This window comes from Artibeus jamaicensis, unplaced genomic scaffold (assembly GCF_021234435.1).
Source record: "Artibeus jamaicensis isolate MK-2021 breed Jamaican fruit bat unplaced genomic scaffold, CSHL_Jam_final contig_354, whole genome shotgun sequence".
NCBI classification, from domain to species: domain Eukaryota; kingdom Metazoa; phylum Chordata; class Mammalia; order Chiroptera; family Phyllostomidae; genus Artibeus; species Artibeus jamaicensis.
Window position 1 is genome coordinate 19068702 of NW_026521803.1, and position 72089 is coordinate 19140790.

General features: G+C 45.2%; 1 protein-coding gene and 1 long non-coding RNA gene across 2 annotated transcripts; one reads left to right on the forward strand and one right to left on the reverse strand.

The window, feature by feature from the left end:
* Positions 1 to 23784: 23784 nt before the first annotated feature.
* On the reverse strand, positions 23785 to 41202 carry INO80C (INO80 complex subunit C). The gene is made up of 5 exons (XM_037154458.2): positions 40980 to 41202; positions 31936 to 32046; positions 30950 to 31061; positions 29938 to 30005; positions 23785 to 25039 (listed from the first exon to the last, which is right to left on the reverse strand). The coding sequence occupies exons 1-5, from the start codon at positions 41133 to 41135 to the stop codon at positions 24908 to 24910; spliced, it is 579 nt and encodes a 192-aa protein (XP_037010353.1). The 5' UTR covers positions 41136 to 41202; the 3' UTR covers positions 23785 to 24907.
* LOC119056138 (uncharacterized) lies at positions 41199 to 51971 on the forward strand. The gene is made up of 3 exons (XR_005083829.2): positions 41199 to 41517; positions 44951 to 45266; positions 51847 to 51971. It is a non-coding gene; the product is annotated as an uncharacterized LOC119056138 (long non-coding RNA).
* Positions 51972 to 72089: the final 20118 nt, after the last annotated feature.

Sequence of the window (72089 nt, forward strand, 5' to 3'; positions counted from 1 at the left end):
CAAACTTTTCTCTGTAGTTTGAAGCCATTGACTTCCCCTTCTACTTAAAGCTTGCCTCCCTTATTTTTCCTGCAAGCTCTTATTTTCATCACTGACCAACCTGTTGTACCTTAACTCTCACTCTCTCCTAAAGAGGAACTCCAAGGTTCATCTTTAAAGATTTTTTAAAATTTATTTTTAGAGAGGGGGAGGGAGGGAGAGAGGGAGAGAAACATCAGTATGTGATTGCCTTTTGAGCACCCACTACTGGGGACTTGGCCCGCAACCCAGGCATGTACCCTGACTGGGAATTGAACCAGCAACCCTTTGGTTTGCAAGACAGCACTAAACCCACTGAGCCACACCAGCCAGGGCCCAAGGTTCATCTTTGTCTCCCCAAGGCTGACAGCATCAAATAATCTGTTTGCACCTTCATCTTGATGATTCCCAATTCCTGACCCTCTCACCGTCACTTTAGTTCAGATGCCTTCTGATTTGTCCCTTTTATCCTGCCCCGCCTGGCCTTGGAGACTGTGTTTCCCACATCACTTGCCTGCTTGGGAGTGGATGGCTACACACTGCCTACCCAAGCCAGTCCAGGTCCTGCTGGCTCCCTTGGTCTTTCATGATCTGGCATGGCCTTAACCTATCTTACTTCCCATCTGGAAAGCATGATGGGCTTGGGGTGAGGGATGGGAAGAAGACCAGTCATTTGGCTCTGCATGACCATAAATGACCGCACCATTAACAGAGATGCCCCATAGCCTTTGGAGTGTAAAAATACTTTTAACATGAAATCAGTAACAAGTGGGAGCACTCAGAACAAAGCAGTTTTAAAAGGTGTTAGTGGGAGTGATTCACAGTTAGCAAATCCAGGATGTGGGCATGACAGAAAGGCTTCTCTTGTGCAAGATCTGAGACGCAATTCCACAGCTGCCCAGTGCTTTCCGACCGCTATTTCTTTCCTGTCATTTGCGTTATGGGTTGAGTTGTGTTCTCCCAAAAGATATGTGGACGGCCTAACCCTCAGTACTTCAGAACATGACCTTATTTGGAAATAGGGTCACTGCAGATATCATTAGGATGAGGTCATTAGGGTGGGTTCTAATCTAATATGACTTGTGTCCTTATGAGAAGAGGGAAGACACTGTGAAGAAACAGAGAGAGAGTATCATGTGAAGACACAGGGACACAGAGAAGCAAAGGGAAGACAGCCCTGTGCAGCTAGATGGAGGCAGAGGTTGGAGCGATGCAGCCGTAATCTAAGGAGTGCCCGGGGTGCTCAGCATCTGGCAGAAGCAAGGAAGGATCAGCCTCTAGAGACTTTGAAGAGAACATGTCCCTGCTGACACCTTGATTCCAGACTTCTGGGCTCTAGAACTGTGACAGAATCCATTTCTGTTGTTTTAGGTCATCCAGTTTGTGGTACTTTGTTACAGTAGCCTTGGGAAACTAATGGGCACGGTGTGCATGTTCTGTTAAAGTTGGTTCACTCCATCGTCATGATTCCCATGCCTGTTTCCGGCCTAAGAGACCAGTTTGGCTGCGATGGCCTTCTGGGCTATGCGGTCATACCATCTGTGGGTCAGCAGCTTGAGAGGCAGGCATATTTTCGTAGACTCAGATTCAAATAGACAGCCTTTCTATATTTCCCACAATTCCTCATTCTTACCAGCATCTGGTATGTTACAGAGGAAAATATGTGAAATCACCACTGTTTCTTGGGCACTACTGAAGAACCAGCAAGCCTGGCTCTATGGCTGTGTAAGAGAAATGGCTGGAGCGTGAGGCTGGTGCCCTGGATACGAAGTCCTGTCCTCGGAAGAGGCCAAGTGGGGAGGGGATGAATGGCGTGATGGGGGCCTGTGCCTGGCCTCTGGACCCTATCCCATCTCTTCCCCAGTTCAGAGTATTTGCACAGGCTCTCCTCTGCTCAACCCAACTCCTCCCACTGGGTGTCTCAACCTGTCACCTTACCTGAGGGAGCGCTGCTGTCCCCCCCTCATACACACCCTCCCAGCCCATTCTTTGCTTGCTTCATTATGATTTGTTACTATTTTATTTATTTATCTGCTCGCTTTTTTTTTTTTTTGCTATGGTGACTGTGCCACCTTTATCCCCCGTGTACTGCTGAGACTAGGCACTGGTTCCCAACACCTAACCAAGTGCTGGAAACCTCCTGCAGAATGTGTTGCTCCTTCAAATCCTCCATGACATACATGCAGATGCCCTGGACACCCACAGGGGCATTTTCATTTTTTCTGTACTAAACCACCAGCCTTCCCACCCTGCCTCCCACAGGCCCCCAGGCTTAATGAGTAAGTTGCAACCTGAGGTCCCTATCACTGGGCGGCTCCTCATTTTCACCTTCATGACCCCCATCCCCAACTGTGTTATGTGTTCTCTGTGAGTCACCAGTGTAGACTCAGGGCTTAGGAAGCAATGCTCCTTTGAGAAGTTCCTGTACATGTTACCAAAGATCTAGTGCACACACACGCCTAGGGGAGTCATGCACTCTGTTAAAACAAGTTGGCCTACGTCACTTTGCTGCTCAGAACGATCCACTGGTTGCCCACCTGACCACCAGCAGTCCAAGCCCAGGCCCTTATTGTGCCCACAAGGGCCTTGGGGTCTGCCCCAGCTGCGCCTCTGCGCATCTCCTGTGCCCTCCTTCCGCTCACACTGCCCACTGGTACCTCTTGAACATGCCCCGTGTTCTTCTGCAGTAGAACCTCTGCCAGAGACCCTGTCTACCCACCTGCCTCCTCCACTTCTTTATGGTCTCAGTTCAAATGTCACTTCATTGGGTCCACCTGGGCCACCCTATTTTTTCATTACACTTTTTATTGTGACACAAATGTAAATTCACATGTAATTACAAGAAATAATACAGGAGATCTCCTTGGCCTTTACCCTGTTGCCCCAGTGGTAACATCCTGCAAACCTATCGGACAATAGCACAAATACCACATTGGCATTGATAACAGTCAAGATACAGAACATTGCCATCCCCACAAGACCCCTCGTACTGCCCTGTCATAGCCACATCCACTTCCCTATGGCCCCACCTCCTCTTTGACCCCAGCAGCCACTCATCTCATAGTATGTAACCTTTTGGGGACTGACTTTTTCACTCAGAATAATTCTCTGGAGATTCCTCCAGGTTGTTGGGCGTATTAATAGTTCATTCCTTTTCATTGCTGAGTAGTAGTCCATGGTGAGGAAGTGCCAATTTGTTTGATCATTTATCCAGTGAAGGATGGGTTGTTTCCCATTTGGGGCTATTACAAATAGAGCTGCTGTGGAAATTCACATACAGGTTTTTGTGTGAATGCAATTTTCATTTCTCTAAGATCAATGCCCAAGAGTATGATTGCTAGGTCACATGTTAATTGCTTGTCAGTTTTTAAAGAAACTCTGGCCATTCTATTTTGAATGTAAACTTGCCCCACATATTAAAAACATCCAACACTTTTTACCCTATTCTGGTTGGATCTTTTTCACAGCATTTCACCCTCCAATACACTATGTAATGAATGGCTTTATTTGCTTATTAGGTGTATTGCGTTTGATCTGTCTTCCACATCTGGGCCCAAGCAGGCATTATTAGGAGCACCAAAGCGGGGTCCAGACCCGTACTCAGACCCCTGACCGCCGTCCTCCATCAGGGAAAAGCTTGCTGGGGTCATGAGATCGCACAGAGGCCGACGTGCCCGTGAAGTGCGTAATGGGGTTGTGGCGATGAGACAGAGCCTGTGCATCGGTTTCCAATCTGCTACATTTACAGGCAAACCACACTGAGCTCAAAAACCAAATTAATGCTATCCTTAAATAAAACTTACAGAGCAGGAAAGTTTTAGCCCAGAAACTTTATTGATTGGCGGCCTAACCGAGCTGAGCTGCAGTCCACGAAGACTTCCCCCAACCCCCACGCTGCAGGGCACCGGCCAGTCCCAGGGGAAGGAGTCTTTTTGCAAATGAGCTGAAAGGATTCTGGTTAGAAACATTCAGAGAGCCCAGAGGCAGGAGAGTCAAGACAGGACTGTATTTCATGATGAAAAGTGAAAACCAAATAAACAAAACTGCCTGAGTTGGCGTCTGGCCAGCTCAGCTGTGTAAGTGAACAGCACGACATTCCTCAGCTCTGCGGAAGCCCCTGGAAAAAATCCAGAACCTCGCGTACTTAGCCTGACTAGGGGGGAGGGGCGCTGTTATTATTATTATCATTGCCATAAAGTCATTTGTTTCTTAATACATTGGTGTCTTTCATTTTGAACGTTTGTTTGACATTTGCACTGATTAGGTGAATGCTGGAAGAAATGATGAAATAATATCGTAAAATAATGTTTTGGCCGACTCAATGTGGAAATGTTTATAGTGTTCCCACTAATGCCAGATGATGTCAGCCTGACTATTGTGCTGCTTTTTCAAAAACACAGGGGGCTGAAAAACCTTCACAAACAATCCGAAATGAGTCAAGGCCCTGAAAGACTTTTTCTTCGTAAACACCCTCCTCTGTGATTTTATCCCAACAGCAAAACCCATGAGGATGACGGGAGCTCGGTGGCTCTGAATGCTGAGAACTCACGTGTCCCATCGTCTGAAGCATCATCCAGAGAGATGAGTCAGGTGTCCCTGTGTACAAGTGCCACCTATGTCCCCTCCCAGCCTGGCCCTGTGGGATCTGATGTCTTTGTGCTTTGTTCCCTGCATTTCCTGTTCCTCACTTCTCTTCCTGACCCTGTTTTCTCCTCCACTTTGTCCTTTTTTCTCCTTGTCATTCCCCATTCTAAACTAAATCAGCCAAATACACTAGGCCCCTGTCTACAGTGGAAATACAGCTTCAGTCTCTGTGCCATAAACCGCCATCCTCAGCCAGGAACCACAGCTCCCAGCCCCGAGGCTCTCAGTCCTGGGCAACTGGAAGCTAGGCAAGGGGGTGAGCTGTGCCTGAGTGGAGTCCTCACTGTTCCTCTCCAAGTTGAGCCCAACCATACCCCTGCCAGACTCATTCCATAAGACCTACACCTAGACTGTGTTCTGGCTTCCCTGGGCTCCCTCAGTGCCGCAGAGGGCCACAGGAACCACAGGACACAATCACCATGGTCCCTCAGACTCCTGGGGTAGAGGACGGGAGCCTGAGGACAGAAGTTTCATTGCAGACTTCAGTGAAGTCTCTGGGGAAGACTGTCAACTTGTGGGGGGGGGGGGAAGCAGAACCTATTTTCAGATGGTCTTCGAAAACCAAACTATAAATGCTCAGTGAGCACTGCAGGCTGTAAAGGGTAAGAGAGGCAGGTACCTGCCCAGGCCTGCAGCCCTGGGTCAAGGCACCAGAGTAGGGTCCTCAGAATCAGAGGCCCCAGAGCCTGAATCCATGGGCCAGACCATATAGTCCAAGTTCACGGTGAGTCCTGACTGCCATAACAGAAGATCATAGACTGGGTGGCTCCAACAACACAAATTTGTTTTCTCACAGTTCAGGAGGCTCGAAGTCCAAGAAACAAGAAAATAGGACACAAGATACAAGAAAGGTATGAGGAAGAGGTTCGGCAGGGTTGGTTCCTGGTGAGGACTCTTTTCCCAGCTTGCAGACAGCTACCTTCTCGCTATGTCCTCACATAGGCTTTCCTCCCTGCATGTACACAGAGAGAGAAAGAGAGCGAGAGAGAACACCCATGTTTTCTGGGGTCTCTTTGTATAAGGACATTAATACTATGTGATCAGGGACCCACCCTTATGACTTCATGTAACCTTGATTACCTCCCTACAAGGCCCCATCTCCAAATACAGTCACATGGGGGTTAGGTCTTCAACATATAAATTTGGGGTGTGGGGACACAGTTCAGCCCACAGCAGCTCCCCAGGGACTGGCGTTCCACTTGTCTAATTGGGAACGGTCCAGGGATTCCCAGCATCAGTATGGTTCTGGTCTGTACGTCTGCTGCTGTGGGCAGCATGGGGCCCGTAAAGGGGTCAGAGCACCCTGAGTGCCCCTGCCCTGGCAGGAGCTCAGCTGAGAATGGGGAACATTATGACACGCAAGTTCTTTCCAAATGGAGCTGACGTGCCAGTGCAGGAGCGGTGTGTTGGCCCTCCGTCTCAAGAGCTGGACTGGAAGGAAGGGTAGGCCATGGTGCATGGTACATGACCCCCTGGCCTGCACATGAGAGAGCCAGGCATCCTCTCCCCACTTCCTTCACCTGGGCAGTAGAGGTAACACAGGAACACGGTGCATGTGTGGGGTTGTGTGGCACTTGCATGAGCGCATGTATGTGGAGCCCTGACAAATGGAGGGAAGAGCTCTCATGAGGCAGAGGCAGGAGATTAGTGTCCTCACTTTTTCGTGGTGCCACCAGAAGTAGCTATTGAATTCTCCTTCAAGATTTGGATGAAGAAGAAAGCAAAAGGCCTTCATTACCATGGTAACAAATAAGGTAAGTCCGGATGAACTAAGAATCATATTTTTCTATTTGGTGAATGAGTTGTAGATGCAAGGAAGCCCTGACTAGCTGAATTTCAGAGAGGGGTGAACCCCTTATGGTTGAACCAAAAGCCCCACTGAGGCAAGCACCTAGTCTGGTAGGTAGGATAGCAGGCCTCTGTAGAGGAAGACCAGGTGGGTGGGCAACAGCCAAGCTTTCAAAGACAGGTTATGATCAAACAAAAACCAAATGTAAACCCACAAACCCAAGGAGCTGAGCAACTCACAAATAGAATTAATATAAGCTCAAGCCATCCCAGTCCAGACTCTCCCTCTCCCTTCCCCTAAAAAAAATTAAAAAAAAAAAGAAAATCACATTCAGTCACTTTGTAGTCAAAATGCTGACAACAAAGTTAAAGAAAAACATTTTGAAAGGAATTTTTCTCTTTCGAAGTTCAGAGGATAAACATGTTATATACATATAAAATTAAAGCTGACAGCTCATAAAAAACAATGAAAGATGGAGAACAATGAAACAATATCTTCTGAGTGCTAAAAGAAAAAGAATCTATAAACTACAAAAATATCTTATAAAAATTAAGGCAAAATACAGACATCTTTGGATAATAAAAGCTGGGAGTCATCTCTAGCAAATTCACACTAAAAGAAATGCCAAAAATAGGAAGTTTCCAGACACCAATAGACAATGACATGAGATTAAGTTAACAGGAGAGAAAACAAATTTCAAACATCAGGAATAAAGGGGGATCGTTAATACAAACCCTGAAAACATAAAAGATTAATAAAGGTTAATAAAGCATTTCAAACAATTTTATGCTAAAAATATTGAAAGTCACTTGAAAAACACCAACTCACCAAAACTGACGGAGGAAGAAATAGAAAATCTGAATATCTCATGTTGATTTTAAAAATTGAATGTCCAAATAAAAATCTTTTGCAAAGAAAACTTCAGTCACATATAGTTTCACTGGTAAATTATATCAAACTTGCAAGAAAAATTTACATCAACTGTACAACTGTTGCAAAGAATAGAGGAGGAAACCATTTCCCAATTTTTTAAATATTTGGCCAGTCTGATCCTAATACCAAAACCAGACAAAGACATTATGAGAAGAGAAAACCACAGACCAGTATCCCTTATAAACCTAGACACAAACATCCTTAACAAAATATCAGCAAATTGAATCTGGCATTTTTTTAAAGAATAATACAGCATGACTAAAACCTGGGAATTGTTTTCAGGAATGTAAGGTTGTTTTATTTTTTTTTAAATATCAATCAATATAATTCATCATATTATCAGAATAAAAGCGATAATTCACATTACCATCTCAACAGATATGGGAAAAATACAGATTTCAACATTTCATGATAGAACTTTTAGCACACTAGAAATAAAAGCAAACTTTCTCAACCTGATAGAGAGCATTTCAAAAAAACCCACAACAATAAAACCCTTACAAGTAACATTATGTACGTGATGGTGCTGCATTAGATGTTTTACCTTAAGAGGGAGACCAAGGCAAGGCCGCCCACTCTCACTGCTTCTGGAGATCACTATTTACTTGGACCATAGGGCAAAAAAGAAATAATAGGCATAAATACTAGAAAGGAAGAATTAAAAACATTTTAGAACTAATAAGTGAATTTGGCAAGCTCTCAAATACAAGGTCAATATACAATTATAAATTGTATTTTTATCTACTAGCAGTAAACAATTGAAAAATTAAATTTAAAATATACTATTTGACAAAAAGGATCAGATTGGTGGAACAGTTGGGATGTAAGAATCATGTTTATGGTGGTGGTAATGGACAATCTGAAAATAAAATTAAGAAAGCAATTCCATTAAAATAGCATAAAAAATAACATACTTAGGAATAAATGTAACTAAGGAGGCAAAAGACTTGTACACTGAAAACGACAAAACACAGCTGAAAGAAATTAAAGGAGAACTAAAAAATGCAGAGATATGCCCTTTTCGTGGGTCGGAAGACTTAATATCATTAGAGTAATAATACAACTCAAAACAAATATACACATATTTAATGCAATTCCTATCAAATTCCCAATGGCATTTTTTTTCAGAAATAGAAAAACAAATACTAAAATTCAGATGGAATCTTAAAGGATTCCAAATCACCAAAATAATCTTGGAAAGAACAAAATCAGAGGATTCACACCTCCTGATTCAAAACAGTGTGGTATTGGCATGAGAACAGATAGATAAATGAATGGAATAGAATAAAGAGCCCAGAAATAAACTCTCACATATATGGTCAGTTGATTTTCAACAATAGCCAAGACCATTTATTGTGGAAATGACAAGCTTTTCAACAAAGGGTGAAGCAAAAACTGGCTATCCATATGCAAAGGAATGAAGTTGGGCTCCCACCTTACACCATGAACAAAAATTAAATAAAAATGGACTAAAGACCTAAATGTAAGAGCTAAACTAGAAAACTCTTAGAAGAAAATACATAGGAAAAACTTCATAACATTGAATTTGGCAATGAACTTGGATATGATACCCAAAGCACAGGAAACAGCAACAACAAAAAATAGATAAATTAGACTCCATCAAAATTTCAAAAGTTTTGTGGACCAAAGATCACTATCTAGCAAGAAAAGGCAGCCTACAGAATGGGAGATAATTCTGCAAATCATATATCTGATAAAGTTCTAGCATCAAGAATATCTAAAGAACTTTATAACAAGAACAAAATGGGAAGAACCCAATTTAAAAACGGGCCAACGACTTGAACAGACATTTCTCCAACAAAGTTATGCAAATGGCCAACGAGCACATGAAAAGATGCTCAGCGTCATTAGTCATCAGAGAAACATGAATCAAAACCACAATGAAATATCACTTTTTACTCATTAGAATGGCTATAATGATTTTTTAAAAAACAGAAAATAAACAAGTGTTGGAGAGGATATGGAAAAGTTGGAACCCTTGTACATGTGGGAATAAAAATTGTTCAGCTACTTTGGAAAACAGTTTGATGATTTCTGGAAAAGTTAAATTGCCAAATGATTCAGCAATTCTAGTCATAGATATATACCCCCAAAGAATTGAAAACAAGTATTCAAACAAAAACTTGTACATAAGTGTTCAAAGCAGCACTATGCACAATAGCCAAAAGGTGAAACAAACCAAATGTGTATCAGCTGATAACTGCATAAGCAAAATGTGTTTTATCCATACAATGCAATATTGTCATCCATACAAACAGTGGGAATATATACCGATACCTGTTACAACATGGATGAACATTATGCTAAGTGAAAGAAGCTGGATGCAAAAGGTCACATATTACATGATTCCAGTTGTATAAAATATGCAGAATAGGAAAATCCAGAGAGATAGCAAGCAGAAGAGTGGTTTCCAGGGTCGGGGGAACAGAGGAAACACAGCTAATGGATACAGGTTTCTTCTGGAAGGGCTGATGGAAACATTCTATTAAAATTAGACAGTGGTGGTGGTTGCACAACCTTCTCAGGACACTAAACACACCGAGTTGCACACTTTAAAGGGGTTTTTACTATATGTAAATTATACCTTGACTAAAAAATTCTGTGCAACATAGATCTGTACACAAAAAAATGTGACTATTACCACTATATACTTATTAAAATCACCAAAACCCATAACACTGACAACACCAAATGCTTGCAGGGATGAGGAGCAACAGGACCTCACATTCATTGCTGGTGGGAATAACAAACGAGACACTTTGGAAGACAGTTTGTTGTTTTCCTACTAATTTAACCATAGTTTTACCTCAGCAGCCAGAAATCATGCCACTTGGGGTTTATCTAAAGGGGCTAAAAACTTTTGTCCACATAAAAAAAAAAAAAAAAACCCTCCTGGTTTGTGTGGCTCAGTGGATTGAGTGCCAGCCTGAGAACCAAAGGGTCACTGGTTCAATTCCCAGTCAGGGTACATTCCTGGGTTGCAGGCCAGGCCCCCAGTAGGAGGCATGTGAGAGGCAACCACACACTGATGTTTCTCTCCCTCTCTTTCTCCTTCCCTTTCCCTCTCTCTGAAAATAAATAAATAAAATCTTTAAAAATAAAAGCTGCACACAGATGTTTACAGTAACTTTATTCATAATTGCGAAAACATGAAAGTAACCAACATGTCCTTCAATAGGTGAATGGATGAATACATTGTGGTACATCAGACAATGGAACATCATGCAGCACTAAAAAGAAATGAACTACCAACCCAAGAAAAGAAATGGAGGAACTGTAAATGCATGTTGCATTTATGTATATATAAGTGCATATATATGTGCATATAAAAGTAAAAGAAGCCAATCTTAAAGGCTATATAATGTGTATGATCCCAACTATATGACATTCTAGAAAAGGCAGAACTGTGGAGACCAGGGGTTGGGAGAAGAAGAGGGGTAAACGGGCAGCTCACCGAGCATCTTTAGGGTATTGAAAATACTCTGTCCGATACCATAATGATGAATATGGGTCATTATACATTTTCCAAACCCTGACATCAAACTCAAAATAATTCAAGATGGACAACAAACCTAAATAGAAAAAGGACACTATAATGCTTCTAGAGGAGAGTGTATTTTTATGACGTTAAGGTGGGCAAAGATTTCTTAGAACAAAAAAACCCCACTAACTGTACAATAAAAATCATAATAAAAAAGGGCATCAAAATTCAAATAAAGCTATCAAAATATATCATTTAGAGAATAAAAAGCATGAACAACCCTGGTGACTACTACAGCCTGATGCAAAGCAGCAGGTCCCAGCATCTTGCACTGGCTTCCCACTCTCCTGCGGCAAACACTTGGGCTGTTGAAAGGCCCTGGCCAACTCCTACCCATCCTTTATCTTGCTTGGAATGGTAGACTGACAGGTTGCAAAGGATGTCAGGCCCTGACAAGCTGAAGAGCTTTTCTGTCTGTTAACAAGGCCTACACCTCTAATAACATTTCTGCAAATAGCAATTGGCCATAAGCTTTCTCAACCTTCTCTTTAATATTCAATTGGTAGCCAAGTTCCAGGGATAAAAGGCCTTAGGAATCACGTTGTCAACATGGTGATGAAATTGACAGTTCTGAAACTGCCTGCTTGCTGAAAAAGCATCTTCTGTAACATTTCATAACTTGGCTACCAAGGCACTTCATGCTGGTATCATCTCACAAAGCACACTGACGTGAAATTTCACGTTAAGTTGCACACCACGGGGTTATCGTTACCTTCATTTTCAGATGATCACATTCAAATTTCCGGGCATTCTTGTAACCCTCTACCTGTCTGATAAGCAAAGGTCTGGAGCCCCAACCCAGGCCCTCAGACCCCGGATGCAGCGCTCCCCACTTCACCGTCAGGCCAGGCTGGGAGACGATGGCGGGAATGGTCTCAGTCACCACCTTCGCTTCATCGGCACGGGGGGTGAGTCCACGTGCAAACGGTATTTAGCAGAACTGACAGAATGGTAAGGGACCAATCAGACGTTTTTCCTATCCTAGCACGACCTTGTGTGGTTGAGAGCAGCCAACACAGGGCCACTGAAGCTCTGGGAAACCTACGGTTCTGCTTCGTGGGAGCGAGCGGCACGAGGGCCTCCAAGTGTGAGCCCCAGGGTGAGCAGAGCCAGACTTTGCTCACCCTGGGGATCCTTTGATTATTAGTTACCAGTGGAGGGGGACCAAGCAAACTGCCCCCAAAGATGAGTCTCATCAGGCCATTGCTCCAGAATGATCTCTTTAGATGTGGAAGTCACCCAGTGCTCTGCAGGGTTTTGATTCGCTGATCGTTTTATGAGCCCTCGAATCCTTGTTTCCTTTTGAGATGCCAACTAAAGCCTTTGCTAACTCAGCGAGACGTCATGTGAGGAGCACTTGACAATGCGCCAGCCTCCTGCCCGGCCCTCATCTCTGTCCTGACTCATGCAGGGGCCAAGGGCATGTGCCGGACAGCGAGGAACACAGAAACCGAGAAGGTGGCAGAGGGTGGGAAATGGAGTCGGGACCTCGGTGTGAGGGAGCACAAGAGACAAGAAAGCCAGAGAGATGGCAGGTGAAACAAACAGTGAGGTGTTAGGGTTTTGGCGGAAGAGGAGGAGGAGGGAGGGAGTTCTACCTGACAGGGTCCACAGTGCGTATTTCAGTTTTTAGAGGCATAGAAAAGCTTCTTTTCATTAAAAAAAAAAGGTATTGATTTTAGAGAGATAGAGGAATTTAGAGAGAGAAACACTGATTTTTTTTTGTTGTTCCACTATTTATGCATTCTTTGGTTGAATCTTGTATGTGTCCTGACCGGGGATTGAACCCACAACTTTGGCATATTGGGACAATGCTCTAACCAACTGAGCAGCCCAGTCAAGGCCCAGCCTGCTTATTTTCCATTCAGTAGAAAGCCTTTCATAACTTAATTCTGTTATGGCATTATCGTATATTATGTTCCACAAATAGGCAAATCAAGGCACTAACATTGCATTTGAGATATTTCTACTGAAAACAAGAAAAGCTTCTCCCGGATTTCCCCTTGGTAACATCTCACCCTTCTTAAACTTTCCATTTTCCCTAAAACAACAGCACACAACACACATGATGGATGAAATCAGAGAAAACTATACTTACATTTTTTGTATATACTTATAGCCTCACAAATCATTCCAAGAACAAAGCTGGCCAGACTTTGTGTATGCATAATAAGATATGAAATCTACTTGTTTGGGGTTTGTTGCACCTAGATATTATGGGAATGACTGCTTCGTTATCACAATTTCTACAGGGTATAATGTGATGGTGTCAGCGAGCATTCTGAGTCACTTTCAAAAATGCTTTCAAAGGCAGTTCTGCAAATAATATTATTTCTTAAGGGAAAAACAATTTTAATAACTAGTTCTTCTTTTCAAATCATACCAAGTCACATACTACTTTTTGAGTCAGAAATAAGTCAAATCAGAATGTTTCAAGTACATGTTAATAGTAGTTCTTCTGGATGGGATAATAGATATTTAAAGTAACAGTAAGGAAAGCTAAAGTGAGTGAGTTTCACTTAGTAACTAGTTGATACTTAATCATGCCTAAAATGTGAAAGGCAGCATTTAGAATCTGTGAGTAAGATTTTCTTCAATCATATATGATCTAGCAGCTGCTGTTCTTTTGGAGGGTGTAGAGTGACTTTTTTCTTTACGTCTTTATATTTTTAATAAACTCTTTATCTCAGAACAGTTTTAGGTTATAGGGAGGGGGCCTGAGCTCCAGACTCCATTACAGGTTAAAAAAGGGGAAGACAAGGCAGAGACCTGTGCGTCCGGGAAACCCCATGATTCACGCTACTGAGTGATGGGAATGCTTCGAGGGGAAGACGGTACCTTGGGCCCAGTCCCACCGGTGCCTGGGGAGGGGATACTGAGGAAGGGGGTTGCGTGTGCTGCCGGGGAAGCCTGGGAGTCCTGAGGGGGTGTTGTTAGTTCTGGTGGAAGTCATTTATGAGTGCCGGTATTTGCCTGGTGGCAGAGGCTATGTTTAAAATGTGAGCCTGCTACATTAAGGGAGCCTCCTAAATAAACGAAGGCACAGGCATTACACAGATAGGGCACAAAGCGGGCTGGTCAGAGAAATGTGCCTGAGGTTTGAATCCACGAGTTAGAAGCTACAGAGCATGGGTCACCGCAGGATAGTCTGGAAAGGGTTCGGGAAAGGGAAGGGACCAGCCGGGCCTAGAGTGAAGCTGTCTGCCCTTTGCACTGGACCTCAGCTGAGTTTCCTTCCCAGTCTCCACTGCGTCTTCACAGTGAGGGTGAGCAACTCCACTGTTCTCTCCTTGCTCACGCGAGGCCAGGATTCTCTTGGGCTACGCTTTCCATATATGCTCCTATGTGGAAAGTCCCCTGCCGATCCAGGATGTCCTCAGCAGTGCCCCATCCTGTCCTTGTCGCAGCTGCAGGCAGCCTGAGCCACATCCCTCCCACCTGAGTCACTGCTCCAGGCCACCCTCAGCCTTTGCTCCAGCTTGGCTGAGGGACTGGGCACTGTCCATTCCATCTCGTGGCTTGTCCCTTGTCCTTTACTTTTCAAAAACACTACAGATTTATTTTTATTACCTACTTGGAATGGCTATTTCTTATCCATAGAAAATTTTCCACGCTTAAGTTAGCCCCTTTCCTTTTCTGAGTTCTTCTCAAGATCCAGCCTGCCCCCCACCTTGCTGGGACCCAGTCCTAATTACATTATTTGATTGCTTCTTTTTACCTGGTTTTCCTGGACCATTACGACACTAGTTTGATAAAATCAACTGTCCTTTTGGGTTCAGTCCCTACACTCCCCGTCCACCAATCTGTGCATTTTCTGGCCTCCTTTTTCCTGCTTATGGATTATCTCCTTGACCTCCTCACTACCCCTGCTACGGCAGGGGGCTCCATTTCCCACGTGAATGGGTGAATAAATGAAAACTGAGCAAACAGGATAATACCAAATGTCTGAACCCAGTGATTTCGAATTTGTTGAATTGCCCAGAAATTTTGAGACCAACCAGGTGGATCTTATTTATCTTAAATAACTGGCAGATCCCTGGAATCATGTCATATTGAATTTCAGGTTTAAAATATTTTATAATACATAATTTGGGGCTAAATTTTGTACTAATTACTAGAGTCTAGATAAGCAATAAGTAATGCCAATGGTTTTTAGAAAATTTGTGGGAGGAAAAACTAAAATTAAACACATTTTCTTCGTGGCCATTAACATTTCACCCAGAAACGACAGTGACGCTGACTTGTACCCCCAAACATGCCCCAGGTAAGAGGGGGTTTACTCTAAACACAACCCTCTCACTCGTAAGTATGGTTCTATACACATTGAATATCCATAATGTATCAGACAAGATGATGAGAAATTTCCAGTCATTTTGTATTCTTTATACAAAGGATATTTCCTAGTTTACTCACTTCTACTGTGTCCATGTTTATAGGTCAACAAATGATTACCAAGCTCTCCCATGCGCCAGACACTGCTCGATGCTGGCTCCCTGCCTGTGAGGGACTCAGCCTGGTGACCGTGCCAGGCAACAGGCCTGGAGGCTGCAGGCTGCCAGGGCTCCTTGGAGCACTCAGGGGCATTCGGGGGCAGGGAAAGGACAGAGAAGCTTTCTGGAGGAGGTAACTAACTGCTAAGCTAATGCTGAGTAACAAGGGAACTCTCTGAGTGATAGGGGACAGAGGATGATGAGCTTACTGCGTTGTGGGAAATGGAATGTTGTGTTAGACACAAGTTATCTGAAAGGACATATTGGGCAGAAACTTAAGTGGGAACTAAGAAGCAGTCTTTCGTAGCCAGGATGTAGCTCAGAGGATGGCGGAGCCTGGATGCAAAGTCTCAGTCCCTTCCTCAGGATCTGCTTTTCAGGAAGTGATGAGACTTGGGGAATGGGGATTCCTGAGAAACCCGGGCACTTCTTCCCAGACACCCTTCTCTTTCCCAGCAGCCTCTCGACCAGCTCAGACCATGACTCCTGGGCCGCCCTGGACAGAATGCCCAACCCCCCTCAGTGCCCTTCACGGTTAAAAGGGAAGCAGTGCCACTCCCTGTTGGGAGCTATTTCTTTGGGTTCTTCTGCCACTGCAAATACTGCGAGGCAAAGCACCTAAACACATTCATGCTGGTCTCAGCGTCGGATATGGGGGAACGAGGGAGTATTTGTTCGTGGTGAGGAGGCATGTGGACAGATGGCGTTGGGCCCCTCCCTACAGAAGAGACCTGCCCAGCGAGAAGTGCAGGGCACCAGGGTGGCAGGGAGAGGCAGCAGCGCCTGCCTTGGAGCTCTTATTCTGCCTTTGCCAGTCCCCATTTACTCTGAGTTAAAAGGTAAAACAAAACCTCCCATTTCTAGAGTGATGACAGGTAACAGAATCTTCATAAATGGAATGTACTTCACCATTCATTGCTCCTGCCCTTCCCGCCCCCCCCCCCCGATTTAATCAAGACAATTTCTGTTCCTTTCCATTAGAGTCAATGACTCATAAGGGAACAAAACAATAGTTTAAATAAATACCACATCTGGCAAAGCCATCCAGCATTTTTAGTCTAGCTATTGATTTCCACTCAAATATTTATGAAGCATGTAAGCTGTGCAAGCCTCACTGCTAGGCATAGAAATGTCAGGAAAAGTAGTTCCAAATAAATGTGTTCACCCAATCTTCTCCTTTACAGCAAGTGTATTCATCAGGGTTCTCCAGAGACATAGAACCAATCGAATGCATTGGTAGGTAGGTAGGTAAGTGGACAGATAGGTAGACAGATGGGTAGGTAGATAGACAGATACATAGATTTATTGTAAGGAATTGGCTGACAGGACTGTGGGGTTGGCAAGTCTGAAAGCTGAAGGGCCAGCCATTGGACAATGGCTGGACCAGCGCACCCAGTGGACAGCTGCAGACATCAGAGCACCACCACCCTGCCCCTGCACAGCTGATCCTCCACAGAGAGCAGATGTTGGTGGGTCAGTGGTCAAAGCCAGTCCCTGCAGCTGACTGGCCTGGATAAATCTCTCCCATTGACCTGCCAACAGCAACCAAGGCTCAACTATAAAAGGAGGATGTACTCAGCCCACACGAAGTACCCAGCTTGGGTGATAGGGGAGACTGTGCCATTGGATTCTACAGGACACCTACTACATTAGGGCACACCACCAAGACATGGAGTCAAAGCAGCTCTACCTAATACATAGACACAAACACAGGGAGGCTGCCAAGAGGAAGAGACCAAGGAACATGGCCCAAATGAAAGAACAGATCAAAACTCTACAAAAAAGAGCTCAAAGAAATGGAGAAAGGAATCTATCAGATGTAGAGTTCAAAGTTTACTGCTATAAATATTAATCTCACCTCAGCAACATCCAGACTGGTATTTGACTGAAAATCTGGGCACTGTGGCCTCACCGGCTGCACACAGAGTTAACTACTGCGGATCTCGCCATGGGAATATGCACTCGCCATGGGAATATGCATTTCGCCGTTCTCACATTACCTCCAGGCAGGGTCCCTGTGCTCCTTCTCACCCTCCTCAGGTAGCTCCAAGCCAAGCTTCTCCTGCCAAAGGAAGCAAGGGCTGAAAGGAACCCTGTGTGTGGAGGCAGGGGACCTGGCTCACTGCCCTGCCCGCCTCCTGGAAGCCATGCAGTTTCAAACCTTGAGCTTCAGGTCCCTCAGGTGTGAAGAGGACAGACTGCCCTGCCTAGCTCACAGGAGTGTAGAGAGCATGACGTGGGAAGAATGTGGAGGGGTGGGGCGCGGTGCAGGCGCTGCACTGTCAGGAGGCGCTAGCAGACCTGACACCGACTGGGGCAGAGGGGGCCCCACACCCCGAGGGGTGGGGCAGCGCCGTGGGGATTTCCTTATGGACTGAACAGCCCAGGAACGGGGTGCGAGCCTCAAGAACCAGCCTGTTCTAGAGGAAAGTAGAGACTCCCAAACCAGAGCTCCTGAATTGAGTTTTTTGCTTTTTTAAAATTTATATGTACTCTTTCCCCAAATTCCAGATTTCAGAATAAAAAGTATAAGTTCTCTTCTTCATCATTCCTACCCAAAATCTACTACCTTCTCCAAAGGAGACAACTATTAATGCCTTGGTGTGAACTATTCATGTCTTTCTTATTGATTTTTTGTTGTTGCTGTTGCTACCAAAAAATGGTGTTCACCTATGGCTTTGTGGAGTTTTTTTCACTTAGCAATGTACCAATGTTTTTTCATGTGTAAATCTGACTTTTTTGTCTAGTGGTTTTTTTTCTTACTTAAATGAGAGAAAAAGAGAAACAAGGAAAACAAATAAAAAGCTTCTTGCAAATAAATGAAAGATGAACCTCACGCTAGGCCTAGGAAATCAGCTTTCTGGGCGAGCGGTCACAGGGGCCAGCCCCCTTCCCCTGCGAGGGGCCCAGACCCAGGCAGGGCCACCTCCAGGGCGAGGTAGCCCTGCTCTCCCTGACCCAGCCTGCACCTGGAAGTCCCCACCCACACATTCCACTCCTAGAATGTTTGGTCTGGCCTGGCCTTTCTCCTTCGCTCCTGTAGCCATGTTTGCCCCTGTGACTGAGACAAAAGCAGTTGGCCCTCAGCCACTCCATAAGCAAAGAGGGCAGCTTCGAATTTCAGAGAAAATGGTAATGAGTGGGCACAGATACTTAGGACATTATTTCTTCACAAAACCTTCTAGACAGGCAAGCAAGAAGTTTGGGGGAATTGCACTAATGTGTACTTCTGAAACACCTCATTTTCAAGCTCCGATATTGTCTCTGACGGGACTTTTTCTTTGAAAAGACCAGAAACTCTCATCTTTATCTCTGGTTAGCAATTTCCTCTCCAGTTGCTATGAGGGGAGAGATCAGTCACCAAGGCCTCAGACCCCTGAAAAAAGCTCTGCGTTATTCCACATTGCACAACCCCAGGCCGTGCCCTTCTGCATTCCCGCTGGAAAGATTCAAGGAGGATCCGAGTCACCCAGGCTGGTGGAGGTGACTCATCTTCCTGACCCTGAGTAGAGGAGAGTGGCCTGTTAGGTGCACACTGCGCACTTGTCAGCAGTCAGCATCCTGTTGGCCAGGAAAACGGGGCCCCTTCCCAGCGAAGGCTTTGTCTGCAGCTGGGAGAGAAGCGCCCGTGCACAGAGGCCACTGAGCCATGGAAGAAAACCAGGATGAACCCAGCGGTTCTGTGTTTGCAGTGGGAAGAAAGTGCCCCATTTCCACACCCAACCCTGCCACCAAAACAAATAGACAACTTGCCCCCTTTTTGTTTTTAATGGTTTTGTGGCCCATTTTTGCAGGAAAACAACAGTAGCAGACATGATGAATACTAAGGAAGGCATAAAGCAATAATGATTTTGAAGAGGCCACGTGGGTGGTTTCCATCAGCCCCTCCTCTCCCTCTTAGTCTGAACTTTATTCATTCTTCAGCGTCCTCTACTCTCCGCCCCATGACTCCTTTCTTCCCTTGGCCTCAGTCACAGATCACTACTTTATTTAGCTGGTTATTCACGCCTCCCCTTGCTCCATGAAAACACTGAGCCAGCTTAGAAAAATACACAGAATGGAAAATGGAACAAATGACCAAGATAGGCAATGAAGATGATAGAGCCAGCCATGAGAGGAGCACACAGGAATGTCGACCACATGTCGCTTAGTTTGTACAGGTGGGCTGCAAATGTGGCCCAAGAGCCCCAGGAGCCGTAAGAGAAAAGCTAATCAGGCAGAAGGTGCACATTTACTGGTGAGTCAGGAAAGGAGACCCGAGGAAGGTGAGTGATCGATCACCACAGTTCTCACTTGCTGGGCACGTGGGCCAGGGATTGAGTTAAACTAAGGAATCTGAGAATTTGAGAGCAAGTTAGTAATTTTTTCAAAACTACACAGTCAGTTGCAGAAAGGAGATTCAAACCCAGGCTGTCAGGCTCCATGTCTCTGTGCCAAACTGGGAAACTCGTCCTGGTGGGCAGTGGGGGACGCTGTGGAGGAGTTTCAGCAACAGGTGCAACTGGAATTGTCGTAGGGCTGTGCCGCCTCTTTCACTGCAGCCCCTTAATGTAGGCACAGAAGAACAAACAGTCGAAATTCAATGAAAACAATTGCTTGAACTAAAAGTTTGTCCATGTGCTAAGTTCTTTGATGATTTAAGTTCTTTCTCTGTGTAGATGCATAAATATTGCAAATTCTACCAGGAAGTAGATCAACAGGTATTTTCTCAAATTATAGGGAGCCATTCCAATGTATCCCAAACCCATCGTAACCCATATAATACAATGTAATTCTCCCATTGTAATACGGGAGAAATGCAAAGCTGATGTCTTGCGTCTCTCCACTCCCATGCCAAGGTCTACACGGGAAATACAGCCAACAGAACGTGCAATGAAAGCCTCTACTAAAAACATCTAGAGGACAACTTCGCCTGCTTTGCAGTTCTTTTCTTCCAACCTAGTCTTTGTGAAATGCTCTAGAAACTAGGCATTCTCTCTGGTTAAGACCTCAAAACACTCAGGCAACATTTTTCAAACTTTCAGCATCTACAAGCCACTGTAAGCTAATGCGGGCCACCAATTTTAGGCAAAAATTCACCACGACTTTTAGTAACAAAAACATCATATGCTTTTTTAAACCTTTTGTCATGGAGAAATTCAAACATATGAAAGAAAGTATAATGAACCTCTATGTGCCCATCACTCTGTTTCAATAATTATTGACTCACAGCCAATGCATTTCGACACTACGCCCATCCACTTCCTCTCTCACATTATCCTGAAGCAAATCCCAGATAGCATATCATTCCATCCATAAATATTTCAGTATGTGCCTCTAAAAGATATGAATCTCTTTTAACATTACAAGACCATTATCACAACTAAAAGTATTCATAGGAGTTCCTCCGTATCATCCAATATCAAATTTCCAATTGTCTCAAAAATGTTTTTTAAGTTTTTTTTTTAAAATCAGAATCCAAACAGGGCCCACACAGTCCTGTCAGAGAGAACATTATTTTAAATAACAAGAATCACTTCAGGCATTTGTGAGAGGACATCATTTTCGATCTCTTCCCAAGGCATCTGTCCTATTTGCTCTGCCCTGTTTAGCCAGGTTTCTTTACTTCATACCCCATTAGTTTCTTTCCTCGCCCTTTATTTCTACTAAGTTAGGCACTCCAGACTCGCTGTTCTAGGTCACTGGAAACAGCATTGAGTGCCTAATGTCTCTTTCTAGTGGCTAGGGATTCAGAACCAAGAGATTTCTCATTGGAAACGCTTTTGGCCCAGTTACAAAATGTATTTTAAATCCAGGTGGAAACAAGCTTTAACTTGGGAGATGGGGGCCAAATGCGTCCTCCTCACCCACATGGCCTGCTCCCAGCTCGAGAGAGCCCTTGTCCAGCCTCACAGGTGGTTCTAAGCCATGCCCTGTTCTCCTCTTGAACTGAGGACAAGTATCAGATATTGGGAAAGAGTCCAGCTCCACTCTTCAGGTAATAGGACCTCAGTTTGGTCTTAACAAAGAAACAATCTGATTTCTCAGCTAATTGTTTTCTTTTTTATGAGGCTGAGTTTGTCCTTTGTATCCTATGGGCCAATGCTAGAAATAACAAGGTCTCTGAGACAAATCACCAGTGGGCATGTCATGATGGGCAAAGTCAAGTTTTCATCCAAAACTGGGGAAAGCCTCTCTGATGGCAGAGGGGAGCATGGAGGGGTGGGGCTCAGACCGTCAGACAGAGCAGCTAGGAGGTTACTGAAATGTCCAGGCAGGAAGTGGTGTGCTGCTGACATGGAGTAGGAGGAGGGCAGATAGAGGAGGGACGTGAGCAAAGAGGGAACCTGGGGACTGGTTGATGTGTGCATGCAGGGGGTGGTGGGGATGGGAGGGGGAGGAGTCTTCCATGACATGCTTGTTACAACTCCAGTTCTGGGGAGGCTGTGTGGAAAGGGGTTCTAAATACACACACACGCACATGTGCACACACAGAGCCCTTTTCCAAATTGCCCACGGCCCTGGGATGGCAATAGCCAGCTGATCCATGGGGAAAACGTGCCCCGTGCACGATACTGTCTTTGCCGTTACAGCGAGGGCTGCACGTGAGAACCACCTGGGGAGTTGAAACAACACTATGCCCGGGCCCCAGCTCAGGCGAGCTGAATCAGAATCCCCGGGTATTTCTGTACCTCCTCCGCCTGCCCCCCAACACAGGTGACACTAATGAGCAGCCGGGGCTGAGAACCACTTGCATGGACAGCAAAGGCCTACAAAACTACCCGCCCATTCCGAAACCTGTAGGAGAGTGCATTGTTGGAACTGTTCACGGCTTGAAGCTTAGTTTGGCTCAGCTCGGCCGCCTGTTGCTTGGGGTGAGAGAAACGACCTGACCTTTGGAACTCGGCTCTCTGGCAAAAAGAGGCTGGCAAGGACACGGGGCAGGGGGACAGGAAAGGGGGGGGCCAGGTGTCCGGCACACGTGTTTCCCCTCTGCCTGCGGAGGACAGTGCTTCTCACACTCCCGTGCGTCACATTCCAGCTGGAATGTTTGTTAAATGCAGAGGCCAGGGCCTCACTCCCTGCGGTGAACAGGTCCAGAGCTCGTGGCCTAGGAATCTGCATTTTCATGGGCCTCGGGTGACTCTGTCAAAGGGTTCATGGCACAACCCTCCCCCCCCCCAAGCCCTGCAAGGCCTGCAGGGGCAACCGTCTGTGGGCCCCCACAGTGGACACCTGCAGGGCAGGTCCTCTCCTTCATCCTGGACTCTGCCTGGCCCAGCAGACTCTGAATAGGCAGGTCTGAGGTAGCAGCCAGTGGAGTGGTCAGTGTTACGGTAGTGTTAGTGGGGTGCTATCCAATTGTTGCGGGGGGGCTTTGTGGGGAAAAAAGTGCACCTGCCCAAGTTTTCATCGTATAATAGAAGGCGGAAGCGAAGCAGGAAGAACCCTTGGCTCCCTTACTCCCAGTTTCACCATAAGGGACATGGGGGCTGGGGGTGGGGGGATTCCTAGCCTGACTGGGGTCCGGAAACGCAGGAGTCAGAGGAACCCAAGAAGCAGCCTCTGGCTTTTCTGAGCTTCAGTTTCTGCAGTGGGTTTCAATGTGAGGTCCCTGGACCAGCAACATTAGCATCACTTGTTCAAAATGCAGATTCCTAGCCCACACCATACCTGCTGGATCAGGCTCTCTGTGGGGTCGGGGAGCACAATCTGTGTTACAACAAGGCCTCAGGGGAGGGTGATTCTGTCGTCCAGGTTTGAGAGCTCTGCACCAGGCTCAGATGCTTCAGTGCTCACGGACTTGGGGAAGGTTCCCCACCTCTCATTTCCTTTTCATGGGGGAAGGGAGTAGTCACACAGCAGCCCTTCCGCCCTTGCTCTCAAGGTGCTGAATGACAGGCTGCTTGGGCCGGAGGAAAAAGGAAGCCAGGTTCCGGCAGCTGCCACCTGTCCCGCTGGCTGCACTCCCAGCTGACTATCAGCTTTGTTTTTCTTTTCTCTAAGGCTGAGAGGGGTGTGGGTGGAGGGGGTGCTTTTCCTCAGACATAAACGGCACCGAGTGCCTAAGCCAGCCAAAGTCGAGGCAACTCTGGCCCAGAAGCCCCAAGGTCTGGTTCCAGGTGCTCCCTAGAGGCTCAGGGCCCAGCTCCTCGCTCCGCTTCTCCTGGCCCAGGAGCGCTTCCCTGTCTGTAGCAGGCTCAGCCGAAGGGGCTGCACCCCCGGCCAAGGCCAAAAAGCCCTTCTTAGAAGGGGAGTTAATGGATAATGTTCGAACCCACAGCTCCAGAATCGGGTTTCAGTCAGCTTTGGGCTGCCACAGGGAAATGCCACAAACTGGTGGCTTGAATAAAGACATACAAGGGCGGGGGGGGGGGGAGTAAACTTCCCCTAGATTTATTTTAAAAATGTGTATTTATTCTTACGTGTTCAAACTTCAGTCACCCTCAAAGTACTCTCCATTTAATGCAATACAGCTAATGAGACTTTTTTCCACTGCTCAGAACCATTTTTGAACTCATTGATTTTAATACCTTTTAGTGCCGCTGCCATTTTTGTTTCACCTTTTCAACATGGATAATATGTTTCCCTTTGAGGACTTTCTTCATTCAGGAAAGGAAGTCATTTGGGGTGAGATCAGGTAAATAGGGAGGGTGGGGAATGGGGGGCTTGTTGTTTCTCATCAAAAACTGCTGAACACTCAGTGCAGTGTGGGCAGGTGTACTTGTAAATCACCCATCACGAAATGAACAAATGAGCTAATCTTAAAAAAAACAACACTGAAGCCAAACACAGCCTCTCACAACAACACCAGCTGGTACAGATGGGTTCCTAGGACACTCATCCAGTGAAGGAAGCCTGTACTTATTACAAGGGGCCTTCCCTCCAGAAGATAATTTTGGTTTGGGTTTTTGTTTGTTTGTTTTTACTTTAAGTCCCCCCTTGTATGTCTCTCTCGGTTGCGTTGGCTGGAAGAGGGGCTGATTTGGAGGCTGAGGCACAGGCCTAGTGTGACGGAGAGTTACTCAGCCCTTCCTTCCCCGGTTCTAATTTCGGACCTCCTCCAAATATTCTGATCAAAGAGAAAGACTAATGCATTCTAAAGAGGGAGTCACTGGGATCAGGAATAATCCAGTTCTGTTGTCAAGAGTTATTATAGAGTCTTTAAATGTGTTGTAAGAGAGTTTAGAACTATGAAGCAAAAATTTGGGGATGCACTTGGGTTAAATTAAAAGCACAATTTTATATTTTCTTGTAAAATGATTTTACTTGATGCAACAAATGAAATATAATTTAACTCAACAGGAAATATCACACTTGGAGGAAAAACACAGAAAAAAAAACCTTCAATGAAAGCCAAGCATTCTTTCCAAGGCACAGCACTGACATTTCCAGATTGACAGCAGAATGAGTATGTTTCCATGAAACAAAATTATGAGTCCAAAGCCTGCCTTTGAAATCGTTTTCCACTTCACCTCCTCTTCCCAAGCCTCAGGGAACGATGCTTGTGGCCTTTCTCAGGGCCAGGTAGCCAGTGACAACATCAGACGGCAGCCTCCGGATGTAGGAAAACTCTTCGATGCTGCTGAAGCGTAACTTGCTCTGTGGATCAGTGTAGTTGGCCTGGGTGGGAAACAGACACAGAGGAGGGCACAGCTGGAGGTGGTGGTAGCAAATAGTTTAAATTCAAGTTTAACTTTTTAAATTTTTTCCTGAAAGTGAAATATATGTCTTTACTCTGAGACCAAGAGTACCAAATTGCTCACTTTGGTGAAGAGGCGTTAATCCTCCCAGACTAGAGCAATGCTTCAGTGGGAGGAAAAGGAATAACCACATCAGACACTAGGACTCTTCTGGTTCGTGCCGTAAGGGCTACAAGCGGCAGGTCCAACACTGAATTCATGGTACTCATCCCTGCCTTCAAACTCCCACCTGCTTCAAACAAATGTTCCAGATCTGTCCCCAGAGCAGGGCGCAGCACCTCCACGGTGCGGCACGCCCGCCCTTCCCTGCTGCCCTCCACCTACTCCCAGAGCCCTCCCCTCCCACTCGTCCGCCCGCTCCCTGTGTCGCTTCCAGGCGCCCTGGGCTCCACCGCGGTGCTGGATCGGCCACCCACGCCCACTCTGCCGCTGGACGGACAGCATCCTACTGCTGCAGCCAGTCATCTTTGCAACTTGCAATTCTGGTCATGTCCTTCTTCGTGAATCCTCTCAATGGCTCTTTTCTGTTCTCAGGACAAAGGCTCAAGGCCTCGGCATGGCTCCTCAGTCCTGCCAGCTCTTCCTCAGCCACGTGTCCTCACTTGTTCGTTCCAAGGCTCTGAGTCCCCCGCCTCCTGTCATGCCCCATTTGCCCTTTCCTTGGAAGGGGTCCCCACCCCGGCCCACCGTGCTCAGTAACCACCTGTTCATCCTGCAACACTCTGCCCCGAAGGCTGATCATCAGGGAAGCCTTATCTGCTCCCCACCAGGACCAGGGTGTCAGTACCCCACTTTCACCTCAGCACACGTGTCTCCTGCGGCATATGCTCATCTCCGCTGCTTTTAAGTTTATTGTCACCTTGACTCTTTGACTACGATCTACTACACTCTAAGGCTCCCTGAGGCAGGAACCCTGTGGTGTGCTTATTACTGAATTCTGGCTCCTAGTGCAACACAGAGCACACAGTAGGCCTTCAGTCAGCGTTTGTACAGCAAATGATAAATGAATGAACCAACAAATGGACAATTAGACCATCAGAGAAAAGAGAACTCGTTTCTCATTGACAGACCAAAATTCTCTTTTGGTCTGTTTTTCCCACATGCAGAGAGAGAGGGGGACCTAAGTCCCTCGCTGTGCACCTCGAGGCAGGCACACGGCTTCTACAGATTTTGAAACAAAGATGTGAGAGTGAGTCATTTGGAGCTCTTGAGAAAAGTTACAAGAGATGCCATTAAAGTCTAGACAGATAACATCCAATTACTCAAGTTCAGATCGTTTGCTCCGAGGTGCTCATCTCTGCGACCGAGCCGCAGCAATGCTGTGATTTAATCAGGGAGGGGCTGAAGGCGCTGCAGGCTGAAGGGAACTGAGTCATAGGTTTCTCATAAGCTAAACGTCTTCGGTTCTGCCACTGGGGATCTCCTTAGGTATTTAATGGCTTCCCGTCAGGAAATGAGATTATTTCTAAAAAGTTAAGATTAATTAAAGCTCCGTCAGAAATAAAACTTTGATCCTTTGGTTTGATCTAGATATTGCTTTTCTGTAACCCACGATAGTAATATAAGGAAGGCTTAAATAGGAAACAGCAGAAGTGCCTCCCGAGGCTCCTGGCCTGGAGGCGGTCAGCCGGACTGACGGGCAGGGGAGGCTGCCCCGCGGTTCCGAGCAGGGCGCAGGCATGCGCATCTGGCTTTGATCATCGGCCTCCCTCTGTGCACCAGCCTGGCCTGGCTCCATTCCTGTGGCTGCCTGACTCCTACCACCAAACTGAGCTGAGCCAGCCCGCCCAAGTTCAGACCTCACTGCCGAGAAGGCTGCTGAATAAATAACGTGGAACACACAGATACTGTGGCACTAACAAAGAGGTCACCAAGAAGAACTTGCACAGGCCAGACCTGACCCGGTGTTCTGAACAGAGGGGAGGATGCAAGAGACACGGCAGGGCTGGACCAGCGAAGAACTGCATTCCTACAGCTGGACCCTCCTCCGGATTCCATCCCTGGAGCCGGAAGGAAAACAAGGCCACCCCCCAGAGGGCAGGCCGCAAACAGCTGGACCCTCCTCAGGCCCTCCTCCCCGGAGGGTGCGAGGCAGAGTTCACTGCTCCCCGTCTCTCCCAGAGCCACAGTACAGCCAGAGCCCTGGCTTTGACACGAGGACTAACCACAAATGTGGCCCTCATGCCTCCCTGCCACACCCATAGCCAGGACAAACAGTCGGCACTTGGCTGGCTGGGAAAAGGTGGCTCAGTATAAACATGAGCTGGGCTTTACTTTTAATTATGCGGCTTTAATTTATACACGTAACAGATGAACATATTTTCCTCTGAAGAAGAAAATATTATGAATATAGCTAAAGTCCCTTTCTATCGCCACCTACCATCCAACCTCCTCTGCCTTCCCCCGAGGAAACCACTGCTAGGTGGGCACCCTCCCAGGCCGTGTGTGTGTGTGTGTGTGTGTATCCTTACACACACATATAAACACACCAGAGAAATTAACCTGTATTTTTTCATAAGTACGTGCTGATTTTTACTCAGGTGGCACCATGCTGCATGAACTCCTTTGCACCTTTCAGTACACAACATATCTTGGAAGTTAATTCAGGTGGTTACATATACATCGAGCTCACAGAATAGTATGAAAACACCTGCTGCCTCAGAGATTGACCTTTATGTTGTCCCCAATATTTTGCTAATACGTTTTCTCATAAGCATTTCTGCACGGGGCTCCTTGAGCGCACTGCTCCCCAGGGAGCTGTCTGGACGGCAAACACTGGCTCAAAACAGCAACATACAAGGATATCCATCTCTCCGTGTTGGTGACAATGTATATAATCAAATGTCTTCATTTCTTTCCCACTTGATGAGTCTTTTTCCTAATTATCAGTGACCTTGAACATCTCCTTATTGATCATGTGTACCTCCTCCTTGTAATTGTCTATTTATATCCTTTCAGCCAATTCTATGGGTTTACCTTTAAATGATCTGGAGTTCTTTGTAAATTCAGAATTTCTTAAATCTTGTCCCACTTGCATGCAGCGGGGCAAGAAGTTTTAGGTTTCATATAACATGACACGTCCTTTGCCAATGGCATAAGGGAGCCTGGAACAAGGCTTCTCTCAGTGCTTCTCCAGCCTCCTAATGTGTGAAAGCCACTGCACTAGCAGATGAGCTGCCTGACAGCAGTGAGGATAAAGCCACGTGCTAAGCGACCACTCTCAAGTCTGGCCATAAACCATGGCTTCTGCCAGCTTGGCAGAAAATGACACAGGGAGAAATTTCCACCTGGGGCCAAAACAGAAGAACTGGTGCCAAGCCAGCCCTCCTGCCACAAACTATTAAAAAGGGTCAAATGTATGAGGCAACTATTTTCAGGCAGTGGACATGAGACAGCAGGAGGCTACACCATTTCTCTCAAGGTGAATCCCATCAGGGGACCCCTAGGAGGAGATACGTGCTGTGGACAGATGCATAAAGGACCCACCACACACATGTACACGCATGCGCACGCACACTTACACACACGCCATTGTACAGCACTTCTACTCTACCATTTTTTAGGGTCACTGTATTTAAGGATCTCTGTTTAAAAGTTATACTACACTGAGGAGTGTGTGGCTCTCTGGAGGAAAAGCTAAAATACATGACTAATTCAGAGTATAACTAACGTTATTTTCAAAATTACAATAAAAACTCAAATCCTTCCCACTGTAAATATGTATCATTTAGTCAGTTTGTTACAGATGTTGGAGTCATACGCTTTCATAAAAACGTAAAGTATTTAAATGATGTGGATGAATTTCTAAAAGTGAGGTGACTCATTTCTACAGTTATGAAAAAAAGCACCTCTTCCAAACTGAACAGTGATGAAAAGGATGAAGAGGTGAGCCGAAAGTTCCACCTTTCATCTACACTCTGAAAGAAGGAAATGAGGCTCCCCGAGGTTCCTGAGGTTCAGCGACTTGCCCGAGCCCCATTCGTCCAAATACGCTGCTGGTTTTCAACCTGGGTTCCCCAGAAGCACTTTAGAGGTCACTGTGGTAAGGGCAGTGGGGAGGACAGAGGACCAGACCCACACAGGACCACAGTGGGTGGGTGGGCGGGCTCCAGGGGAGTCTGTAAAAGACTTCATTTGGAAAGAGGTTCTGGTGTTTAAAAGTGTTTGAAAACCACTACGTTTACTATAGTGCCTCTTTAGAGAAGTTTAAGGGTTTTGTTTTTTTTTTTTTTACTTTTTAAAGACTTTATTTATTTTATTTTTAGACAGAGGGGAAGGGAGGGAGAAAGAGGGAGAGGAATATCAATGTGTGGTTGCCTCTCGCACACTCCTTCCTGGGGACCTGGCCTGCAACCGAGGCATGTGCCCTGAATGGGAATCAAACAGGTGGTCTTTTGGTTCTCAGGCTGGCACACAATCCACCGAGCCACACCAGCCAAGGAAAGTTTAAGTATTTTTTAAAGAGTACAATCATCTCTAAAATGTAGAAGTTTGTTAAAACTGGAGCAGTAAAAAAATAATAGATTTTTTTCATGTAGTTAACATGATATATCTGAAACATTTTTCACATGAGCACAGGAAGGGGAAGTGGAACTCGGGTCTCCTCCTTCCTGGAGCAATGCTCTCTGCAGGCTGCCCAGGTGCGGCCACTCTAAAACGAACATGGGACACTTCAGCACAAGCCATGACCTCTGCAAAGGATACAGGCTCCAGGCCGGGCAGGTGGTAGTCAACACCCAACACTGTCTAAGTAGATAGTACTGTGAAATCTTCCTTCCAATTCCATTTTAAAAGACATAGAGATGGAATTATACTCACAAGAAGACCTGAAACATCAGAATACTTCTTAGCTGGTTTGAAGGATGGAGGAGCATCAATACTAAAGTCTGAAAAAAAAAAAGGAAAAAAAAAGAAGATAGCAAAACTGGCTTTAAAACATTCAGATGCCTTCCCTTTTCATCTAAAATACTGTTTGAACAATAAAAATATATAAAAATATTATTTGATAATGTTTCTACAATTTTTCTCTGTGATGAAGTACTCACAGAACTCTCTCGGGGAAATAATGCCACAGGCCAGGGGCAGGCCCTGCCTGCCTTCGCCCTGTCCCCAGGGACCCTCAACTCCAGCAGAACCGCCGGAAAGCGCGTCTGCCCACAGGCTGTTTTCGCCGTCTCAGGCTCCGTGGGCTGACGCGATGAGACGCCAAACAACCTACTGCTTGGATCTCAGCATCTGGATACTGGAATGGCCACACCCTGACAACTGACTAGTTCACTTGTCATCTATCTGAGTCACCTCCATGAAGGATGTGCAGAGGGACCAGAGCTGAAGGAAACTTACCTGTACTTTCCAGTGAAGCTCTACAAACATGTAACGGTGCTTTAGAGGTTTGGAAACACTGCAGCAGAAAGCATTTACTCTGAAAAACATCGGCTCAGAGAGTAAAACAGAGCCTGCTTTACGCTGGTTGTTAGCAAACCTCCTAAATCTGGGGCAACCTCGTTCTTGGAAACAAGGTTTTTTAAGAGTAGACTTCTGAATAGAAGTATGTCAGTCAGAAACACCAATGTTATTATATCAGGACTTATTTCTCCAGATTGACATTAACAGTGACACTAAAAAACACACATCCATGACAACACAGATTCAATACAGATACAGTTATGAGGAAATATACATATAATCTCCCCGTTTTGATGCCACGATAAGGTTCCTAAGCTAAAAATTATACCCTACTTTAATTTAGCGAACACAATGATTTAGGTTTGTGGTAAGAAAGTCCCCCGTCTAAACATTATAAACCCAAAGAAGACACTAAACAGCTCACAGTTAGGATCATTCAGTTGCCACGGCAATGCCCTTTCAGAGGCGAGAATTTGTTTCAGGTTCTTCCAGGTTCTATTCTTCTTGCCAGCTACTGCACCACCATGGCCAGAGTGCTCGAATCAGAAGCATGGATAGGAAGAAACAAAATCAAAGGAAAGTGCTGTTTCAGAATCTGACATTTACACTTGTTCATAACTGTAACATATCCTTCAATCTATAAGCAATCATTTGTACCCCTAAGCCTTTTCTAAAAAGTGTTATACTGCACTCTTTAATTTTACTTATTAAAAAACAATGCTTTTGGGTTGTCAAAATCCATGAGTTAGTTGGTGATGGAGTAGAAATAAAAGGTTGTTGTTTTTTTTTTTACACACACACACAAAATCACATCCTTTATTGGGTCTAACTTTATAGAATTCGCTCATGAATTTCCCATTGCTTTAAAATAAATTTACTACAAGGTTAGATTGAAACTCATTAGGACCACATCTCCAAGCTCTCTTCTGAGGGCAAGTCTCCGCCTTGCAAATTACTGGTGACCCTGAAAAACCCAAGTACGCTTCAATCATGGCATGGCAAGTCTTCTGGAATTTTTTTTCTTTTTGTCCTTTGAGGATGACAAAATAAAATGGAAAAGAATATCGAAATCTGTTGCAGACACTGGCAATACTGTATTTTCAAAACTAATCAAGGAAAAAAAATCAACTTTTAATGGTGTAATATGAATCATTGTAATTTATCGTGCCCCTCGAGAACGAAAGGACAATAGCTTGTTTCTACTCCACAGAGCAACAGCTCACATTTACTTAAAAGACGGGCTCTTCCCCTGTCTTCCCACCCTTCCCACAAAGCCCATGACGGAAACATGGCAACTGACACTGATGGATGAAAAAGGGGCACCAGTGCCACCTGGGCTGCAGGCCCAGCATGATCAAGCCACGGTTTGGTTGTTCATTTTTTAATTAATCAAATACCTTAGATGCTTACCACAAAGTTGGGATCCTTAAATGGCAAAGGTTTGGAAGTTTTTTCCATAGGTCCAGTGCTAAAATCAGAGGGCACCATTTTATTCTCACTCATGGCTTCCACGTTGATTCCCTGAAAACACAGTAATAATGACAGGAGGTCAAGTGTCTTTTAGCGGAGTTCCCTAACTCGGCTCTCAACAAGACATAAGATGGTACACCACGGGACATGCGAGGACAGAGTGCCAGAGCCCGGCAGGCGGCCTGCACCAGAGGAAGGCATGCCACACTGGCTGCAGCACTGGCTCTGCAGAAGCCATGGGAGAGACAACCAGGTCCCCAGCTGCCGTGCTTTCCGGCCCCTGAATGTGCCGAGCACAGGGATGGGCGTCCTACCCAAGCTGGCTCATTCAACTCTGACGACCACTACAAAGCACTGCCACTATCCCCCATACACAGAAGAAACTGAGGATCTCTACGACACCACACAGCCCCTACTGCTGCTGATCTTGTCAAACTATGTCTTGAAACATTAAGACAAAAAGGTGCAGCCCCTTTAAGGTCTCATCAGCCAGATCCCAGGCTGGAGCTGGCATGCTTAGGGGGACAACAGGACGTGGGCATTCTGAGGGAGGGGGACAGAGGGAGAGGAGGCTAGACTGTCAGCGGGCTGCGCCACAGTGCCCTGACACGCCAGCTAATGTGCTTTAAAACAAAACACCACTTAAGCTAAGATTCACAAAGAAGAAGGAAGACAAAGTAAGAAAATACTTCTGATTTGTAATGTAATTTCCAACCTTCCCAGACTGCAAGAAACAGTTTTTTTGATACATAATTTACACAAAGCGAAATGCCCAGATCTTAAGCGTAGGTTTCATGAGTTCTGCCAACTGTTCACACTGGTGTAACCCATGCCCTCAGGGAGCTATAGGAGACTTCATCACCCCGGAAAGTTCTCTCACTCCCAGCAGCAAAGTACAAGAGTTCTAATTGTAGGAAGACACACTTCACCCCACCACCCACTCCACCCCCACCTCCCTGCAGTACCATCCACGTGGGAGGAAGGGGAGTCCGGGAGACAGGACCACTCACTCCGCTGCAATGGTTCTCCAACAGCGTCTTCTCACACACCTGCCCACACTCCTCTCCAGCATCTCTCCACATGGGGCTGAGCTCCAGTCACTGAGTTTGGGGCCTGTGCTCCTTCTCTGTCAGCCACCTCGTCTGTCTGGACCGCCCCTCACCTCATCCTGCCCCCATTCTCGGTCCTCCCTAACTTTTCCCCTCCAGGGCCCAGCTCAAATGTCACCTCGCTAAGGACTAACAGGCCTCCAAGTTCTTGTCCTTTTCTTATCACATGTGGCTACAAATGATGTCTCTCTCTCTCTCCTCTCCCATTCCTCTCTTCCTCCCTCCTTCCTTCCCTCCCTCCTCTCTCCCTACCCCTCCCTTCCACGGTTCTTTGACCTCATCTGGTCCCTTCCTCAGCGGTACAAGTCAGAGGAGTGACTGTGGTGCACCCCTTGCCCACTCCATTCTCTGCGGCACAGTCAGTGACATACCTTACAAGCAAACTTGATGTCACTCCCCTACTGACAACTGCCCAGTGGTTCCCACCGCCCTAGGGACTGGGGACAAATTCCGGCCTCCTTTCCAGCCTTGCTTCTTGCTCCCCCTTCTTCCTGTATTTTGTATTTTCTGGTACAAAATCCATTGTCATTTCTATACCGCACAAATAATTTCCAATTTTTCTATGCTTATTTATGCTTCACCAAAATTATTTTCTTAAGGATTAGCAGACTTAATTATACTGCAAAGATTAGATTTAGCATTTGTACATAACTTACTTTCATTGCACTTAGGATTTTTCCCTCACACTCACAGCATTTCCACCAGGTACATGTGTCCTGGGAAACACAACTTAATGAGAAAGGTTTCACTTTCTCATCACATGTAGTCATTAACCAACGTTAATTGTGTAGCCAGTGTGCAATGCTATTAAGTTAGATATATGACTGACAGTCTGTAAGTACGTCTTAGTCAATGAGAACACAGCAGCCTTTGAAACAGGCAGGGAACAACAGAGCAGAAGCAGGGCAAAGGAGGGAGAAGAGCAGACGAGGGAAGGGGTCGAGTCAGGCTCAGAACGCACAGAGGCGTCCAAACACCGTGCTTCGCTCTGTGGCTCACTCTTCCATCCCCTGCATCTCACCCGGGGCCTGGCTCAGAGTAAATATCAAACCCTCGCTGACGGGATGACTGCCAGGAGTTAGGGAGCATGACGGCCTCGGTATTTAAGACACACACACTCAGGAGTTCACTGTAAGGAACCGTCTCTGGGCGGGCTGCAGTGGCCAAGCACGAAGAGACACGGAAGGGTGCTTCGGAAACACCTGCACTGGGTTACCTACAGGGCACAGGCACCAGGGAAGAAAGGACAGGAAGATGGGAAGGGAAGAGAGAGGAGCAAACTTCTCTGGGTATAGCTTTTTGTGGAGTTTGGCCTTCTGAGTCTCATTCAAGTTTCATATACTAAAAAAAAATAATAATAAAATGAACAAGGATGGGGCAGCGGATAGAGAAAATAGAATACAAACAAAACCAAATTAACCTAACTGTATTTGGAATGAATAACAACCACACTGAGCTGGGGAAGGGAGAAATAGATATAATGACTTTGAACACGGTATTCCGACAACATAACCTAAGGCGCAGGCAAAAAGAACCATAAACAATTGCCAGGTTTGTTTCTCACAGGAGTATATACTACTTTACACGCATTCTAAGGTGGTACAAACAAGGAATGAGGGACGGCTAGCGCACTGCACTGGTGGCTTAAAATCAGAGGTTTTATGCACTCACAGGTTTTGACTTAGATCTGAGAGGGCTGGAAACAATGAACAACAGGCACACCACTGTTCATATCCTGATTTCTCAATATAATTTTTCAAGAACTAGTGATCCTTGAAGAAATGGCTGATTCCAGGGCTGGCTCAGGGAAGTACAAGATGAGCCCTGAGGTGCAAGAATGAAAGAAAGCTATTATACCAGTTTGCCAAGGCTGCCGTGACAAAAAACTGCAGAGTAAGTGGTGTGAACAACAGAAATGTACCTTCTCGCAGTTCTGGAGACTAGAAGTCCAAGCTCAAGGTGCCAGCAGGGTTGCTTTCTCCTAAGGCCTCTGTCCTTAACTTGTAGGTGGCCATCCTCTCACTGTTCTACGTGACTTTTCCTCTGTGCACGTGCCTCCCTGCTGTCTCTCCCTCTTCCTCTAAGGATATTGGTCATATTGGATTCGAGACCCACCCTCATGACTTCACTGAGCCTTAATTACCTCTTTAATGGTTCCATCTTTAACACAGTAACATTCTGAGGTGTACTGAGGGTCAGGACCTCCACATATGAATTTTGGGGGACAAAATTCAGTGCACAACAGCACTCAAAACATGGGGGAGCTATGTTAAAGGATACAGGAGCCAGTTTGAAGAGTGCTCACTAGCTGGATCTAGACAATTTGAGCAACAAATTAAATGATGATAATCCAGAATTTATAAAGAACTCTTAAGTCTCAATGAAAAAAGACAAATAATTCCATTTTAAAAGGGGCCAAGATTTCAATAAACCCTTCTTCAAAGAAGATATACAAATGACCAGGAAGCACATAAAAAGATGCTCAACACCTTTTGAGCAAAATATAATTAGGAAAACGTAAATCAAAACCACAACAGAGTCCTGGCCAGTGGGGCTCACTCAGTTGGTTAGAGTGTTGTCCCATAAAGCAAAAGACTGCGGGTTCAATCCCCAGTCAGGGCACATGCCTAGGCTGCAGGTTTGATCCCTGGTCAGGGTGCACACAGGAGGCAACCACATCTCACATCGATGTCTGTCTCTCCCCCCCATCTCCCCTCCCCTCCCCCATTCTTCTCTTTCTCTAAAAGCAATGAAAAAATGTCCTCGGGTGAGGATTAAAAAAAAATTAAAGCCATGAGAGACATTATTTCACACCCACTATGTTGGTTATAATAAAAAATAATAAAGAACAATGACGTGTTAGGATGTGAAGAAACTAGAACCTTCATACATTGCTTGTGAAAATGTAAAAGGGCACAGTCACTTTGAAAAACAATTCGCTTACCTGTTTTCAGAGGCCAACCTAACAGTGAATGAGCCAGGGGCTCCGCAGAACCTGAGGAGGAAGCCATAACGGGCATGCAGGTCAAAAAGGCTGACAGTCGAGTCACCTGCTCTTTCAAGAGGTAGTGGTCCAGGAAAGAAGGGGGAAGCGTGGCCCACTGGCTGAAAGGCACATGAGGGGAGCAGGTCACCCACCAGTGTTATAGGAGGCAAAGGGCCATTCTCCTGAGGGACCTCCTCATGCATTAACAATGCACCATGAGACTGCACGGCGAGGAAAGGCTGATGGACATGGCTGCCAGCAGGCTGTGCCTACAGGGTGGCCTCAATTAAGTGAGAGAGAGAAAAACAACTCTAAGAACTATGCAGCGAGCATCCCGTCAGGGTAGAAAAACCATGACAACTAGGGACAGACAACTCAGGAAAACAGACAGAATGTAAAAGAGGCTTCCTGGGGCCAGATATACTTTAAGTTTCAACTTTCCTGAGTTTTTCATAAAGAAAATGACTACTTATATAATGTTTCTTTCTGGGTGGAAATAAGCAAATGAACCACTACAAAAGCAAAGAGGAGATACTAAAGGGAACTGAAGACCGGGCCCCAGGCCTCCCATAGTGAGTACAGAACCATCCATAGAACACAACACGCCCAGCTCACAGTGCTGCCATCTTCATGCAGTGGCGTTGGTTAGCTCTATCTCCTTCCCCAGAACTGCTGAAAGACGCCATTTTCCCCTCCCTGTTCAGGCCTCTTCCCTGAATCCTAGTTGTGGGGGGGCTCCTCCCACAGCGCCTGCCCCCGCCCCCGCTACCACCATGGCTGAGAGTAAGTCTACCAAGACATGATCTGCATGGGGAGGGAAGGTGGCTGATCTCGAAGGAGAAGGGCCAGGAGCCTGTTCCTCAATGAGCTGTTACTGGGTGTATTTGCATAGGAATACAGGGTGTATATGTAAAGCTCATCAATCATTGTCAGGTAGTAATGAGGAAACAATAGGTAACATTCAAAGAACTATGAGGGCTTATTTTGAGTCAGGGTCAGATAGCTAAAGGGCCATAAAACTTTGGGGAAACAAACTCATTTCATGCTTGGACCCATATCCTTTAAATTGAGGGTATTAGCAAAGCAGGTTTCACAGGATTTTATGCATTCTTTCTTTGGCCTGATCACCCAGGGAACCCGCCCTTTCCAGAACAGGACGGCAAAGCCCTCTGACACTGTTTCAGGCTTAAATCAGACAGGGGAAATAAAGCAGCCAAGAGGTTAGGAGACTTCTTGCAGACAGAATTAGGACTCAGGCTCTGTCAAAGCTGAGGGGTGAGGGTCCACCACTCCCTTTTCTTATAGCCCCCAAGTACTTCCCTGAGGGCCCCTTCATGACCATTCATGAAGGGAGGATCAAGTCTGTGAGGCGAGGATGCAATAAAATAAAATTTAATATGATGTACAGTTTCCCATTACTAAGCCACTGTAACACTGACAGACTTTATGAGATGAGCTGTCCTGCCCCGAGAAATGAATACCCTAAGAGGAAAGAAGTAACACCTTAGCACTAAAGGAGCTGATGTAAGTCCTAGGGAAAAAGAAAGCTGGCCTGCTGTCAAAAAATGGGTGCAAGCCTGCCCTGGATCGAGACAAGCCAGTGAGACATCAGCTGCACCCAACTGTGGAGCCCAAATAAATGGCTTCATCTCTCCAGACCGCATGACTACACGGCTGACTCGGACTTAAGGATAACTTGGGCATTCTGTCTGTTGTCTGTGGTTGCCAAGAAAAGAAACAAGTGTCTTTTGTCTCATCACTGAAAAAAAAATAAAATGTCCACTTACACCTATCTATTAGCATTCTAGATTCACATAGCTGATCCTAGTCTAAAACTACAAGGTTAGTGTAGGTTTACTTAAAACAGCAAAACTGTGAGATGCAACCTAAATATTTAATAACATCAATTAAATAAGAGCAGTCTATCAACACAAAGACAGGTTCATGAAATTATGCTAAGTAAAAAGCAGGATACACAATGTTACATGCCAAATACAGTGGTGAAAAACTACATAGAAAACACAAATTATTATAGCTGCTGGGGATGAAAATTAGGTGACTTTGTATGACCATTTTAAAAATAGAAAAAAGCCCCAGCTGGTGTGGCTCACTTGGTTGGGCATTATCCCGAGAACTGAAAGGTTGCCAGCTGGATTCCTGGTCAGGGCACGTGCCTAGGTTGCAGGTTCAGTGCCCTGGGGCACTTTTGGAAGGTAACCAATCGGATGCTTCTCTCTCACATCACTGTTTCTAGCCCTCTCCCACCCTTCCCCCTCTCTAAAATATAAAATAGTTTTAAAAAAGAAAAAGAAAAAAGGAACTTCTAAAATTTAACATCATCATGATTTTTCTTAAAAGTCAGGATAGAATGATTTTTTTGGTGAATAAATCAAAACAGTCCAGCATTCTCTGCCTGCTTCCAATTACAAAGGAGTCCATCATCATCTGCACTCTACATTAACCTTCTAAAGCATGGCTGCCTCTCATTTTATTTAGATGCTTTGTTAACTGCTTAACCATCACAAATCAGTCCATTACATGATATTCAGTATGTAGGTCAATTAGATGTCTCTGTAGATTGTATCAACTTGAGTAGGCATTTGGAAAGTCTAGAATGCCCTAGGCTGATCTCACAAAATTCCCCCCAGAAGGATTTCCCTGTACACAGACTGGGTTATACCAGAGATCTAATTATATTTTCTAAGGTAGAGAGTAATGAATGATATCAAGAGAGACAGCAAGAAAAAAGTATGTGGAGTCTGGATGGTCTGCCTGGGTTCCGATTCTGACTCTACCACTTGGTAGCAGTGCGACCTTTGGAAAGTTACTTAACCTGTCTATGCCCTAGTTTTTTACCTGTAGACTAACAAGTCACAGAAGGTTGTTCTTAGGGTTAAATGAGGTGGTACTTAGAAAGGGCTGGGAACAGTGCCTGGTATATAGTAAATGCCCAATAAGTATTAATTCTTATTTATCATGATTTCCTTCACTTTAGCAGGGTGCATCATAAACAGGGAGAAAGTACTTGCAATGCATGTATATGGCAAAAAACTCCAATCAAGAGTATGTAAAGAACTGAATACTTTTTAAAGATTTTATTTAGAGGGGAAGAGAGGGATAGAATGGAGAAGAGAAACATCAATCAGGTGCCTCCTGTATGCGCCCTGACCCAGGACTGAACCCAGATGTGTGCCCTGACTGGGAACTGAACCAGTGACCTTTTGCTTTGCAGGATGATGCCCAACCAACTGAGCCAAACTGGTCAGGATGAACACTTGAATATCAGTAATTTTAAAAAAAAACACAACACAACCCAATTAGAAAAAATCAGGCACTTCATAAAAGATACTGGAAAGGTCAATAAGCCTAAGAAAAGGCAACTGCTATCATTAGTAATCAGTAATCAAAGAAACAAAAGATAAAACAAAAATGAGATAGCAATCAGAATGGCTAAAATGAGAGGTGGACTATGCCAAGTGATGTTCAGGATGCAGAGCCACTGGAACTCTCACACTGTGCTGGTGAGACCACACAACAGTGCAACCACTTTGGGAAACTTTTAAAATGTCAAGCTGTGTTAAGTACAGGTCTACTTCATGATCCGGCGATTCCACTTGTACCCATTTACCTAAGAGAAATGAAAGCCCGTACCTACACAGACTTGTCAGGGAATGTTCCGAGGAGTTTAAAAATGGTCAACGACTCAAATGTCCATCAGTTGTGGTATATTGACAGAATGTACCAGATACAGTGATACGTGTAGTAACATGAATGAATGAATGACTTTAAAAAACAGTGTTTCACAGAGAAACCCCAAGAGGCACAAAAGAATATGTTCTGTTTGGTTCCATTTACATTCTGTTCAAAAACGCAATCTGTAGTGAGAAATGTCAGAATAGGGAGCCAGCAATGCCTGGAAAGAGTCACCAGGTTCATTTCTGGGGCTCTTAATAAATAATGCTATCTTGATACGGGTGGTGGCCAAATGTAAAAAGTCATTGATCTGTACTCAAGTGTGTGAAATTCACTGTATGAAAAACAATACCTTAACAAAGCATTTTTAAAAGGGGGAGCGGTGTTAATTACCGAGGGAAGAAACAGGCGGTTAGTTAAGGTCTCGAGAGCATCATTCTGGGTGAACAATGCCACACCAGGTGCCGGAAGGGACAAAGTAACACGCTCCGTCTCTGCTTTCTTATTGCTTTAAATAAAATGCAGAAGCCAAGACGAACACTCAGCTAACCAAGCCACTCCTCTGCTGAAAGCCCCCGGCGGGCATTTCGTCCAGAGGCAGTGTGCTCGGCGCTTTCCGACCCCGAGCTCACTGATTCCTGGAAGCAACGACCCCGCAGGAAAGTCCAAACACACTCAGGGGCGGGACAACGGAGGATCGAACAGGCGCTTTTCCGGGGATGAGGGAAACCACCCGCATCAATACATCTTAGTGTTCCTCCATGTAGGACTTTGGGGCGCTCTGCACCTCACAGCCACTCGGTAAATGTGTCGAGTGCACGAAGGTGAAACTTTATAACGTCTGCTTGACAGAAGCTCACAGAAAGTCCTGAGCCTCGCTCTAAATGCCACCTTGAAGGAGAGTCGGACCTTACACTAACGCAGCAACAACTTCCCCACTTCTCCTCAAGGGCAGTGCAAGGCGACAGGCTCTTTATCGAATTCCCACATGTCCAAACTAAAGGAAAAAATGTTTCCTCTGTGTCAGGGACTAACCCACAAAACAGATAAAGACCCCCAAAGACCGGCGCATGCTCCCTGACTCGCTCTGCCCAGCCAACGCGCCCTCACTCCGCCCCCCACGCAGCCACACTGCGTTCTCGCCCCGCCCCCGCCCGGCCAATGCGCACGCGCAGGGTAGCCGAAACACAGAGTACCTGTGCAAAGCTAGAGGCGGAGACTTTTTTCTTCTTACTGGTACCATATCCCCCAGTGCTGCTGCCATTGTGGGAAGGACTGGCTGGCCTCTTCTTACTGTTCCGGGCTACTCCCGGACTGGCAGTGGTGGCCACAATTGGAATTTGAGCCGCCATTCCTACCCTGAGCCTGCCTCCTCCCCCAACCCCCCACTGCTTTCCCAGTGAAGGCCCTGGGACTTCCGGCTCGCGGTTACTTCCGTCTTAATGCTCGAAAACCCGGCCTGGACTCACAAAGCCTTCGCTGACTTCTCTCGGTTGAATCTAAAAGACGGAGCTCGGCGTAGTGGCTTCCGTATGGGCAGGAAGGTGCTCGCGGGGTTGGGTGCGTCCTGTAAACTCTTGCATTCCCAACCTGGGCACGTGCTTGGAAATCCCTAGCGATCGAGGAATAAAACATTTCCTTTTTTTTTTTTTTAATGCCGGGTTTTAGAAAATAACCATGCCTTTTCTCACCTGAAGTCAGAAGATGGATCACTTCTGATCCGTAAGAATAAAGGTAGGGTCATTCTCAGTGGATTAGACAACTGCTAGCTTTACCTGTTGTCCCTGCCTTCTCACAGGGAAGCTTGTATGTCAGTAGAGCCCAAATGGACTGGTTGGAGTGGTTCTTGAGCTTTTAGGGGTCACAGACTTGTTTGAGCATTTAAGCTTCCTTTTCTACCCCCACCAAATGTATGCAGGTATAGACAAAATATTTCAAAGAGTTTCGGGGAGTTTATGAAATTTGGTGAAACGCACCCTCCCCCTCGTTAGTTACCACATACTACTCTATGTTTCTTAAGAAACTATGACAAACTGCGTGGTTTATAGTTGGTTGGTCAATGTCTTTAGCTTCTAGAATATAAGCTCCATGAGGGAGCAATATGAGTAAACTCTAAGCCAGTTATGTATTATTTATCTCTCCCAGGTCACAGTACCTTGCAAGTTATTGGTACGTATAAACGTTTCTAATGAAATAATAAAACAATGAACCCCTTGCAGTAATCAGTTGAAGCTACTATGTTCTAAGTAGCATTATATGAATCTGGATATTTTAAAGAAGTAGGCTACAGAATAATTTAGAGGTGAGAAAGAGAAATTAGTGAGGGAAACTAGCAATAATGTTACTGATATCTTTTCTCCTTTGTAGAAAAGAATAACCTATCAATGTTGTTACAGTGGTCTCTACCATGCCTAGTCTTCACCCCCATCCTCACCTAAATCTCGGCTTTCTTATTTCTTACCCCAGAGGCTGCACCACCCAGCCAATCCCTTAAACCAGAATCTAGGTGTTGACCCTGGTGGCTTCCTGGGCCCACCCTTTGATTCTCCCATTCCAGTCAGCCACATTCTCAGCTCACTCCCCTCCTTCAGCATTCCTCCCCTGGGGGATCTATCTCCTCTCTGGATCCTTGTAAGAGCCTCCTGATGGAAGTCTGGAACCCCATCTTTTCCTAATCCTCCTGGACCTCGGGCCATTCCCACTGTCTGCCAAAATGGACTATCTAAATCACAAATCTAATTACACCATTTGCATTCTTCAGGTCCTTTTACCTTGGCATATAAGGTCCTTGATTACTGGACTCTGCCCCTTCTCTTGCTTCATTCCAAAACTTAATTTCCTCTGCTCCAGCCAGGAACTAACTGTTTCTGAGAGTATGCATTATTCTCACTGGCCAATGTGCACACGCAGGGTAGCTGAACCACAGAGTACCTGTGCAAAGCTAGAGGTGGAGACTTTTTTTCTTCTTACTGGTACCATATCCCCCAGTGCTGCTGCCATTATGGGAAGGATAATGGCAGCATTATCTCTTAGCTCAACATACTTCTGTTTCTATTATTTCCTCTCCTAAGATTGCTTATCTTCTTTGCCCCAGTTTAGATGCTACTTCTGCCATCTGATGTACCCTCCTTCCTCTCCTTCTTCCCTATTACCACCCTGTGAGTGCTTGGGAGGGTATTGAGTAACACGGGGTGCTCTGCTGGGCACCTTCCTGTAATCCCCTAGTAAATGATTATTGAGTTCAAACACCAGTTCCCTACTTTTGAGGAATAAAACATCATCTGGCATCCTGTTGCTAAATTCAACCCTGATCCTGTCTGATCCCTTTCTTCCTGAAATCCTTCCAATGGGATTTGGAACACCACTCTCCTTTTATTTTTATTTTTCCTAACCATTCACCCTCTCTGTGACAGTCTTCTTCTACCAAATGATTTATAATCCTACTACAGGTTTTTAAAGGTATAGATTAGGTAGTCACATTCCTCCAGCACATAACATGTTCTTAAAGTTTCCCAGGTGATTCTAATGATCAGCCCGATTTGGAACCAGTCTCTTTCTGTTCAGTCCTTGCAAGTTGACAGTTCTTCGGTGCTTGGTAAAAGGGCTTCTGCCCTTTCCAGTCCATACTCTTTCCAGTCATTTCATCAGTTCTGGGGCTTCAGGTACCATTTTAAATGCAGACCACCTTCAGGTTGCTTCTCTTCACTGGGTCTTTCTCAGAAGATGGAAAATTCCCCACCCAGGTACAAGCTCAGATGTTTATAGGCATTTCGCACAGCATGGCAAAAACAGAATTCTCCATCCCCTCTGCTCTTCTAAAACATGTTCCTCCATCAGTGTTTCCTGCCTCAGTAAATGTCACTACCATCTACCAGTTTATTCAAACCAAAACCAGGGAGTCATCCTCGACTCCTCCCCTTCTTTCACCTCCCTGCCCTGACCCGATTCCAGCCACTACCATCTCTCTCTTGGACTCTCACATCACCTTATTTGTCTCCATGTTGCTCCCTTTGGTCCCTGCAAACCAGTCATCATGTGCAATCTCAGATGAACTCTTTAACGACACAAATATGCATATGCAGATCATGCCTTCTTCTTGAAACCCTTCAGTGGCTTCCCATGGTCCCTCGAATGAAGGCCAATGTCCATAACATGGTTTCAACGGCTTTCAGGGGTCTATCTCTCTAAACTTGCCTCTCGTCAGCTCTTGGCCCTCCAGTTTTCACTTTTGTCGGTTCTGCCAATCAGCCGTGATGCTTCTCTCAGGGCCTTGACACAGACTGCTTCTCATGAAAGTTGCTTTTCTCCCAACACCACCCACCTCTGGTCTCATTTACTTCCATGCACCCTTCCTACCTTGGCTGACATGCTGTTTTTTTTAGCTTTCCTATCCCTCTGGTTTTGTTAAAACCTGTCGTTCCAAGTTCCCATCAGTCTCAGTCATCCAGTACCTACTGATGGCCTATTACATGGCAAGCCCTGAGGACAGAGAGGAGGACAAACAAAACAGAATAGTTCCTGTTCTCAGGGAGCCCCCAGTATAGCAGGGGAAGAAAGACATTAGATTTGTCTTCTCAGGGACCACAAATGCTTTGTGAGCAGTTGCCAAAGTCATTGAGGGCTGACTGGCAGAGGGCCAATGGGCAACAGCAAGGGGAGAGAAATGCAGGACATTGACTCCAGGGAGCAGAGGCTTTGGGCTTGGACAAAACCTGTTCCACATCCACCTTGGCAGCACCAGCCACTGCATGGTGTGGGCACAAGTAGGGGCTGCATGTGTAACTCACATGTTTCCATATCTAACGATAATGATAAATTAACACTGATGACCCATACTGTGCTGGCTTACGTGTTGAGGTGGGGCCTAAGCCTTCTCTAAGTCCCCTCCCAGTTATTCTTGAGAACTTGGCCATGTCTCTGCAGTAGTGTGTTCCTTCTTCTCTGGCCTCCTCGCTGCTACCTGCTGCTCTTGTGTCCCTCACCAGTACCACACTTCCTTTGGAAAAAGCTGCTGGTTGCCCTCACTGGTGTCTGCCAATTAAGCAGCCTCAGCCAGTCTTGATCCCAGTTTAGATTTAATGATTAAGAATGAGTAATGGGGTTGTTAAGCTACCCCATATCATTTGAGACCTAAAGTGCCTATTTTATTGTCTCTCAAAAATCTCAGGAAGCACTGCATATCTGAGATGCTGCTGCTACTGGATGGAAGAAACGCTGCCCATCTTCTCTTGATGGCTTCTCTAAAGTATGATAGTGATGGCTCACTGTGTCAACAGTGGCTGCTCCAGTTGATATAAGACTTGTGAATGATAGGAAGAAACCTAGAAGCTGCAGTCAGGACCTGCAAAGTTCTCCAATCACGGCCACTGCCAGAGGCAGCAGGGGGTGCGTATTTTGAACTATGAAGATGTGCAGCCTAAAACAAACACACCGCAATGACGAACCCACTGTCTCTTCCCTCACGGACCTTCCTATATCACGTGGTAAGTACCTGTGGGTAGTAGGCTCACTTGGACAGAGACAGGTTCTTCTTTGTCACTGTTTTGGGGGCATTTCAGGCACTCACTGATGGTGGCTTAGTGCCTCATTACTTAAACGATCCTTGTCTGGAAGGAGAGAGCTTGGGCCAGTGGGGTCTGGAGAGGCCTTTGTTCACATAGTTGTTTGCTTGTTGTTCACCTGTCAGCTGTGTGGAAACAGTCAGGAGAGAGTGAGTGATTAAAATAGGCCTGACCCTAACATTTGCAGGGGCCAGGGCAAAAATACCAATGGAGCTCTATACACCATGTATCTTCATATTTAAATGTACAAATCAAGCTAATAAACTGTAAACTAAAATACCTCCTACCTTTCTCTCTTGGCAAACATACCTTTATAATGCAGAAGTCTGGAGCCAGATTCTGAATTCTCAGAACCCCGGAGTTCTGCAGCAGTCCTGGCAGCATGGGAGAGACACTCCTGCGCCTGGCCCCTTCCCTTTCGCCTCTTGCTCCACTGGACATTGTAAAGTGACAGGTTCATACATACATGTGTGGAAACCCCAGCTCAATCATCCGACTTAATCCGACTACCTGGCCCTCTTTACCACACATTGGGCCCAGGAGTGTACACATCAGACCCAGAGACAAGGCCCACGGGGCTCTCGAAGCAGGGCCTTTCCTGCAGATTCTGGAGTACCCAGGACCCAGAGCACGGTCTAGAAGGGGGAAGTTGGGCCCCAGGCTGGTGTGTGTCGTGGTATCCACAGACCCCTTGCTTGGAGCTGAAGGGCATGCCCAGAAGAGGGCCCTTTTGTGCAGGCTGGGGACCTATCTGTCACTGGGGCCGAGTCCTGGGAAGGCATCCAATGAAGAGCATGAGGGAGGGGCACTGAGATTCTGCTTCCCATGTAGCTGGGGTGGGGCAGGGAAAGGGGTATCCAGATGGAGACCCATTTTTGGATGAGGTGGCAAGAAGTTTATGTGAGCCCAGGTTTTCTCAGTAAAGGTAGGTGGAGGAAGCGGGGCAGAGGCTTGGGAAGGGCCATAGGTAAGTTTGGAAAAGCCAGTGTTTGATAGTATCATGAGAGAAGGCCACGAAGGAACTTAGGGAAAACTTATTGGCAGTGCTGAGGGCCTGCCGCGGCTGCCTGTGCACACTCGGGCGGGTTGGGTCCAGCTCAGTCCAGGAAGCAGCGTTTACATCAGCCACGGTGAGCCCGCAGCCCCTCGAGTCGGGCAGTGTGCCTCTTGTGCAGCCACACCTCGTGGCCCCAGGTTCGTGCAATCTTCTCCCTGAATTTTGACCTCCACAGTCACTATTGCTTTGCAAACTCTGAACAAGAGAAACTAGTTTGAAGGACCTCTTCACCTACCAGAATGCCTTCTCAAACCCATGCCTGTTATGTAAACACTAAATTAACATTATAAATATGTCCCAAAAATGTTGACAAAGGTCTTCCCAAATAATGGGGTACTTACCTTTCATTCCAAGAGCCAGGATTTTGCTCCCAGGATGGTGTTTTCCTCATCCTTATTATCCTTGGCGAGTCCCCCTCCTAGCACTGTTCTTCCCTCTTTTACCAGAAGTCCCACCCATTACTTAAAATGAATTATTATTTTACCACTTATTCACTGTGCATACCATAAAGAAAACTATTGTAATCACTATAATTCTCTCTTCTCTGAGATTCCCTCCCTATTTTACTCTCCCCAAACCTCAAATTTGCTAATCCCCAAGCTGTGACAACACCTGCCTCTCAAAGTATCAGCCTGCTTCAATTTTTCCTCCTCGGTGTCGTGGCTCCTAACTCGGCTGCTATGTTGTTGATTGTGTTTGTTTCTGTTCAGTTGGCACATTTGGTTTCCATCAGCTGTACTTGTCCTTTGAGACAGTACTGGAGAAAGTCAGTCTAAAAGCTTTGGGGTCAGTTGGTTGTGGCATAAGGTAGAGGTGATATGGAGGCTTTATTTTCTAAGCTCACAAAGAAATCCTTAAAAGTCTCTGAGAAGCCGAGGCCTTTTCCAGGATGCCCTTCACTCCAGGTCCTCACAAGACGTTGCTGCTACTGACCAGAGACAGGTGAGCCGGCCTGTCGAGCTCCCAGAGTGTGGCCCAGCCCTGGGGACAGGAGCAGGGCCAGAAGAGGGCGTGGCCGGGAGAGGGAGAGTGACCTGTTCTGAGCACAGGGGTAGTGTCAGCTGTGGAGGGACTCCACCCACAGAGCCTGCCCATCCACCTCGGATGAGAATAAGTCTACCAAGACGTGATCTGCTCGGAAAGGAAAGGTGGCCAGTCTTTCAAAGGAGGAAGGCCAAGAGCCTTTTCCTCAGTGGGCTCTCATTGGGTTCAATTTGCCCAGGAATACAGGTAAAGCTCATCAATCATCGTCAGGCAGTAATGATCAAACAATAGATAACATTCAAAGAACTGTGAGGGTTTATTCTGAGTCAAGGTCAGATAGCTAAAGAGACACAAAACTTTGAGGAAACAAACTCATCTTATGCTTTGACCCTTATCTTTTAAATTGAGGGTATTAGCAAAGCAGGTTTCACAGGATTTTATGCATCCTTTCTTAGGCCTGATTGCCCTAGGGAACCGCCCATTCCTGCCCAGGGCCGCACCACCCTCTGGCATTGTTTCAGGTTTAAATCAGACCAAGGAAGTAAGGCAGCCAAGAGATAGGAGACTTGCAGCCAGAATGAGGACTCAGGCTCTGTCAAAGCCGAGGGGTGAGGATCCATCACCCCCTTTTTCTGTAGTCCTCCAAGTCCTTCCCTGAGGTCCCCTTCGTGACCATGCCTGTCTTATGTCCCCCTTCCCTGTGGAATCTTGTTATTAGCTAACCAGTCATCCACCTGGGACCAAGCAGGGTGAAGGAAAAGGGGGAGAGGTGGCATCTTTGCAGGAGATAAGCTTTGTCACCCTATGGCTTATAGTCCCAAGGTCTCTTTACTCAGCCTTAGCCATGGGGGATTACAGCTTCTGAACCCCATCAGTCAGCCATCTTCTTTCCTTGGGAGGACACAGGAGAGGCCCCAACCACTGCTTTGTCTAAGGAAGCCCAGCTTAGTGATGAGGCTTCTCCCTTCCATTGTTTGAGAAGGCAGAAAACGGGATATGTGATTGTGCTCAGGAAATTTTTAGAAAGTTATTTATTCCATAAAGTCTCAAGCAACTTATGATGCCCCATGACTGATCTCTTTATCTGTCCTTTTTAACTCTCACTGGGGCACTGGAATGTTGAATGGGTTCTGGCCAAGGCCAGTGCCTGGCTTTCATCCCACTTCTCTTAGGGCTCCTGGGGGGCTGGGCCTCACCCCAGCCTGGCTCAGCTCCTGCCAGAGCTCCTCTGAGCCCAGTCCTCAGATCTGTGTGCAGTGTGGCTTCTGGCCTCTTGCCTTAGCTTGTGCTCACTTCTGCCACTGAGACCCTCTTACGGAGCTCTTTCTGAAATGACCTGTTTGGTTCTCCACCTACCTACAGCTAGGACCTGCACTTTGAGTAAGTGCTGGGAATCGTCAGTGTGAATTGAACATCTGAACGTTTGTACCCTGCTCTAACACAGGGAGTTTCTCATGAGTTATAGCTAGTGTCTAAGGCACTTTTCCTAACCTAAATGAGTTCTTGCCTTCTGACTTTTATTTTTGTCATTAAAGAGTTGGCTCTAGATATCTCTCCCAGCATATCCATATATGTGCTTGGCAGATTTTCTGTTTTTAATATGCTGTAGACAAAAGTGACAGGTCCCCAAAGGTATGAGAACTACATCTAAAATCATCACAGATGCCTGTGAGTGAAGCCCTCGTGGGGACAGGTTGGGCATCTAAGGACCAAGTCATGTGTTTGGACTTTGGGAGATTTAGTTGGATGATTAAGGACATTTTTTTGTCTTGTAATTTTTTGGCTTTTGTTTCTTTATCTTGATAATGAGTTAATCAAACAGACTGACAGCTGTTAGAGGGAAGGGGGTTGGAAACGCTGGGTGAAAGGTGAAGGGATTGAGCAGAAAAAAAGAAAATCAACCTCATAGGTACATAGGTTCCCCTGGCAGCATGGTGATTACCAGAGGGAAAGGGCTTTGGGGGAGGTAAGAGGGTAAGGTGGGGATAAATGGTGATGAGAGGGGACTTGACTTTGAGGGTGAACACACGGTACAATATGCAGATGATATATTATATAGAACTGTACACATGAAACCTATATAATTTTTTAACCAATGTCACCTCAATATTCATAAATTTTTTAAAAGCCTTCTATGGCTTCCCATCTGACTCAGAATGGAAATAAAAGCCCTTGCAAAGCCTCATCAGGGGCCAGTTTCTTTTCTGATCTTTGCCTTCAGTTCACAGACTTTGAATTTTAGGCAACCCTCTGTACATCTGTGAATCTGTGCACTCTTCCGGGAGAGCCTGTGTGGCTCCACCACGTTCTGGAAGGACTCAAAATCTCCCAAAAGCTTACGAATCACTGCGTGGCGGACAACTTGAAAAACAATTTTAAGAAGGGACTTTTTCAAATTTTAAAATCATACGGAAAAGATTCTGATCAATATTTATTACATCAGTGTTCCTATCCTTCCCTCTCTCCCTCCCTTCCTCTCTCTCTAAAAATAAACAAATTCCTTTTTTAAAAAAGGAAACAGAACATTATCTGTGCCTTAAAAGCCCATTTTTAAACCCATTGCCAAACCCTTCTGCTCTCCAAAATTTACCATAGTCTTGGCTTCTAACACTAGAGATTCATCCTGAAGTTTTTAAAATGCAGTCACATACACTATTTTTTCATGTGTTTCTCTTTTTTGGTGAGATTCAGCTTTGTGTCCTGTAGTATTGCTTCCTTCTTATTGCCATAGACTTTTTCATTGTGACAGTGTTTCATAGTGTATCCATTCTTTTGCTGGACATATAGGTTGCTTCCATGGTTTTTTGGCTCTGTTGGCTTTAGCTTCATTGAAAATTGTACATATCTTTTGGTGCAGATAGGCACACATTTGTTAGGTAATACCAAAAATGAATTTGCTGGATCATATGGCTTACTTCATATTGCCAAAGTTTTTGTAAGTGATTGTGTCAATTAATCTTCCCACCAGCAGCAAATGAAAGTTCCAGATATTCTAAAAGATCGAGAAAATTTTTATTGAACTACATCATGAATAACTGTGTTTGCAAATAAATGCCCCAGCAAGCAGAGAGGCAGTGGAACATGGCAGAAAGGACACCCAAGTGAAACCGTTAGTGAAGCACCAATTACTCTGGACCATGAAGTCCTCACTACAGGAGCAGTGCTCACCTCTTAGACCACTTTCACCTGTAAATATCTTGGCTCACTTTGTGATTTTCGTGAGAAGTGCTCCATTGGTCACATGCTTTCTGGCGTCTCCCTGTGCCAGGCAGAGCTGTGGGTGGACACTCACCACTAGGTGTGTACATGTGTGTGGTAGACACACTGCTTCAAGTGCAGAGATTGATTGGAGCAAGGATTCTGACCAGCTAGAGACTCAGGAAGAGGGCATGGGAAATGAGTAAGAGAAATTTGAGAGAAGTGTTCTTGGCTCCAGAGTGGTGTTATTTTGTTCCAGGCAGCAAGGTTGAGCTGGCGGAACAATCCTGATCCAAAAGGACCCAAGGGCATGGCAGTGCTTGGGCCACTGTGGGCAAGCCACCTCGCTGCTTGGCAACACACACCTACCTTCTCTGCCAGCCTCCTGCCTGCAACACTCCACTGCATCAAAGCCTGGGCGGGGCCTTTGGGTGGGTGGAGTCTATGGCCTGTGCTCAGGCCGAAGCTACAAAAGAGTCACAGAGGAGGCAGGTTTGGCGTTTTCAGCTTCTGTAGAGGCAAGGGGACCCAAAACCCAGGAAGGAGTTTAGATATTAGACCACTAGGGCTGTGGTTATTGATAATAACAAAAGCTGTGGGAATGAACACTTGCTTATCTGTCTTGGACTTTCTTCTGTAAAGCACAACTAAAAAGCATCAAAACACTGTTTTATTCCTCATTGCTTTCTATTTTTAAAGCTTCCAAGGTTCACGCCTTAGATCCACCCCACCCCCAAAGGGCACCACAGTCACAAGTTCAGAAGTGACTCGCCCTCTCAAAACCATGCAAGGTATGCAGGAGGACTGGCCACTGGGAGTGGTGAAACCAGCCACTGCAGTTCTCCATTATCTGAAGCAGCTAACAGGGCCAGTTTGTTTCAGACCTGGAATATAATGGTTCATGATTTCTCAATTAAAGATTTGTCTCTTTCAAACAAAAACCTGATTAGGTACTCATTCTGAGAACGATGGAAATCTCTTACTCCCACCTGCCCAGGTGCACAGCTGCACACTAACGAATGAATGCATGCCAAACCCAGTGTCGTCCTCCTCAGCCCTCAGCCCTCCTGACCACTCCCTGGTGGCTGGCCAGACCAGTTGGCTTTTTCATTGCTGAGTCCTCCTCACTAGCCAGTTATGGGCAGACAGTGAAACAGCTGTATCTGCCTTTCCTCTCCCCTCCTCACCTTTTCTTCTTCTTGTGCTTCCTCTGGCAAAGTTGCTTCATTCTTTCATGAGGTTTCTTTCCCACCCCCACTACAGGACACAGCGAATCAACCGAGCCTGAGAGGAGGAAACTTGGTGCAGAAGAAGATGACCTAAAATAACTCACAGGCAGGAGCCCAGCACCTCCCTAAACTCCTAGAGAGCCACCATAGGCACTGCCTTCCTGGGCCTTTTTGAAAATATATATTTTATTGATTTTGCCATTATAATTGTTTTATTTCCCCCCTTCATTCCCCTCCACCCTGCACACCCCTCCCCCACCATTCCCCCCTTTAGTTTATGACCATGTGTCTCAAGTTCTTTAGATTCTATATTTCCCATACTATTCTTGTCCTCCCCGTATCTATTTTCTACCTACCGTCTATGCTGCTTATTTTCTGTACCTTCTCTTCCTCCCACTCCCCTGTTGCTAACCCTCCATGTCATCTTAATTTCTATGATTCACTCCTGATCTAGCTGTCCTCTTAGTTTGCTTTTGTTTTAGGTGTGGTTGTTAATAACTGTGAGTTTGCTGTCCTTTCATTGTTCATCTTTTTTATCTTCTTTTTCTTAGGTAAGTCCCTTTAACATTTCGTATAATAAGGGCTTGGTGATGATGAACTAGAATTTGATCTTATCTGAGAAGCACTTTATCTGTCCTTCCATTCTAAATGAAAGCTTTTCTGTATAGAGCAGTCTTAGATGTAGGTCTTTGGATTTCATGACTTGGAATACTTCTTTCCAGCCCCTTCTTGCCTGTAAGGTCTCTTTTGAGAAATGTGCGGACAGTCTGATGGGAACTCCTTTGTAGGTGACTGTCCCCTTAGCTCTTGCTGCTTCTAGGATTCTCTCCTTCATTTTAATCTTGGCTAATATAATGATGATGTGCCTCGGTGTGTTCCTTCTTGGGTCCAACTTCTTTGGGACTCTCTGAGCTTCTTGGATTTCCTGGAAGTCTATTTCCTTTGCCAGATTGGGGAAATTCTCCTTTATTATTTGTTCAAATAAGTTTCCATCATGGCTATTCCTCTTCCCCTTCTGATACCCCTATAATTCAGATGTTGAACGTTTAAAGATATCCTGGAGGTTCCTAAGCCTCTCCTCATTTTTTTGAATTCTTGTTTCTTCATCCTTTTCTGTTTGGTCATTTTTTTCCTCTTTCTGGTCTACTCCTTTGATTTGAGTCCCAGTTTCCATTACTATTGGTTTCCTATGCATTTCCCTTCATTTCAATTAGTTTAGCCTTCATATGTTCCTCTGATTTATGGCTAAAATTAACCAGTTCTGTGAGCATCCTGATCGCCAGTGTTTTGAACTGTGCATCTGAGCGTTTGGCTATTTCTTCATTGCTTAGATTTATGGGCTCTGGGGCTCTGAGTTGTTCTTCAGCCATGTTTTGATCTGTTCGTGCCTTTTAGGTATGAGGAGCAGAGCCTTAGTTGTTCACCAGGGTGGGGCCACCCAGGTTGCTGGTTTGTGATGCTGTATGTGGGGGCGGGTTAGAGAGAGGCCACCCAGGTCACTGGTTTGTGATGCTGTATGTGGGGGCAGAGTCAGAGAGGGACAATAGTGGTCCCCTCTGCCGCTTCCTGCCACTGGGGCTTGCATGGTCTGTCTCACTGCTCACTCCTTCACTGGTTTATCTGCACGAGAATGTATGACCATGATCAGCCCTCCGTGGGTCTGCCCGCTACTCCACACCTGGGATCCGCCCGTGGCTGCTGGTGCGCCTGGGTCGCGTGCCTGGGTCGGTCTGGTGGATCTTTCCTGCCCGACCCCGCTCTGCTGCTGGCTCTGCCCCTCCTACCAGTTTGGCTGAAGGGTTCATTGTTGTCAGACTTCCATATAGTTCAATTTTCTGTGGTTTGGCTGTGCTTTTGTTGCTAAAACTTTGTTGTTTTTAAACTTGGTTGTGTGAGAAGGCACAGTGCTTCCACCTACACCTCCATCTTGGTGGAAGTCTGTGCCTTTTTTTTTTAATGCTCACCTGAGGGTATGCTTTTAGAGAGAGAGGAAGGGAGAGGGAGGCAGAGAGAGGAGGGAGAGAGAGAGAGAAACACTGATTGGTCACTTCCTGTACATAGCCCAAGTGGGGACCAAACTCACAGCCTAGGTATGTGCCCCTGATAGGGGATCGAACCTGCGACCTATTGGTGTAGGGGGGTGATGCTCTGGTCAACTGAGCCACCAGCTAGGGCATCCCTGGGCCTCTTTTAAAAGGCAGATATTTGCAGAGGAGGTCAAGTGTTGAGTCACCCACCCCCTGTGTCTCACTGTGGGTTATTTTTGTCAGAACACTTTCCTCTGAATAGGGAGGAGTCTTTAGAGATGAGGAAAAAATTTAAAGGTCAAAAGAAGCAGAAAGGAAGAGACACAATGATAAATTTGATCCAAGGCTCTTGAGTCCCTTGTCTAGCCACCATGCTGCTCTGTCCACCACACCCCCTCCCCCGAGGACAAGAAGAGGCACAGCCCAAGCTGGCTGCCCACAGAGTGTGCCCCAGCCTGGGCTCTGTCCCATTACACCACAGCAGGTGCTAGTCCACGTGCTTAGTCCAATCCATAGCTTTTTCCACTCTACACCTTGCTCCTCAAATCCCAAACCCTTATGCCTTTTGGCTGCATCTGAGCAGATCATATTGCAAAACCAGATGCTGGAATGACCCTTGACAGTTTACACATATACTTATTCCATTTAGTCTTCACGATAAACCGGCCATGGGCCGCCTTGAGTAAGCTGTGTCTTTCAACTAACTGAAGGCTCTGGCTCCTCACAAGGAAGCCTCCTCTATCAGGCTTTCTCCCTCCAGTTCCCATAACAGCTCCAGGAAGCTGCCCTCTCCCTGTGGTTTCCTGCCACCCAACCACACTTCTCTCAACTGTTTCTTCATTAAGCCCTCCATGAATTTTCCTAACCTGAGAGTGCCATTGATTTCCTGCTAGACTGAAAAGTGTTTAAAGTCCTCATTCAGAAGTAACAGCAGGTGGACAGTGTCACACTACTTTTAGGTATAGACACCTTGTAATCTCATAAAAAAGGAGAGCAACCAACTGGAATGGAGGCGCAGGTGAGAAATCTTTTGATTTCACTTAAGGCAGTTGCCTCTCCAGATATGTTGCTTCTCTAAGACAATGGTCTCATAATGATCTTAACTCAATGTCTTATATCTGCAAATCTCATATTAGTTTCAGGGTTGTAAAATTACTAGGAGAGGAGTAAATACCATCGAAGTTGTTTTACAACATGTTTTAAACCACACCTGGAATTTAGAATTTAAGAATTGAAACTTTTTCCCTCCCCCATGAAGGATAGGGGGAAGTCATGTTGTGATTTTGTGCCATTAGTATCAACATCTTTCCACTCTGCTCAGCCAGTTGGTAAATGTAGGTGAGGCCAAGGTTCAGCCTGCGGACCAAGCCTGCAGAAGTCCCGAGACATTCTATGTCCTGAGAACATCCTGGTGCCGGGCCCTGTGCGCAACGTATGTGCCCGGCCCCATTTATCCTCAGCTCAGCCCTGTGGCAGGGCCTCACAGTCCCATGCCACCGCAGGGTCACTCCCCTCCCCTGCCCCCAGCCCTGCTATGCTTTGGCTCCCCAGTTCCATGCTGTCCCTGCCAGCTACGAAGTTAAGCAGACAGCGCTCATGTTGAAGGAGATGTGGAGGACTTATGTGGCCGCCCTACAAGTCACCTCATCTGACCAAAGTCACCAGGTTATGACCAGGACTGCCCCGCGAAACTGGGGTGACAGACTTTCTGCCCATATTGTTATACAGTTTTTGGAGACAAGAATGTACCATCTGTTGGATCACATGGAGGGTAAATGATCTCTGTAAAGGTATGTGTTCCTCTTTCTCACCCCTCACAGGATGTTTTGATAGTTGAGGGAGCAAACGGGAAGTAGGATCTTATTGTCTCTCGTACACATAGGCTTTGGGGTGACCCTGGGGCTCCCACTGTCATAGGCGATCCCACAGAAACTCCCATGAGGAGCTGGACTCTCCGTCCCTCCTGACCACCCCGCCCACCCCGCCCACCCAAGGCCCAGGCAGCCCAGAGTGTTGGAAATGTTAACCCCCCTCTCGACCCAGGAACATGCCCAGCGTGGATCTGAGCCAGCTTCACCGCGGCTGCTGTTGGCTGCCTGGGCCGCCCTGACTGCCCAGGTATGTCCTCATAACTTCACCCTGTATTTTACACGGCTGAATTCTGGGGAACGCCCCCCCCCACCCAGCATTGCAACAGGTGTTATCACCTGAGTGTTATTTACTGTGATTCGGGTAGTTACAGACTGTCTCAGTGTAGAAGGAGCAGCGTTGGAGGGTCCAGCAGCCTCCACTTTCCTTTGCCAGTTGGGTGGCAGCCTTTCCAGGCCTGCAGTGCTTTCTGACCCTCCTCTTCCTGCCCTCGGTTCACAGCCCCACACAGGAGTTCCTCTACCGATGCTCTTAGACAGGCAACCTCCTTAGCCAGGACTTCCTCCTCAGCACCCAGGTTCCCCGCTGTGCTATGCAGAATGCAGAGTCCTCAGGCTTAGCAAGGCCCAGATACCCAGGGGAGCTTGGAGCTGGACTTTGGCCCATCAGGGACACTCACTGCACAGTGAGAAGCAATCATATTCTCAGAGACCACTGGGTCTAATCTCTCAGAAAAAGAGAAATGTTGCTTCTATTGGCATGGCTGCAGTGTTCACTACTGACTGTAATATAACCCCCACCCAGCCCCACCTCAGGCTGTATTTTTGTGCTGTGGGACTGAGAAGTATTTAGTTCTCCACAACCCACCTTGTCCTAAGGCTTGGTGTCATATCTTGGTGTCATATGACCTAAGGCTTAGGTCATATCTTATACACACGCACACACAAAATCTACACTCACACACCTATATACACATAACACATTCCTATGTGTGTATATACATGTACACAGTGACACTAACATAAACAGGCTATCACACACACAACACATGGATATATACACTCTCACACATATGCACATATACACACAACCAACCATTAGCAATGGTGCTTTTCTATTTTTTAGAGAGAGGAGCAAAGGGAAGGAAAAAGGAAAAAAAAACATCAATGCGAGAGAAAGTCCATTGTCTCTTTTACACGTCCTGCCCTTGGACCAAACCTGCAGCCCAGGCATGTGCCCTGACTGGAAACTGATCCAACAACCTTTTGCTTTGTGACCAAGTAGATGTGTAGGCTCCTGATTTCCAGGATCCAGGATGTGAGTGGGCATGAGTACAGAGCCCTTTGGGCCAGGTCTTAAGGAGCACTGGATTTTGACGACAAACTGGAATGACATTTAAACTGTTTATAGCACCATGCTAAACAAGACATGTCTTTATAACCAAGTCTAGCTTGTGGCCTGCAGTTGCCAGCCTTTCCTCTGAGGGACAGGTTCAAGCCCTATGGACACTGGTTACCTCTGTCATTCTCCTAAGGATGTAGTAGAGGCATAGCCTCATCTCCAGAGGATGCTAAGCAGCTTGGCACAGGACTCTCTGCTTTCAGGAGCCCACAGAGTTCTCTCCCCTCTCAATGCATGCATGTGTGTATGTGTATCTACAACTCTGCTGCCTTCCCTTCCACACACACTCAGCCTCAAGGGTATCCTCACCAAACTAAGAGAAGGCTAAACTGACCCTATGCCTTCATGTCCAGATGAAAGAGGAGGACAGATATTTAAATGGGAGAGTTCATTGAAGAAGAAGTCAGTAAGCAGAGGGGGTTAGCGTGGAAGAGACTCACAGATGAAGGAGGATGAGGAGCATGGGAACTGCCACACACCCTTCTCCCCAGGATGCGGAGATGCTGCCCTGAGCAGAGAGAAGGGAAGAGATTTAGGATTAGATTGGGAGGAGGGTGTAGTTTAAGTTAAATGGCACCGGATGTTTACAACAAAAAGTAAGGCTGAGGTGTCAGAGAATCAGGAATGGACAACTCAACTACAGTAAAATAAATCCATTTCTTATTTGCACCCCAGCAGGCCAGTCTACTCAATAGACCTACTCAAATTTCTTCAACCCCAGGAGACTCTTCTACCCTGGGGAAAATTCCTCTTGCTTCATATTTATTCCAGACTATTTGTATCTGACCTAGAGCATGGGCTTTTGGGAGATAAAGTCAGTGTGACCTAGTGGTTACTCTACTCAACTGCTTGCTACATTCTTCCCCAGGGGAAAAGAAGAAAGGGCCAACCCCAGCTCAGACAAGAAGCTGAAGAAAGGGAAAATACAGGGAGCAAAAACCGTGTAGAGATTATTCTTGCAAAACCTTAGCCCAGATACACAAGTCAAAAGCAAACAGGTCAGAGATCAGAATGGTAAAGAGGAGGGCTGCTTGAGCAAAGAGACATCCTTCGTTCCCTCAAATCTGCAGGTGAACAGGGGTCAGAACAGGGGCCTTCTGCTCACAGATGCCCTCGTCCTTTAGGCCAGTCAGAAAATCTCTATCTAAGGCTTCAGTTTTCCTGACTGTCAAAGTAAATGCCATGGATAGCTGGTTCCAGTGACCTCCCACAAGTGGCATGGAGTGAAATATGATTGTGTGGCCTGAAATGAAATAGGAACTCTAAAAACCCTGCATAAAGCCACTCTACCCCAAATTTTCCCAGTCATTATCATTGCTAACTACTGAGGCCCTTTCGGAGACTGGTTACCTCTGTCATTCTCCTAAGGATATATTTAGGCCATTCTTGTTTTGTAACTCTCTTCAGGACTTTGCAAAAAACAGTATCCTGCTAATTTTAAACATACAGACCTCACCAACAAGCTGTGTTCCAAAAGTAGATTTGCATGTTGGTCAGTTGGCTCTCAGAATTCAGTTTCACATAAAAACCATGCTAATATGAATCCGTTATACATGTGCAAACCAGTAGAAAACAATACCGTTAGAGTATGAGGCCAAAACAAGGGGAGAAATGTGTATTAAGAGCGACCAAATAATAGTGCCTTCACTAACTTTAATCCAGGTACTTTTAAATTCTCTATTAATGCTGGGATGCTATTTCCTGTGTATCGACGACTGATGCTGGACATAAAGCAAGTATAACAAAGGGAAATGTGGAAAATCGTAATGGAATTCCTGGCCAGTGAGAGCAACCCACACGTTTCTCCTCTAGGACTTCTCAGAGCCAGGGTCCCACACCGCCTACATTCAGTGACCGCTTCCCAGCTATGCACCATCGTTCCCTAACACATGCCCCCACTCTCCTCCCCCAGCTCTCGCATGAAGGAGAGCCACGTGAAAGGCACTAACATTTAGGGGAAGGAGGGGCTGGCATTTCTATTGGGTTGGCCAAAAAGCTTGTTTAGTCTTTTCCATATGATGGCTCTAGTAGTGCTTAGTTGTCTTTAACTTCATTTGGAACGATTTGTTAGATTGTATGATGATGGCTGTCATGTTGGCACTCATTTAAAATAGCTTCTCAAAATTGGTGAGTTTTTTGTCAGCCATTTTTATATTGAAGATGGAAGAAAATACACAACATTTTCAGCATACTCTGCTTTATTATTTCAAGAAAAGTAAAAATGCAACTAAAATGCAAGAAAAGATATGTGCAGTGTGAGGAGAAGGTGCTATGACTGATTGGATGTGTCAAAAGTGGTTTGTGAAGTTTCTTGGTACTATTGACATTTTGGCCAAATAATTCTTTGCTATGGGGCTGTCTTATACATTGCAAGATGTTTAGCAGCACTGCTGGCCTCTGCCCACTAGAAGCCACAAGTGGGAGGTAGCCAACATACTCAAAATATCCAAATCAATAAAGTTATTGGTGAAAGTGAAAAATGTGTTTCTTATTTTATGGAAAAAACTAACTGGACTTTGTGGCCAATTCAATACTTTTAAATTTACTAGGATAATTTAAGTGCAAACAAAAAAATTGCAGGTCCTCAATTGTCGGGCTCTAAGCCAACCTGATAAAGTGGCCACCTGTGCTGTGCTGGTACCATATCTGGACTGAGGGGACTCAGAGGTCCATTCTAAATCAGCCTGCTTCTCTAGGTCTGGCATGAGTTTCCCTGTCTAGGCAGCAGATCACACAGCCAAGACAGGCAACACAATTTGTGGGGCCCAGTACAAAATAAAAATGCAAAGCCCCTTTTTCAAAACTACTAAGAATTTCAGGACAGTGACAGCAGAGTATTAAATCCGGCATGAGGAACGTATACATGGACCCTGTGCTACTACATAGGTTGTAGACCACAGAAGCCAGCCTGAATGTTGACACCAACCTCCTTGGACAACCTTGACTCTCCTGTGTCATGTCCCAATTCCTGTGCAGATTTCCCAAGTGACTTCCTTTAAAGCCTCCTTCCATTGTGTGGACTGGGCTAAGGGCCCTTAAGACAGGCGCCTCTGGTTCCTGGCCCCAAAGACTCCCTTTTCTTCCAAGGCCCCATATCTATCTGGCCAAACGGAGAGTGCTTTGAACTAGCACTTACATTCCACCTCTCACTGTGGTCCTGTACAAAACTTCCCCTATTAAGAACTTTCAAAAATAGGAACACAGTGCTCCAGGGCAAAGGCAATAGACGTAGAAGGTTTAGTGGTTGTGCTGGGTCCTTCCTATTTCCACATCTGCTTTTTCACTGGTCCACACCTTCAGCATGCTGGCTGTGTCAGGGCCTTTCTTTAGGTCTTTAGCCGACCTTCAACCCCAGTGTGATGATTAATTTTTGTGTCCATTTGACTGGGCCATGTAATACCCAGATATTTGATCAAACATTATTCTGGGTGTGTCTGTGAAGGTGTTTCTGAATGAAATCAACATTTGTATCAGCGGACTAAGTAAAGCAGATTGCTTCCCCTCTCCCCACTTCCCAGTCCCCTGCAATCGGGTAGGCTTCAATTGAGGGCCTGAATAGAACAAAAAGTGTGCTCCTCCAATGACAAAGTGGAAAAAAACCACCTGGGACATTGGGCTTCTTCTGCCTGTGGACTCCAGCAGAAACATTGGCTCTTCTTGGGCCTCAGCCCATTAGCTTTCAGACTGGAGCTTACACCACCAGCTCTTCAGAGTCTCCGGCTTGCTGACTGCAGACCTTGAGACTTAGCTCTGTAATCGCAGGAGCCAGTTCCTTATAATAATCTCAATCTATAGAGATGGCAGAAACACTCTGCAGGAAGGCCATTTAGTAGCACCGAAGCTTCGCCCCAAAATGCAGTTTGTGCAAGAGGTCCCTGTGCAGAAATGGCTGCTAAACTTTGTTTGTTGGTTTAATTTGAGCCCAGTTAGCCACCAGGAGCCCACCAGTTCACAATAGGATATATGTATGTATGTCATTCTGTTTCTCTGGACTTTCTACCATGAAATTCCCTTCTGCTAAGAACAACTTAACTCTGTACCAGCTTAGCTAAGGCATGCTAGATTCAGCTGAAGGAGTGGCAGAAAGGGGTTACCCTTGGGAAGAAATGAGACAGTGTAGGGACTTGGCCCAAGAATACAATATATTAGGTGGCCAGGAAGCCAGAGTGAAGGCCAGGTGTCCAGAAGACGTCAAAATCACTGTTCTGCGTGTGCAATTGATCGACTTCTGTAAGACCTTCCTGGAGTGACAGTACTGAATATCACCATCTTGCCTGCAGGTGTGGAGATAGTTGCTAAGCAACCTGAGGTAGGAAGTAACCCACCCTGATCCTGGGAAATTCTACTCCAGGAATCCTTCATAAGCCCACCTTTTCAAAAAGCCAACCTTTTCTCACAAGCCTGCTTTGTTCCCACCTTATAAAAGGAGCTGCGGAGAGCCGGTTCCAGCGCCAGGTCAGAGGACCTTCCTTTCCTCTGTGCGGCCTCCCTTGTGCTTGATCATAAGCTTAATAAAATCTGAGTGGAAATTTCTCTGAGGTTGCCTCTTGGTTTCTATCTTGGGGAACCCGGGAACCCTAATGCCAGTAATAGATGTATCCTATGGAGGTGAGGTCTTGCACATCTGATCATTCTTTTAGTCATTTATTGAATGTTTATTGAACCCCTACCACATTATGGTGGTGGTGTACTGAGGACCAGGAGAAAGGAAATATGTAAGCCCTGATCCTGGTCCTCAGAGGGCTGCAGGTCTGGGGTGGTGACAAGCATCAGAACACTGACTATCTCCTGGCCTAAGTTCAAAAAGAAGAGAGGTTAGTTAGAGGGCTTCTGGTCCTGAGACACATGTCCTAGGGCTCCTTTTCCTGAACAAATGTACTGAGTTACTATTTGACCTCTTTCACTTGCAGGAATTTGTAGATAATTTTCCAAGGCTGTAAGTCCATATGTTCTTAACCAGATTGAACTTTTGTTAAAACAAAGCCTTGACTGGCGCAGCTCAGTGGATTGAGTGCAGGCTGTGAATCAAAGCGTCACCGGTTTGATTCCCAGTCAGGGCACATGCCTGGGTTGCAGGTCAGGTCCCCAGTGGGGGCCGAGTGAGAAATAACCACACATTGATGTTTCTCTCCCTCTCTTTCTCCTTCCCTTTCCTTCTCTCTAAAAATAAATAAAAGGAAAACAAGTAAAAACAAAGAGTCCTTGCCATGACTGGTATGGCTTAGCGGCTTGGGTGTCATCCTGCAAACCAAAAACTTACTGTTTTCGATTCCTGGTCAGGGCCAGGTCCCCTGCTGGGGGCGTGTGAGAGGCAGTTGATCAATGTCTCTCTTGCTCATGGATGTTTCTCTCCCTCACTTTCTCCTTCCCTTCCCCTCTAAATAAACAAATAAATAAATAAAATCTCGTGTAGTTGAAGAGCAAAAGGCAGTGATGCCCGGCATCCTCTATGGGCCCAGCGACATCCTGTGTGACAGCCAAGGGCCTATTTGTGACCCCCAAGGTGGGTTATGGCATGAACAGACCCAATTATGGATCTTTGGGTATTGAGTGCTTATGTGCTAATAGTTCTAAACACTTTATACTTTTTAGTCCTCTCAACAACTCTGTAAGATAGGAACAGCTACTATGTTTTTTACAGTTGAGAAAACCGAAGGACTAGGCAGTTAAGCAGCTTGCCTAAAGACCCGAATTGCTAGGAAGTAGCAGATCTGGGGCTTGAACTCAAGTAATCTGGTTTTTGTCTTGCACTTTAGACCTGGCCTGTCAATAGCATTCTTAAGAGACTGTTTTGTTCCCTTCCCTTTTCTCCTACTTCAAAACTTCAATGTCCCCACGGCCCAGCAGTCATTTGGGTGGTAACTGGCCTTATGCTATTTTTGCTCTTAGAAGATTGGAAATACTTTTTACACATCTCATTACTTTTTGTTTGGTTTATCATTTCTAAAGCTCAAGCCAACTAAAGAAAGCCTGACCAGCGTGCTCCCTCCGGTCAGCTGATGAGTGAGCGCCTTCCAGAATTTTGGGCCAACTCTGAGTTGTCTGAGTTGACACCAGCCCAGCTCCAGGCTACAAGTGCCTCAGGGGAGGATCTGAGAGGCTGACTGGCACCTGGCAGCAGCCCTGCCGCGCCACAGTCCTGTCTCTGCTGGTTGAGTGAGTGGCCAAATCCAAGACACAGGGAACAACCTCACCGCCAGTTCAGTGCCAGTCTTTTCTACTTTTAATTATGGACTTAAAAAAGAAGAAGAGGAAAACCTGGAAAGAGCTCTCCCTGCCTAGATGTGATACTGAACCCTTCCTCCCCCTTCCTTTCCTCCTCCCTTTCTAGAGGAACCCCTCCCCCCCCCCTTACTCCTCTTACTCCCCCTCTTCGACCTAGCCCTACACATCACTCTCTTCCTCTTCCCCTTTCCCTTCCCATACTCTTCTTTCCCTCTGGTAAGGTCCAACCTATCTGACTTCCTCCTAATTCAGATCATTTTCCTGTGTTACCATGGCAACCCACTGCTACTAAGGCTTTTCAGCAAAGTCACTTCTCCCCTGAATTTTTAATAGGAAAGCTGCATTCTACATCTTGTTCTTCCCAGTTGTCATTGACAGTTGAGCCAAACTCCAGCTCCAGATTCTCCAATATCCTTAAGTGCTTTTAAAAAGTCATATGTCTTTGAAACTATTTTGCTATATTTTGGATAATTTTAGACATAATGTCATCAATTTAGTTAATTCTGAATATATCAGTAGTACAGTTGCCTCCATGGAGTGCACTGGCCTATTTAGTGAGGGGTGGGCAAGTTGAATTTATGCTTATGCCACGATGCACTGACAGCAGCTGAACTATGACTACTGAGCAGGGAGATGGTTCAGTGGGACCATTGGTGCCTCAGAGGGGAGGCAGGAGCAAACCAGAAAGCTGCCCCAAGGAAATCGTCCAGCCCACATGGATCAGGCATGAGCTTGGGAAGACTCTAGCCATTATGACACCCAGAACTCAGCATCCCCTCCACGCCTTTGCTGAGTGGAAAGTCACAAATCTCATGTTCATCTTGGGGTTGGTATCTGTTATTGATACTTGTACATTGTCAAGATTTATCTCATTCTTCATTTTGGACATTTAAAATATTGTTTTAAGACTGGGTCCTGTTTGATTCCTAGGGAGAGTATTGATTTTTTTTTTTCAGCAGTCAATGGACTTGGTTAGGCCTTTGTTAGGCCTTGCTTAGGACAAGTTCTGACCTTCCTTCAGTGAATTGTGCTTTTAATGCCAGTTAGTTTGCAGTGCTATTCATACATATATATTATGTATCTGCCTTCCAGTGGCCAGCCAGGAATTTGGGGTATAGTTTGGTTCTCAAAGCTTTTGCTATGCTGTCTAGGGTCAGGTCTATGAATTTGTAGCTCAGGAATGAGTCAAAGTGTTCATATACAACTTCGTTGTATTGTTCTTTGAGTTTCCTTTTCACCATGATGACCAGGACATTTTCTGGGCCCTAGGAACCCCTTCTGGTCTTCTGGTCAGAAAGCCAAAGTTGCAGTTTCCCTACTGTGTGGCATTTTGCTATGTCTATCTCCAAAGCCAAGCAGTGAGAGGGCAGACAGAGATATTCTGCTTAGTGAGGGGTGATATCCTACACAGTGAGGGGTGGTGAAGCAAATTCTCCCTGGACTCTTTGGGACCATAGCCCTCTGGTCGGAGAGAAGGGTTCCCATTCCTTACAGTTTTAGGTGCCTGCTCAGCTTCTGCTGACATTGCTGTCACTACCACAGCACAGAATAGAGTTCCCTGGAAGATTAGGTAGAGCTAATAATGGAAATAACTAAAAATAGTGGGGTTTCCCGCATTCTCTCTGGTACTAATGGTTCCCCTTTCCAATCTCAGACCAGAAAGAGAGAGCTTCTTTTGGAGTTCCTTCTCTCCACCCCTGGTGCACAATTCTGGGTTTTGATCTGCTTTTAATTATAGACCAGGGGACATTGGAGGAGGAAAAAATATGGGTAACTCACCCATGAATAGATTTTATTTGGTCTTTTGATTTTCCTTTCCAATCTTCATGCTACATTTTTCCCCTCCAAAGTCCTCTATAGTGCCTTTGTATATTTTGGCTGTCATTTCTAGCTGCAGTCAATGGGAGTAACAGGGTAGAGGGTACTTACTCCATTTTAACCGAAACCAGAATAGATATTGGCTTCTGATATATAGTAATTTACTTGCGAAGATATTATGCTCAGCGAAAAAAGCCAATCTCAAAAGTTTATATACTGCCCTGATTGTTGTGGCTCAGAGGGTTGGGTGTTGTCCTGCAAACTGAAAAGTCATGGGTCTGATTCCCAGTCAGGGCGCAACCTGGGTTGTGGGCCAGGTCCTGGATTAGGAGAATGTGAAAGGCAACTGATCTCATGCATCAATGCTTCTTTCCCACTCTTTCTCCCTTCTTTTCCCTCTCTCTAAAAATAAGTAAATAAATAAAATCTTTAAAAACTGTACACACTGTATGATTTCCATTTATGGAGCATCTGGAGAAAGGTAAGACTGTAAGTAGGTGTGTTAGTTTTCTATTGCTTTATAGCAAATCCCCCCAAACTTAGTGGCTCAAAACAATGCACGTGTATCATCTCCCAGTTTTCGTGGGTCAGGAGTCAGCTCAGACTGGGTTCTTTGACTGGGTTCTTTACTCAGAATCTCACAAGGCTATAATCAATGTGTCAACCAGGCTGCATTCTCATCTGAAGGATCAACTAGGGAAGAATATTGTTCAGGTTGTTGGCAGAAATCATTTGCAGCTCTGACTGAGTGCCCTGGCTTCTTGCTGGCCATTGGCTGGAGGCCAACCTCAGGGTCTAGAGGCTGCCCAGTTTCCCTACATATGGCCTTTTCCTAGGCAGTTACACACAATTGTTTGCTTCTTCAAGACCAGTAGAGTATCTCTCACTCCAGTCTGCTAGGACAGAGTCTATTATAATATAGTGTAATCAGGGGAGTGACCTTTGCCATGCAACACAATCTAACCAAGTAAGACACACCTTATAACTTTGGCCATATTCTATTGGCTAGAAGTAATGCCCACACCCAAGATAGGAGACATTATGTGGGGTGTAACACTAGGGGATGAGGGTCATGGGGACCATGTTAAAATTATACCTACCAGGAAAAGAGAGAAGCGGTTGCAAAAAGTGAGGGGTAAGGAATGATTTAACAACAAAGGAGTAGCAGAGCTACTCAACCAGGCTGCATTCTCCAATTTATTGGGAACATGGTTTTAATAGGAAAAAAGACAACCAATGAAGATTGAGGGTATTGCCCCAGGAAGAGCCCCCTGGGACCTGACAGGCTCCTGCATTCCCCAGACAGGGTGCATTCGCCAACCACCACCTCCAACTTAGCCTCAACTTAATGAGCGCTCTGAACTAGCCCCTCAAAAGTGAGGGGGAGACACGAGTGTTTATTAACAGATGGAGTTCCATTGAAATGTTTAAAGGCCAAGAAGGCCTCTTTAATTCAACTTTGTACATTAATAACCAAAATGAAACAAGAGCATATCTATAATAAAAAATGCAGAATAAAGTTCTTTCAGTCTCAAATACATTTGACTAGTTAACTATAGGTCCATTTATTCCTATGATTTTCCCTATGATGTAAAAGAATAAGAGAAAATTAACCAATTTAAAGCTGCTGAATATATGACCTATTTTAAAATTGCATTTAGAACCTCAAAATGAGGCAATTAACAGAAATACTAAACATTTAGGATAAATGCTGTTTTGCCAGGCTGTTTCTTTTCTTTTAATTTCTGGCTTGCAAATTTTAAAAAGGCATTTTAATATGTTGAGATAATATTTCCTAATTATAAAGGTAATAGATGTTCATTGAAGAAAGTTTTCAAGGCACAGAAAAGCATAAAGACAACATATAATCCCACCCTCAGAGAGACCCACTGTTAACCTTTCAGTGTGTTTTCTTTCAGTCTTCCATTTACATGTTTAACGCAATGTTGTGATTATTTATTCTCTATACAGCATTTTGATTCTGACTTGGCATCATACCAGTCTTTTCCCAGTGGCATTAAAATTCCTTGTAAACATCATTTTTTTCTATTTACTTCTCTTTAAAAAATTTACTTCTTAACTGGGGTATTTCTTATATTCTATGAGTACACAAATTTTAAGTGTACAGATTGAGGAACTTGGTATATGTATCCACCATCCAGATGCATATATAAAATACTTCCAGCACTTCAGAAGGCTTCCTTTTGCTCCCTCCAATTTTGCCTATTCTTGAGATTGATTTAAGGGATCCATATCTCAAGTGCTTCTTTTTCTTTTAAATATTTTATTTATTTATGTTTTAGAGAGAGGGGAGGGAAGGGAGAAAGAGAGGAAGAAAAAGAGAGGGAAGGGAAATCAATGTATGGTTGCCTCCCACATGCCCTGTACTGAGGACCTGGCCCACAGCCCAGGCATGTGCCCTGACTGGGAATAGAACCTGCGATACTTTTGTTTGCAGGCCAGCAGTCAATCCACTGAGCCACACCAGTGAGATCTCAAGTGTTTCTTAATAGCTGACTTCTTTCAGTAAATAACTGGCTCTCTGCAATGTATCCACATTTTTTAGTGGTCTACTATCTCATTGTATCAACATTTATTTTTATATTTTATTATGTATAGGCATATGCTTTTTTTAAAATTTGAGGCTATTATGAGTAAAGCTACTATGAACATTTTTGTACCTGTCTCTGTTCTGACATAAACATGCATATCTCTTGGGTATGTATCCAGGAGAATTGCTATATTATATGATACAGATATGCTTATCTTTGATAGATAGTGCCAAATCATTATGCAAAGTGGCATATCAATTTACCCTCTCACCAGCGTCATAGGAGAGTCCCAATTATTCTCATTCTCATATCTTGTTTGGTATCTTGCTCATTTTCATTTGAATCACTCTCCCAAGAATGTAGTGGTTTCTCATTGTGATACTAACTTGCGTTTTCCTGGTGAACAAAGATGTTGAGCACCTTTTCAACTTGGATATCCTTTCTGCGAAATACCTGTATGAATCTTTTGACTAGTTTTCTATGGGTTGTCTGCCTTCTTATTTATTCGTAGTTGATGTTATATCCTGGATGGAGCTGGAAGTTCAGTCTAGGTCTCTCTGCGTGCAGAACCAAGGTTATAAACCACCTCATTGCCTACTTTTCAAATGATTATTTCCTTAAGATAAATTCCTAGAAGTGAAACCCACTGGGTTGAAAGGTAAGACCAAGTAAATACTCCCAATAAATGCCCCAAGTGCCTCTCTCATTTTAGTCTCACCATTCATTCACATTATAGAGTACTCATTTCTCTGTTGTCTCCATAGGGAGAGATTGATATTTTCATGCACTAACTGCTATCCTTAGAGTAACGATCGCTACATTTTTTTTTAAGTTCCCAGTTATTGGAGGCTAAGTGTGGGCCAGGCACTTTACACGCATACTTCATCTCATTGAAAACCCACAACCATCATACAAGAAAGGCAATGTTCTTAGCATGTATAAAGGCTTAAATAGAATCAGAAAGAAAAAGGAGTTTTCCCAAAGGCATATGGTTAATAAGACTCAAGCCCTGGCCAGGTGGCTCAGTTGGTTGAAGCACTGTCCTCAATGTGCCAAGTTTGCAGATTCAATCCCCAGTCAGGGCACATGCAGGAATCAGCCAGTAAATGCATAAATAAGTAGGGCAACAAATCGATGTTTCCCTTCCTCTCTCTCTCCCTTTCTCTCTCTCTCAAAAAAATCAATTAAAAAATTTTAAAGAAAGAAACAAACTCAAAACATCACCTAATTCCTGTGTTTTTCAGCTGTTCCCCACGTGCCTGCGTGGTAGGTGCCACAGATAGCTTCCCCAGCCTACCGCACCCTACCTCCATGCCATGTGCTCTAGGACACAGCCTAACCCAACTGGTTTTCTGTCTGAGTTCAGCCAATGGGGAAGGACCAGCAGGAGATTAGAGGGAGGAAGGAAAAGAGTGAATTCCAAGTATTTTTCCCCTCCCTGTGTGGTTGTTTCAGCTGGCAGTATCTCCAGAAAGTTTCGGTTTCTATCAGGAGCTCTCCCCTCACCTCCAGGCTCTGATGACAGAGCCCTCCTATCGTCCCTTCAGTGAGTCCTAACCAAATGCAGGTCCAGCTGCCTGCCGCTTCAAAAGCTACTACTTGAGAGGCAGGTGCTAATGCGAAGAAAAGTGTTTTCTTGTCAGGTGCCCGCCACCTGGAAGATGAGGACTCACTCTCAAAGCCCATCTCCTGGCAAGATGGGGACTCATGTCTAAAAGTCCATTTCCTCATCTCAGTGCAGGCAGAGGTTTTTATGAGGAGGGAGAAGAGAACTGGACAAAGAGATCAAGGAAGGAGGCTGAAAGTTCTCTTTGTGCAGAGGAGCACAATTCATTCTGATAACACAGGTGATGGTCCTGTGTGCGTCATCCTGGCCTCAGGTCACCCTGGCTCCATGGTTGAGGGTCAGCAAGCCTCTCAGAGCTGGGAAGCTTGAAAGTCATAGTCTATGTTTTTGAAGTTAGTTCCTAGGATTCTTATGCAAACATGCTGTTTATTTTAGGTAGCCACATATTAGAGTCAGCACTAGCAGAAACAATGTGAAAAGAATGGTGGGGTGGGTTACAATTTCCCACCACTACAATTTTCCACTGTTAGAGAGTGTCTGTGCCTGTTATTTCTAGCCTGAGTTCTAGACCATTCTTTGTAGTTGCATTGGGACCTTGACTGAAAAAACCACCCAAATGACAGAAAGTTTAAACACTGTCTCATCAAACTCACACTTTGTCCTCCACCAATACATCAGCTGCTCCAGCTGAACTCTTCTCACAGGTGTCTACTAGTTACAACCACCCCAGCTAAGGGGGCGGCTGAATTTCCCTTCTCCTTGCAGGTGCTTGTCTCTCTTATTTGGTTATTGTGCAATTTAGGCTCTCCAGCTGGCTTCCAAAAAGCTTTGAATTTGAAGTTAGTCTGCCTCTTTTCTTTTTTTAATCCTTGTGGTATACTCAAGATAACTATAGCCACAGTTCATCTCACACCCAGTCCAACACCTATGTATACTACTCCAATCCCCCATGCTAAAGACATAGAAAAAGGAAAGACATGCCAATTGGCAGGCATAAAGTGATGACCTCAGTCTTTTTGTCCTACACAAGATGTCCAGCTTCCAAGAAAAATTATAAGGCATTCGAAAAGGTATAAAAACACTCTCCTAAGAGAGCAATGCACAGAACCAGACTCAGGACACAGAGGCTGGAAGTGACAGGACATTTAAAATAGCTCTGGTTGATGGAAAAGACTTACTTCATGCAAAGTTAGAAAGTAATTTCAGCAGAGATATAAACTATAAGAATCAGATGGAAGTGCTAGAAAGGAAAAGTACAATACCAATTGGCTCCTTGGGAGACTCAACACCACTGAGAGCACACATGAAGACAGGTTAATAGAAATTCCCCCAATTGAAATACGATGAACAGAAAAGAGTGGGTGTGCATGTGGGAAGAACCAGAACGTCCGAGGAGCTGTGGGACAATATCGAACACTCCAGCACATGCATAATTGGATTCCTGAATGAAAAGAGAGACAAAATGGGGCAGAAGAAATATGTGAAGAACGATTGGCTGAGAATTTTCCAAAATTAATGACTAACACCAGATTACAGATCTAAAGAGCTCAGAGCACACCAAACTAGATAAATACCAAAACAAGCAAACAACACACACACATACACACAGGCAAACCATATTCAAATTATTTTTTTAAAAGAGAAAAGACCTTAAAGTCAGCCAGCAAGAAAAGCAACATTACATACAGAGGAACAAAAAGAAAATTTAAAACAGATTTCTCATAAGAAAATAATGTAGTGATATCTTCAAACTGCAGAAAGAAAAAGCTTTCAACCCAGAATCCTGGACTCAACAAGAATGGCTTTTTTGGAAGAAAAAAGAAGAAGAAGAAAGAAATACTTTCTCAGAGAACACACATTGCAAAAACTCATTGCCAGCAGGTCTACTCTACAAGAAACAGAGAAAATTCTTCAAGTCAAAAACATACACCTGACTGAAACCTGGATCTCCACGAAAAAGAACTAGAAATGGAATAATTTAAAGTACAATAAAAACATATTTTTAATTGTTCTAAGACAAAACTTAACCACTCAAGTGAAATAGTAGTAATGTATTACGTGTGTAAATTATATGTAAATTGGAAAGGTATGCAACCGTAACACGAAGGATGGGAGGAAAAACTGAGAATATTTGGTTGTAAAATCATCACACTAAACATGAGTGCTAGATTATTTTTTTAAGATAGATTTTGATCTATATTATATATTACATATAATATATTCTTAGGACAATCACTAAATTTTTTAAGGAAGTGTACATAATAATTCTATAGAGGAGATACAATGATGTCACAAAAAATGCTCACATTACCCAAGAGATGGAAGGGGGAAAAAAGAAAACAAAGAACAGGTGAAAAAGTACAGTTTAACTCAATCATAGCATATCAATAATCACATTACAGGTGCTTGAATGAAGAAAGATACAACATGTAAACACTAACCAAAAGGAAATTGGAGTGGTTGTATCAATATTTGATAAAATAGACTTTAGAACAGGTAATATTATTAAGAATAAAGAGAGCTGTTTGAGAATGACATGGTAAATTCTCTGAGAATAAGTAACAATCCTAATTCTTTTCTTTTTAACTTACCTTCTTAGAGATTCTTAAAATTTCATCTTCTATGTAGTCTGTTAAATTTTTATAGTTATACTGCATCTTAAATTTCTAAATGCTCTTTCTTGTTCCCTAATTATTTCTCTTCTTTATAGACTCTTGTTTTTATTTCAGAGTGAAATGTTCTCTTTTAAGGTCTTGAGAATGTCATTTTTGCTTAAGCTTTCTACTGCTCTTTTTAATGTCTCCATTTTCTCCAGGTT

Bases quoted from the DNA above. Each gene is read 5' to 3' on its own strand.
- INO80C (XM_037154458.2), bottom strand. From the start codon at position 41,135: ATGGCGGCTCAAATTCCAATTGTGGCCACCACTGCCAGTCCGGGAGTA. The intron at 32,047-40,979 runs GTACTCTGTGTT...CTGTGTTTTCAG, and splicing joins CCGCCTCTAGCTTTGCACAG to GGAATCAACGTGGAAGCCAT. The intron at 30,006-30,949 runs GTGAGCTGTTTA...TTTTTTTTTCAG, and splicing joins GCAACTGAATGATCCTAACT to ACTTTAGTATTGATGCTCCT.